The 51011-nt window shown below is 46.4% G+C and overlaps 1 protein-coding gene and 1 long non-coding RNA gene across 2 annotated transcripts; both read left to right on the top strand.

The window, feature by feature from the left end:
* Positions 1–12064: 12064 nt before the first annotated feature.
* Positions 12065–42883, top strand: LOC113998714 (MAM domain-containing glycosylphosphatidylinositol anchor protein 2). Its single transcript, XM_027741707.2, has 7 exons — positions 12065–12262; positions 18548–18568; positions 24894–25049; positions 26964–27122; positions 34364–34494; positions 40917–41022; positions 42347–42883. The coding sequence occupies exons 4-7, from the start codon at positions 26972–26974 to the stop codon at positions 42433–42435; spliced, it is 477 nt and encodes a 158-aa protein (XP_027597508.2). The 5' UTR covers positions 12065–12262; positions 18548–18568; positions 24894–25049; positions 26964–26971; the 3' UTR covers positions 42436–42883.
* A 1109-nt stretch (positions 42884–43992) lies between these two features.
* LOC113998715 lies at positions 43993–49832 on the top strand. The gene is made up of 2 exons (XR_005565901.1): positions 43993–44233; positions 45016–49832. It is a non-coding gene; the product is annotated as an uncharacterized LOC113998715 (long non-coding RNA).
* The last annotated feature ends 1179 nt before the right edge of the window (positions 49833–51011 follow it).

Below are 51011 nucleotides of genomic sequence, written 5' to 3'. Positions count from 1 at the left end.
AAATGGTGCTGGTTTTACAATTTCCAGTTTGCAGCCTCCTGTGCTCGCCCTTCCCGAGGCAAAGGAGGAAGCTGAGGGCTGGGATGGGAGATTTGGAGCCAAGTCTTTTAATTGTGAGTTAAAAATGATTCCATTTTTTGGGATGGATGAGGCAAATGCTTACATAGAATTCTGAAAGTTAAATTTCTGCTGATTATGTCTTAAGGAATTCAGAGCTATAAAGGTTTAAATCCTGTGGAGCCAGGCTGGGAGAGCTGGAGGGTTCCCCTGGAGAAGAGAAGGCTCCAGGGAGAGCTGAGAGCCCCTGGCAGGGCCTAAAGAGGCTCCAGGAGAGCTGGAGAGGGACTGGGGACAAGGGATGGAGGGACAGGACACAGGGAATGGCTTCCCACTGGAAAAGGGGAGATTTGAGTGGGATCTTGGGAAGGAATTCTTGGCTGGGAGGGTGGGGAGGGGCTGGAATAGAATTCCCAGAGAAGCTGTGACTGCCCCTGGATCCCTGGAAGTGTCCAAGGCCAGGTTGGAGCAACCTGGGACAGTGGAAGGTGTCCCTGCCCATGGCAGGGGGTGGAATAAGATGGGCCTTAAAGGTCCCTTCCAACCCAAACCATTCTGGGATTCTGAGATTCCCTGATCCCATGGTTTCTTCACATCTTTTACCTCTTCTCTAATAAAAATAGAGGACAAAGACCCAGCCAGGAGAAATAAGATCAGAAATAGGCTGGTGGATGGTCTCCTTGGAAAACAGAGGGTCCTCTGCCCTGAATCATGGATCAAATGGGCAGGATTCCCAAAGTAGGAATGTGCTGCCAGGAAAGGAGACTGCAAGAGAGCTGGAGAGGGACTGGGGACAAGGGATGGAGGGACAGGACCCAGGGAATGGCTTCCCACTGCCAGAGGGCAGGGAGAGATGGGAGATTGGGAAGGAATTGCTGGCTTGGAGGGTGGGGAGGGGCTGGAAAAGAATTCCTAGAGAAGCTGTGGCTGCCCCTGGATCCCTGGGAGTGTCCCAGGCCAGGTTGGAGCAACCTGGGCTAGTGGAAGGTGTCCCTGCCCATGGAAAAGAATTGGGATAAAATGAGCTTTAAAGGTCCCTTCCATCCCAACCCCTATTCTGGGTGTGTTCCCATTCTCATTTTGGGGGCTTTGGGCTGTAATTTCTAGGACTGTGAACAGAACAAATCCCAGGCAGAGCTCTGCCCCTTCCCATTACCACGAGATGTGGACAGTGCTTTTCTTCCCAAAAAAAATTTGCAGGCAAAATCTTACATATTCATTTGATCCAAGAAATTATTGCCTGCTGGGACTGCCTGGGTTTGATTTTTGTTATGTAAGCGTAAAATTCTGCTATTTCATTACTGATTTATTAAGAGTCTTATTAACTCTTCAGGGGTTTCTTGAAGACACACAAGAATGTCCTAAATGTGATTTCTAACCTCAGTTCCTCACTGGGGTCAGATCTCATGGGGGCAGCAGGCAAAGAGGGTCCTGGAATCATTCCAGGGATCAGAATGGTTTGGGTTGGAAGGGATTTTAAGGATCATCTGGTGCTACCCCCTGCCATGGGCAGGGACACCTTCCACCAACCCAGGTTGCTCCAGCCTGGCCTTGGACACTTCCAGGGATCCAGGGGCAGCCACAGCTTCTCTGGGAATTCTATTCCAGGGCCTCCCCACCCTCCCAGACAAGAATTCCTTCCCAAGATCCCACTCAAATCTCCTCCTTTCCAGTGGGAAGCCATTCCCTGTGTCCTGTCCCTCCAGGCCTTGTCCCCAGTCCCTCTCCAGCTCTCCTGGAGCCCCTTTAGGCCCTGCCAGGGGCTCTCAGCTCTCCCTGGAGCCTTCTCTTCTCCAGGGGAACCCCCCCAGCTCTCCCAGCCTGGCTCCACAGGATTTAAACCTTTATAGCTCTGAATTCCTTAAGACATAATCAGCAGAAATTTAACTTTTAACTATGTAAGCATTTGCCTCATCCATCCCAAAAAATGGAATCATTTTTAACTCACAATTAAAAGACTTGGCTCCAAATCTCCCACCCGAACCCTCAGCTTCCTCCTTTGCAAATCATTCCTCAGCCTCGATATGTCACCCTAAATCTCCGCTTGTGCAGTGGGAAACCATTCCCTTTGTTCTTTCCCTCCATCCCTTGTCCCAAGTCCCTCTCCACCTTTTTTTTTCGGCTCCTTCAGGGAGCAACCTGTGGTCAGCCCTCAAAAAAGGGGCTTGATAAACACGTGCTCCACTTCCAGCAGCAGCAGAGAGGAGCAGGGAAGGTGGGATGTGTGTCTGCTGAGGGATTTTTCCCCCTGCTGCTCTGCAGTTATCCAATGGATGAGAACAGCAGGAAGCAGGAGCAGGATGCTGCTCAGAACTCGGGTTTAAAATGAAAAATATGATTGCCTTGAAGTGCTTTCCATTCCTCCTTCTTGTTCTTGATACAAAACTGAAATTCAGGTCAGATATGGAAGAGAAATTTTTCCCTAGGAGGGTGGAGAGGCCCTGGAATAGAATTCCCAGAGAAGCTGTGGCTGCCCCTGGATCCCTGGAAGTGTCCAAGGCCAGGTTGGAGCAACCTGGGCTAGTGGAAGGTGTCCCTGCCTGTGGAAAAGAGTTGGGATAAGATGAGCTTTAAGGTCCCTCCCAAACCATTCTATATTTCCATAATTTTATAAATTAAAGCCAGACTGTTCAAAAAAAGAAAGAATTCCATAAATGACAGCAAAGGTTTTCTTGCCAGTGCTGATTTAATAGGATGTCACGGTGCTGTTCAGAAATATTCAAGGATGTGCAAGAATGAAAACTAGAAGAGAAACAGAGGAATAAAACTTATTTAATATTTAAGAGCTGCATAAAAATTATGGCCTTTGTCCTCAGGCAGGTGCCTGACAAGTAAGAGTTGTGTGTCTGGATGTGTAAATACAGGATAAATATATATTTCAGAGGCCTTTGAGTGCTACAGAAACTTCTTTCTGGTAAAGGATTCGTCCTCCTTAGTGAGGTTATTGAGGAGCATCAATGCCTAAGACTCATAAATAAATTAAATCCAAGTACCCTGTTAAAATATATCAGGATTTTGGGATAAAATTTAGCAGTAGAAATACATCTTCTTCCATCTCTCCCATTCCAAACCTGTTCTGGGGATGGTTCTGTTGGGTTCTGTGTCAGTGGGACACATCCAGGCCTTAATTCCAGGGGCTGGAATGACCTTCTTTTCCCTGCATTCCTCTGAGATCACTTTATAAAACCGAAGCAAAGAGAAAGGTGAGAAATATTCACTCCTAGTGGGCCTTGGGAAAGGGAGTTTACCTTGTAAAAATGATGGAATTCTGTTGGTCATTCCTTAAACCCATTTTTTTTTTGCTCCAAGGTGAGGGATGAAGGAGCTGTGCCAGAACATATAATCAGTGTATGCTCAGAACATCCAAAAACATGTTACCAATATCATAAATTGTTGGGACAAGAGTGATTTATTCCCATGGACAAATCCCTCTGTTCTTTTCCTGCTGGGGAATTCTTTATTCCCTGACACCACAGATGTTTCCATGGAATCCAAACCACTCTGCCTTTCCCCGAGCCCCCTGCTGCAGTGCATCTGTGGCTCTGAGCTGATTGAAACCCTCCCCTTTCCATTTGGAGGACTTCATTAAACATCCAGTGGCCATTTCCTTCCCAGCTTTCTTTGGAATTTAAGAAAGGCTCCGTTGGAACGGTCAGATCTGACAACTGGGCTCTTATTTATTGCCAAAAACTCTTCCTTATTTAAAAAAACGAAGTAAAATCGGAATATTTGCTCTCCTGGGAAATGCATTTTGGCATCATGAGCTCATCTGGTGGTGTTTTTCCCCCCTGATCTGTTCCTGCAGAGCCTCCTGCAGGTTGTTTAAAATGCAGCCTTGTTTTTCCAGCTCATTTCCCAAGACAACCCTCCCTCGCTCGTGGCATTGACTGAGCAGCAAAGCTCCAGCTAAAAAAGGGCCTGGGCTTGTCTTCCTGATTGCAGCCCCTGCCATTAATTTGTCACTCTGGAACGATTTGGGATGAAAAAATATGGCCATTTGTGAAGAGCTTTTAGAAATCCCAGGAGAATGAGGTAGTTCAGTGCCCTGCCTGTCGTTGGAGACCAGCTGGAGCTTTGTGGGATGGAGAAGCCACCGCTGGAATATGGGATGTGGCTTGGGGTGGATGAGTTCTTGATGGTGGCAATAGAGTTGTTGGTGTAGGTGTGAAGTGCTTGATTTAAACTGAGGGAATTAATCTTGAGGCCACGTTTCTAATTCTGCCTCTGATAAAAATCAGGGTGTGGCTGTTGCAGATAAACCAGGAATCCAGAAATTTAAGCTCGATGTCACAGAATCCCAGAATCTCCTGAGCTGGAAGGGACCCCCAAGGACCATCCAGTCCAACCCTGAGCCCTGCACAGGCCCAGCCCCAGGAGTCCCACCCTGTGCCCCAGAGGAGTGTCAGAGTTGCCCAAAAGGTGAACTTGGAATTTGATCCGTCACCGAGAAGGAACGAGCAAACTTTCCCTGCAAACTGGCCTTAGTGGGGGTTAATAATTATCCCACCTTTTGTGGGATAACTTTTGGTAGATGTTTGCAGGAGTGAAAAAGCAGGAGAACCTGCCCTGCTGGGATTGGGAACAGCACAGCTCCTGTTTGATCCCACAGACTTCAGTGAATTCGTTGATTCATATCACATTTTAGCCTTTAAAGGAGCAAAAATTGAGGAAGGTTTTGATTTGAATGTGGTGTCACCTTCCAGGTTGTGACTGCTCCGAGTCCCCACCTCAGAGAAGTGCACAGTGGGATCCTTCCCAGGAGCGAAATCCTACATCTTGTGGTCAGTTGTGGAATTATAGAATCATGGAATGGGTTGGGTTGGCAGGGACCTCAAAGCCCATCCAGTGCCACCCCTGCCATGGGCAGGGACACCTTCCACCAGCCCAGGTTGCTCCAGCCTGGCCTTGGACACTTCCAGGGATCCAGGGGCAGCCACAGCTTCTCTGGGCAACCTGGGCCAGGGCCTCCCCACCCTCCCAGCCAGGAATTCCTTCCCAAGATCCCACCTATCCCTGCCCTCTGGCAGCGGGAAGCCATTCCCCCTTTGCAGTCCCTCCAGGCCCTCTTTGCCCCCACCTTTAAAGTTGTTAAAAGCAAACAAACCACAACAACTTTCCAGCTCTGAAATATCCTAAATGACCATTTACTTAACAAATGGACTGAAGTGCTCCAATACACAACTTCCAAGATGTTTTTATCACCCTCCATTTGTTTGGAGAAACAGAGGGCAGTGTGTTTTATCTTCCAATTCACCAGGTTTTAGCAGATATTTGTGTTCTATTTGGATTTTACTCTCAAAAAAGGGATCCCTCTCTCTAGGTTAACATTTTCACTCTGCCTTGAAAACCTGAGCTGTTTTACATATTTAAAGAGAGGACTTAATTGTTGGATCTTTCTCAGGGCAACTTTCCCTGAAGTGTTGCTGTCTCTTTCCTCTTTAAATACCAGACAGTAAATTTGGATCGTGGACAGATGTTCCTGTTCTGAATCACTCATCTGTCAATTTGTAGCCCATAAAAACTGTTTCTATAACATTCTTCATTTTTGGACTCAAAGTTCCTAATTACTAAAGACTTGGGGATTTTTAGGTTTTTTTAAAAAAGAGGGGAAAAGGGAATTTATTTTTTTGTGTGTATGTTTTTGTTTGTATCACAGAAAGCCAATTACACAACGTGGTAAATACAAAATAATATAATTAATGGTAGGAACAAATACAGGAGGATTGTTAATATAATCCTGCAAGAAAAAAAGTCAATTACATGCCTGGGATTGTTCTGATGGATTAGGAATTGGCTAATTGAGAAAGATTATGCCCATTGTTGAATGGGTTTTAGACTGTTTTCCAGGCAGAAAAGAGGGAAAGAGGTTTAACGTGCAGCTGCCAAACCACAGAATCATGGAATATCCAGAGTTGGAATCCCACAGGGATCATCCAGTCCAACCCTTGGCACCCCAACAATCCCCCTCTGTCCCTCAGAGCGTCCCTGCAGGGATGAGGACTCCACCCCTGCCCCTGGCAGCCCCTTCCAGTGCTTTCCAACCCTTTCTATGAACAAATATTTCCTAATACCCAACCTGACGCTCCCCTGGCACAGCTTGAGGCTGCTTCCTCTTGTCCTGTCCCTTGTTCCCTGGGAGAAGAGACCAACCCAGTGGGACACTTGGGCTCAGTCTGTCCCTGAGCAGCCAAACCTCCCAAAGTGCCCAATCTGGGTTTGCCCTCTTGGTCCCTGTTGGCTCCACAGCAGCTGGTGCCCAGAACTGCAGGAGAGCAGAGCAGGAACCAGCCCAGCATGGAAAGAAAGGTGAGGCTCAGGTTGGATCTCAGGACAAGGTTCTTCCCCCAGAGGGTGGTTGGCACTGCCCAGGCTCCCCAGGGCAGTGGGCACGGCCCCAAGGCTGCCAGAGCTCCAGGAGGGTTTGGATGATCCTCTGGGGCACAGGGGGGGATTGTTGGGGTGCCTGGGCAGGGCCAGGAGCTGAACTTTGATCTTTGTGGGTCCTTCCAACTCCGGGAATTCCACGATTCTGGGATTTTATGCCACCAAGAGCAGCAGCACCCGAGGCACAGCAGCACAGGAGCTGGTGGTGAGTGTGGCACACGGGGCTCTGCAGCTGAGCTTGTTGGTTTTGCCTAAATTACAGATATTTGTCACCGTGAGTCATCTCAGGGCTGTAACTCTGCTTTGAAATGAAGATGACACAGGAGCCACCCACCCGATGAGATTTATGTTCCAAACTGAGTTATCCAAACGGATAACTCTGATTATGTTGCCAGTCAAAATTGGGAAAGAAGAGCAGAAACAAGGCAAACACTCCCTGGGAGTTCTCCCTCTTCGATATACAAATAGAATATTTTCCCAGGAACTGAACAGTCCTTTTTTATATATAAAACCTCAAAAGAAAACCGATTTTCTTAAGGAAAATCAATTGTTGTTGTTATAAACTGGAAAGAAATTACTTTAAACACTGTCACAGGTTTCTTTTCAGCAGTATCCAGTGGATTAATTTGCACTGCATTCAGTTGTCATTAATTAAAGAGAAGCTTGTCCAACTTGTTGAGTCAATGAAGAAATTTGTGGTTGATCAATAGGCCAAGCACAATGGACTGAGGGGGTTTATTTTTTATAAACATATCTGTGCATACAGCAATCAATGTTTAATCATCCCATGGGATTAACAGCTCCAGAAATCTATATTTCCCAGTCTTTAAGAGAACACAGTGTTTCTCAGCAGGAGGCAGGGAATAAATCCCCTTTCATTTGACAGCACGAGCGTTTTGTGCTGCAATAAAATCCTGCCACAATTACAGCCCTTTTTCTCTGATGTCAGGGAAATACATTTTGCTTTTCTGGTGGTTTTTTTTTTTGGTTTGTTTTTTTTTGCTTTTCAGCTTTAGGACCAGAGATTTCTAAATATTCAAAAGTAACCAAGAAAAAAAAAAGGAGTTTTCCCAGTGAAGCCTCTGGATTTATTAAGCCTGGATACGCTCTGCTCCATTAATTACAGCTCAGGCCCGTGACAATCTTAATAAATGCTCCAAAAACTGAGCTCATTTTTCCTCAGCGCCCCACAAATCCTCCCAAACCGTTGGAAAACCGTTGTTTCAAAGGAAATTTCCCACCCTGTGTGTCCTCCTTGTCTTTGAGAGGCAAAGGGCCTTTGATTAGAAAAAATTCTCGAGGCAAAGGGCTTGGATTTTTCCCCCTTCAAAAATTCCTTTTCCAGCAGCTCCTGGTTCTTCCTTAATACTTCTTAACATTAAGAATATTTCTTAATATTCCTTAATATTCCAGCTCTGGCCAGGTGAGTTGGAGGTGCAGAAGATGTTTCGGGGTTGTGTTCGCTGGTGGGTTTTCTCCACTGGTTTATGTCAAACAGCAAGGCCTCGACGTCAGGGGGAGGCTCTCCAGGGAATTTTAAGGAATTCAAGGATGAGGATTCGCCTCCTTCCCATCCAAGGAGCCCAAATCGATGCCCCAGATCTCCAAGGGGGAAGGGTTGGGTGGTTCTTGGTGCTTCCATGAGCGTTGGGAGTCTCCTCCTTGGAGCGTCTCCAGTTTGGGGCTGGGATTTTGCCCCACCCTGAGGCCTTTTAGGAATCAAAATCTTATTTTTAGGGGTGTCTTGGGCATTTCAGTGTGGCTGTTTATGTCTCAAAATCGTGGGTTGAAAATAAGCTGGAAAATCCTTGTTCCTCCAGCTGCTTCCAAAGTTCTCCAGCTCCATGGAGACCTGACCTTCCTTTTTGTTGAGTCAGCAAATAAATAAGATCAATTCTTTTAGTATTTTTCAGCTCAATTCCTACATTTAATTTCAATTATTTTAGTAATTTTCAGCTCAATTCCTATATTTATTTTAATTCCTCTTCATATTTTTCAGCTCAATTCCTACACTTAATTTCTCTTCTGATTTTTCAGCTCAATTCCTATATTTATTTTCAATTATTTTAGTACTTTTCAGCTCAATTCCTATATTTGTTTTCGATTATTTCAATATTTTTCAGCTCAATTTCTATATTTATTTTCATTTCTTTTCATACTTTTCAGCTGAATTCCTACATTTATTTTTAATTATTTTAATATTTTTCAGCTCAATTCCTACATTTATTTTCATTTATTTTAATATTCTTCAGCTCAATTCCTATATTTATTTTCAATTATTTTAATATTCTTCAGCTCAATTCCTATATTTATTTTCATTTCTTTTCATATTTTTCAGCTCAATTCCTACATTTATTTTCATTTATTTTAATATTCTTCAGCTCAATTCCTATATTTATTTTCAATTATTTTAGTATTTCTCAGCTCAATTCCTAAATTCCTCTTCATATTTTTCAGCTCAGTTCCTACATTTATTTTCGATTATTTTAATATTTTTCAGTTTAATTCCTACATTTATTTTCAATTATTTTAGTATTTCTCAGCTCAATTCCTACATTTATTTTTGATTATTTTAGTATTTTTCAGCTCAGTTCCTACATTTATTTTCATTTCTTTTCATATTTTTCAGCTCAATCCCTATATTTATTTTCAATTATTTTAATATTTTTTCATCTCTATCCCCACATTTATTTTCAATTATTTTAGTATTTTTCAGCTCAATTCCTACATTTATTTTCAATTATTTTTACATTTTTCAGCCAAGGGTGCAGTTGGTGTTTCACACCAGATTTGGGAATGTGCTGGAAAGGCTCCCTCAGGAATCTCCTGGAGTGATTCCTCCATGGATAACTTTATTTTCCAGGTGGAAAGAGAAGCTTGAAAGTGGAATGTGGCGAAAACTGGGTGGATATTTCCTTTATTTATTTATTTATTTATTCCACAGCGAGCTGAAAAATCAGGCAAAGGTTTGTTTTCTGTCCAAATAAGTGACAATTTTGTGATGTTCCTTTTTTTTTTGTGCTGAATTCCATTGGCAAAAAAAAAATAGGGATTAGAACAGAGCTGGTGTTGATTGCAAGGGAAAAAAAGAATGTGGGGAAAATCCCAATATCCAGGAGCGGCTTAGGAGGCAAAATACTGAAATTCCTGAGATTCCAGAATGAATTCTCATTCCTTACAATGAGCTGCTGTACAAATATTCCCAATTCCACCTTGTCTTTGGATAAACAACTGCAGGAACAGAGAGGCTTCAGCAAATAATTGCAATAATTAAGGATTAAAATTCACAATTCCCCAAACCAGCCATAAATTTGCATCGAATTCTGTCACTCTTTGAATTATTCCCCTTTTCTCCACCTCCCCAAACAGGAGCAATAGAGAAGCTCCAATTTTTTATCCGTTCTGAAAGCAAAATAATTTGATTTTTCCTTTCTGTTTCTGCCTCCTGAGCCACTCCTGGATATTGGGATTTCTCCGTAGGAAGCAACACCTTTTTATTTCCCTTGAAACCAACACCAGCTCTGTTCTAATCCCTGGGGGGTTTTTTTGCCATGGAAACCAGAAAAAAAAAACAACATAAAACATCACAAAATTTAATGAATAATTGTCCCCCGATATATGGGGACCTTGTGGAATTATGGAATTTTTAAGGTTGGAAAAGCCTTCCGAGACCACCAAGTGCAACTTCCAAGGCCACCAATGCCCCATGTCCCCAAATGCCACATCCACAGGGCTTTGAAATCCCTCCAGGGCTGGGAATTCCATCCCGGAAAACCCGTTCCAACGCTTGACAACCCTTTCCATAAAGAAATTTTCCCTCCTCAACCCCTCTGTACTCGTGTAAAATACTTCAAAGATCCAAATATTGCCACTTTTAATCCCACAAAAGGTGGGATTATTAATTATTAATCCCCACTAAGGCCAGTTTGCAGGGAAAGTTTGCTCGTTCCTTCTCGGTGAAATACGATGGATTTAGTTCTATTTCAGGGGGTATAAAATAAATGAAATAAATGAAATAAAACTTTTTCCATCCTTAATGAACTCTGGGTGGGTGAACACGCCCTGGGGAAGGAGTTGAGAGGCCTGACAGGTGGAGTGAGCCTTGTGGAAAATGTCATTTGAGCATCACTGCACCTGTACAGGTGCCTTGGGATGGCTGGTAAATATTTAATGATTTTTCCCTTTGTTTCCTGCACTTTAAGGCAGAGGAATATTGCAAAAATATTGCAAAACTATGGCAAAACCCAGTCACTCTGCTGCCAAAAAAGGGGGATGATTTCTGCTTATCTCTAAAGCTGATGGTAGAGACAGTGTGGCACTAATTAGATTGTTTTTCTCTTTTCATTTCTTGGTAAAGAGGCTCTGAAATAAGAGAAACTGCATTTGGATGTCGGGAAGTGAAGTTTATAAAGCCCCCCAAAAAATCTACGCTTTGCAATTTGTGACTTTGCTTTTTACTTTTTTTTTTTTTTGCTTTGACTTTCTTTGTCCCCTAAAATCCATCCACCTTTGAGACTACAAGGACTGCTGGATATTGGGATTTCTGCATAGGAAGCAACACCTTTTTATTTCTCTTGAAATCAGCACCAGCTCTGTTCTTATTCCTGGGGGTTTTTTTATGCATTAAGGTCATTAATGACTTATTTAATTCTCACTCATCACCAAAAGTGGTTGGAAATCAAACTGTCTCTCTGATTACTTTGAAAAACTCCTTGGCTCTAATGAGGAGGCACCTCCCAATCCACGAAATCGTGGCTTTCCCAGCCCAGAAAACGTATTTTCCTTTGATGTTGGCCAGTGTTGTTTTAAAGTCATGGAGGGAACAGGGCTACAAGTCCTGAGAGTCCATTTACCTGCTCAGGTTTGAAGGAATAACATTTGGGAGTGAGAAAATTCACCCTGGGGAAGCTGATGGGATGACCTGGAATGAGCAGCGATTTTGAGAGGAAACATAGAGGTTATTTAACACTTTTACAAGCAGGTTTTAAATGTAAGGGGCAGATTTTTGAAGAAATGGAGGGTTTAGTGAGTATTTAAAAATGCCCCAGCTTGTTCTGGAGTGTTTGAGTTGCCATCACAAACCAGGTGATGATCCCTTGTTGTCTCCCTTGTGTACTGAGTGTCTAAAATGCTCCTGAATTGGGTTAACTCTGTTTTTTTCCTGCTCCAAACCCCATCCCAGGGCCACTGGGCTGTGCCAGGATTGCTGCAGGATCCTCTCTGGGAGGAGAGGACAGGAGGATAAACTGGAGTCCCAATTTATAGTCTCATTTGTTCACTGTAGAAATGCTCAGGTGGGTTATTTCAGGAAATTAGGGAAACAAGTCCTGAGAGTCAATTTAACTGGTTGAGTTTGAAGGAATAACATTTGGGAGTGAGAAAACTCACCCTCAGGAATCTGATGGGATGACCTGGACTGAGCAACAGTTCTGAGGACAGGAGGAGTGGCCTCTGGAATAAAATAGATTCCCAGTTTATGGTCTCGTTTGTTTGTTACCAAAATGCTCAGGTGGGTTATTCAAAGGAGGTTCTTGGTCTTGTTGTATCTCCAGTCCTTCTGGGTGGTTTCTACTCATTTCTGAGGTGAAGCCAGAACCTGTCCCAAATCTCTCTGACGCTGGAATTCTCCTTTTGTTTTTTTAGGCTGGCCAGCAGCGTTGGTGGGAGCAGGAAATCACCGTGAATGGGAACATCCAGAAGGGAGAACTGATCACCTACAACCTCACCGAGCTCATCAAGCCCGAGGCCTACGAAGTCAGGCTGACCCCCATCACCAGATTTGGGGAGGGGGACTCCACGATTCGGGTCATCAAATACAGTGGTAAGAACTTGGAGTGCCAGGAAATGTTTTATTGGCGTGTTCTGGGTCTGCTGGGCGGGGTCTGAACATTCCCAATCCTGAAATAATCCATCAAAACAATCATCCGGGAAGGAGGAGCCGGGCAGAAATTAAAGCCTTCACCACTGGGAAGGTTCATAACAACAAAAAGCAAACAAAAAAAGCAAACAACAAAAAACAACAAAAAAAAAAAATCTGAACAGACCAAATTCAAAATCATCTCCAATTTCTTTGTGAAATAAAGGAAAAAATAGAAAAAAGGAAATAAAGGAAAAAATCTCCGTTCGTTTCTAATAGCTCATTTCCAGTCGGTTCTTGCTTGGAGCTCTTTGAAGGACAACAAGTTTTGAAGAAAAAATCCACAAACAAATAGTCTGAAGGTGTCAAAACAGTGCTGTGATATCAAAATGCCTCTTTTTCCCCCCTCAGAATGAGCACTGTGGAGAAGGTTTTATTTTCACGTGCATTATTTTCACATGAATTATTTTCTTGTGAATCATTTTCTTTTAAGAAGGTGGCTGTTTCTAGTCCCATGCAGGTTTATGCAATGTATAAATTTCTATAATATATGACACAAAGGGCATTTGCACATTTTCCTCTGAAAGGTTACAAATCACAAAGATTTGTCCACTTGATCCTAACAAGAAAAGGGGAGTTTCTGGACATCCTTCCATGCATTCTCCCAGTATTCCCAGGAATTAATTCCTCTGGTAAACCCCTCAAAACACCTTTGTCGGGGTATTTATTTAATGAATAACTGACTCTTTTCTTTGGTTTGTTTTTCTGCTGTAAAAAGTGCACTGAAGGGCAGGAGGTACCTTGGAGAGGAGGTTGGAACTGGATGGGCTTTAAGGTCCCTTCCAACCCAAACCATTCTAGGATTCTTTCATGAGGAATGTTGCCAATCCCACAGGGAAAAAGCCATGTGGACACAGGCCAAGTGTAGCTCCAGGTGCTCCAGGAGCTGGATCCAGCACTAATTAGTGCTCACAGAGAGCCCAAAGCAGGACATCCCACTCAGCAAAAGAAAAACCAACCTACACATCAAGACTTGCTTTCCAAAATCATTATTGGACAAAGGTGTGAACGAATCTTAAAAAAAACTAAATATCTGGTGCATCCCTTGTGCAATTCTTCATGGGCAGTGATGAGCTCAGCCCTCCTCAATCTCATCAGCAATTAGTTTTATCACTGGTTTAATGTCAAGGGGGAAAAAAATCCCATTAAGGACCTCAAATCTCAGTTGTAAAGGCTGGAGGGGCCATTTCACCAAGTGCCACATCTGCTGCTGCTGGGGGTGGGTGAATCTTGGGTTCCACCTGCCAAAGGAAAGGGTTGGAAAAGTCTACATTTCCCAAAGCTCCTGAAGGCAAAATCCCAGCTAAACAAAAGGACTTGGAATAATAAACTCGTGGAATGGTTTGGGCTGGAAGAGACTTAAGGTTCATCTCATTCCACCCCCTGCCGTGGGCAGCGACACCTTCCACTAGCCCAGGTTGCTCCAAGCCCTGTCCAACCTGGCCTTGGACACTTCCAGGGATGGGAATAAACAGGATAAACAAGGATGACTTGTTTCTAGATCCATGACCACACAAATGAGAGAAAATGGAGATTCTGCTGCAATGCCTGTGGGACTTTGGCTCCTTGTTGGACTCTTTTGCCCTAATAAGTCCCTGTCTCCTGGCACTGGTAGGGGTGTGGTCTCTTTGCACACACACAAGGGGAAGACTCAGAGTCTTCCCAAAAGTCAGGAACTGAATCTTCATGCAGATATTTGGGGTTTCTCTGCAGCAAACCCAAATTCTCAGTGCTGGCTGTGATGGAGATGATTATATCCTCCCAACCAGCCACTGCCCTCTCCCATGGATCCCAAAAATTCCCCCCGTGACTTATGCACTGACCAGTGCTCCCATAAGGAGCAAAAACCCACCCTTTTGGTCCCTCAGTCCCTCCTGCTCTTTTTTGGCGGTGTCTGGATTTTGGCAACTCTCCGGAGGTCGATTGAGGTCCCGACTGAGCTGAGCTGGAGCTTTCACTGCAACATGATGTGATTCCCGTTTCCAGCCCCTGCCTGGCAGGAAGAACATTCCCATGGCAGCATGAAAGGAGTGTTTTGTCCCCTGCAAATGTTTCTCCTGCTCTCTGCCATCGGTGCAGATGTGAACAACACCCCGGTTCAAACGTGCCGAGGAGGTGCCAACACCAAACCCAGACACCCAGGAGGGGGGAAGAGGCTGCTTTTGGAGCAGCACTCAGGTCCTGACAAACTCCCAGCTTCACAAATCCTGAGCCAGACATTTATCAAAGAGCTAAACCTGCAGTGACTGCCCTTTGAAGAGGGATCCCAGAGCCACTGGGGCTTTGTGTGCTTAAAATCCCCGTTTTTCTCTCCCCGAGTGGTGCCAGCAAACTATTACCGGGCTGGTTTATGGGTGTTAGAGCTCCAACTGGAAAATAATGATCTCACACACCTTGTCACGGTGCAAATCCAGTGCTTATCAACTGCAAAGCTGGAATGTTAAAGGAGCAGTTAATGGTCTGGTGGGATGCCCAGCACCCGACCTGCAGCAGCCTGAGGAGTCATTCTGTACAACACCCAGGGAATAAAAGGCATCAGGAGAACGTTCCTGAAAAGAATTAAAACATTTTTTTACATTTTTCTCCCATTATCCACTTTTTTTTAAGTTGTGAGACCTCAGGCAAGGAGGGAAACGTTTGCATTTTCCTGTGTTCAGTGGGATTTGGGGCGAGTTTGTCCCCGTGTGTTCAGTTTGGAGCAGCCCTGCAGAACTGGCCTCCAGCGGTGTCAGCTCTTCTTCCTCACCCCACCCCGTCAGGAATACCCTTTTTGGAGAACCAGGACCCAGGGAATTGTCACAGAATCCTAGAATCCACTGGGTTGGAAAGGTTTTAATGACCATCCTGTTCCAAACCTCTGCCCACCTTCCACTAACCCAGGTTGTTCCAAGCTCCAGGGATGTCCTTTCTCCAAGGATGGAGACTTCCCAACCTCTCTGTGCAGCCTTTTTGGTGCTCCATCACCCTCAGAGGGAGAAAGTTCATTTTTTAGGTTTGAAATGCTGATAGATTCATATTTTTTGAGGATTCCCACCGCAAACAATTTTTGCCTTGTTTTTTTTCGGAACTCTCGGCAGCCTAATAGGATTTCACCCCATCCTAAAGAAATGCAGCCAGTGTGACAAGCAGATCAGACACTCTGTGGTGAAAGCTGCTAAAAATGGGGCTTTTTGCATTGAAGGAATGCATTAACTTTCCCAGCCCAGTCTGATTTTTCGAGCAAATTGAGGATAAATGGACCGTGCACTGCCCGGGTTTCACTTGGACAGCTTAAGCTGGGTTTTTTTAGGAGGACAACCTCGAGTTGGTACCAGGCAGGAGTGATTTCTGTAGGATGATTGTGAAGCGTGGAAGGATCAACAGCACATTTCTGGAGCGTTCATTGTGTTTGCTGCTTATTCAAGAGGAAAAAGCTTCTCTAGGTTTTTTTCCACCCTCTGGACATGCCCATGTCCCTCCAGTGGCTTTAAAACTGCTCCAGTAACACTTTAAGATGAGATGTCTTAACTTTTAGACCGTTTAAGTAAAGCCACATTAATCCTATTCGTGAGTTCAGGTTTATTGGGTCGCACACCTTTGGATGCAAAATTGTCCTTAAAATTTGAAAATTACCCTGGAAATGGCTAATATATAAAATAATACAGAAAAATAACAGCTCCCAATGTTGAATATCCAAAATAAGGAGACTATTAGAGCAGGAAGACCTCAGTAATTAGTTTTTTATGCATCTCCTGCCATCCCAAGCGGGAACTGTAAATACAAAATAAAACCTCTGCAGCTTCTGGTGCCACGAATCACAAACTTACCCGTGGCACAAGGATTTCCCAGGCAAATCCCTTGCCTGCCATGAATTATTCTCTGCTCTGCACATGGAAGGACAGGAGAAAAGAGCAATTCTCACAGTGGGAGTGACATTGATAATCCCAGCCAAACATCACTTGGCAGATTCTTCAGGAGCTCCGTGTGTGACTGTGCTGGTGAGCACAGTCTGGCAAGGAAATACAGACAGGGCAGCTGGAGGAGCTCTGATGAGTGTTTTGGAGGGTAATTCAAAGCAGAGATGGCTCAGAGGAACAGCAGGTACATCTTGGAGCAGCGGCTTCAACATTATCTCCATCGCTTTATGTAAATGTGTGTCAGCCTGTTTGATGGGAACTGGCTGTGAGATCCCATTAAAACTTCGGTGGGTGAGGTGAAAACACTAAAACTGATCATGGAATCATAGAATCATTCATAGAATCAGCTGAGTTGGAAGAGACCTCCAAGATCATCCAGTCCAAGCCTTGATCCAACCCCGCCGTGGTTCCCAGCCCATGGCACTGATGCCACATCCAGTCTGTCCTTAAACACCTCCAGGGACGGAGAATCCCCCCCTTCCCTGGGCAGCCCATTCCAAGGGCTCAGCACCCTCTCTGCAAAGAAATTCTTCCTGATCTCCAACCTCCCCCTCCCCTGGCCCAGCTGCAGACCCAGCCCTCTTGTCTTGCTGAGAGTTGCCTGGGAAAAGAGACCAACCCCCCCCGGCTCCCCCCTCCTGGCAGGGAGTTGCAGAGAGTGAGGAGGTCTCCCCTGAGCCTCCTCTTCTCCAGGCTGAGCCCCCCCAGCTCCCTCAGCCTCTCCTCCCAGCACTTGTGCTCCAGTCCCTTCCCCAGCCTCGTTGCTCTCCTCTGGCCCTGCTCCAGCCCCTCCAGGGCCTTCCTGAGCTGAGGGCCCAGAACTGGACACAGCACTCCAGGGGTGGCCTCCCCAGCGCTGAGTCCAGGGCAGGAATCCCTTCCCTGGCCCTGTTGGCCACCCTGTTCCTGAGCCAGGCCAGGCTCCATTGGCCCTCTTGTCCCCCTGGGCACACTGGGGCTCCTGTTCAGCTCCCTGTCCATCCCCACTCCCAGCTCCCTTCCTGCCTGGCTGCTCTCCAGCCCCTCTGGCCCAGCCTGGAGCTGCTGGGGGTTGTTGTGGCCAAAGGGCAGGACCCGGCCCTTGGCCTGCTTGAACCTCATCCCCTTGGAATCAGCCCAACTCTCCAACCTATCCAAGCCTATCTCCAGCCATGATGTTTTTTGATGTGCACTTAAATATTTTTAAAGTTAACAAGTGATTAAAGAGGTCGTGTAAACTCCTTTATGTTAATAATAGTTAATTTTAAATTTTAAAAAAAGTCAATAATAGTAATGTTAATACTTGAATGGGATGTAGAGTTGGCCTCTTGTAACAGCAGCTGGTAGATCATGGGGTCATGGAATATCCTGAGTGGGAAGGGACCCCCAAGGCCCATCCATTCCAACCCTCAGCCCTGCCCAGGCCCAGCCCCAACAATCCCCCCCTGTGCCCCAGAGGATCATCCAAACCCTCCTGGAGCTCTGGCAGCCTTGGGGCCGTGCCCACTGCCCTGGGGAGCCTGGGCAGTGCCAACCACCCTCTGGGGGAAGAACCTTTCCCTGAGATCCACCCTGACCCTGCCCTGGCACAGCTCCAGCCCTTCCCTGGTTCCTGTCCCTGCTCACAGAGAGAACAGATGGATGATGATGATGATTTGCACCCACAGCTGGTGGTGACCAGTTGCTTTGTGGTCCAGCTCACTTGTTTTTACATGAGGTTTAATCACTACCCAGATTCTGTATGAAAAAAAAGTATATATTTGTGGTTATGACTGACTGCTGTAATTATTATTATTACTGTTGTTGTTGTTGTTGTTATTGTTATTATTTTATTCGTAGTACCATATTTCTAGCCCCAGAAAAATAAACTGGTGCCAAACAGTGCATAAATGACAATATTTATAACTTTACACTGACACTCATTGCCAGTGTGATCCAGTATTATCAAAAGTAAGTGAGAATAATTGCTATAGTGGGAGGAAATCAGCCTTGTCCATGTAAAGCCCCGATATTTGCAGATAATGTTGCTTTTCATGTAGACTCAGATCTTGATTAAAGATTTAGCTGCTGGTTGTAATTACCACAATCAAGCAGTTTGCAGGGGTTACAAAGCAGAGCAGCTGAACCCCTCCCTTGTTTCCACTCACCTCTTTATCCCAGAAGGCTTTGGGTTGGGAAGGATCTTAAAGCCCATCTTATCCCACCCCCTGCCAAGGGGGAAGGGACCAACAGGAAATTTGGGATAATCTGCATCTCGAGCAATCAGATTTTCTTTTTTCTTTGTGCTAATTTTATTTTTTGCTTTGTTTTCCAGCTCCAGTGAATCCTCACCTACGTGAGTATTTATTAATTTACCTTTTTATCTTTTGTGTGTGTGAAGAGCTGTCCTTGCATTTGTTGTCCCTCGCAGTAAAAAAGTAAATTATAAGTATTTCCCTTTCCATTGCATCCCACATCCTCTTTCCCAGCATATTCTGCCAAGAGTCTTCATTTTAATAAGACAAAATGTGCCAAAATTTTATTTATTTATGTTTTATTTATTAATTTCTTGTGAAAAGGGGGTAGGGGAGAGCCACCAAAAGAGGCCGGCGGGGAAGGGGGGGGGCGGGCGCCCAAAAAGAGCCGGGCGGAGAAGTGGGGTCAGGGCGCCCCAAAAAGAGGCCGGCGGTGGAAAGGTTGGGCGCAGGCCGCCAAAAGAGGCCGGCGGAGAAAGGGGGGGCGCGGGCCCAAAAGAGGCCGGCGTAGGAAAGGGGGGCGCAGGCGCCCAAAAAGAGCCGCGGCGGAAAGGGGGGACAGCGCCCAAAAAGAGGCTCGGCGGAGAAAGGGGGGCGCAAGTCCGCCCAAAAAGAGTCCTGCGGAGAGTGAAGGGGGCTGCAGGCGCCCACGAAAGAGGCCGGCGGAGGAAATGGGGGCTCAGTCTCCCAAAAATGTTCCTCCTTAGGAAATGGGATTCAATGTCCCAAAAATGTTCCTGCTTAGGAATTTGGGTTCAGTCTCCCATTATTCCTGTAGGGAAGCCCAGTGGGATCAGGATTGGGTTGTTTGAGCCTCTCTCTCCATCTCAGACTCAACAGCTGAGCCTTTCTGTAAATTTTAAACCTATTTGCAGAAGATCTTGTCCAGCACATTAATAATCAATCAGGGCTTAGCTGAAAGCTCCCAGGAGCTGGAGGAACCTCCCCCATGGACTTCAACAAGCAGTGGATGAGGCTCTTGTTAATTAACATATTGAAGATCTGCTCTGTGATGTTGAGAAGAAATGAGTTGCGATCCCAAGTGATTTTAAGATCTCAAACTGATTTTTAGGTTGTCTCTGTAGCTCTTGTAGGCTCGTGGTGGAGTGTGGGTGGCACCTGAATGGTTCTGGAAACAGGGAATGTGTGAGCTCAAGGGAGGGATGGGAAAGAGGGATGGGAAGGTTTGTCCACCCAAAGCATGGGGGACCCGGTGTCGCTTCTTCCAGATGACCAAAACCAGGGGAAAATTTGGCTTTGCTTGTTTTCCCCCAAAGATTTTTTTTTGAGTGGAATCCTTTACCAGGAAGGAAATCTTGGTCTGCACGTGGGTTCAAACCTGGGAGCTGCAGAACAGAGGTTCTGTCTCCCGTCTCTGTTCCCCCAGCACTGCCCAGGCCACCCCTGTCCCCAAGTGTCACATCCACAGGGCTGAATCCCACCAGGGCTGGGCACTCCAAACCTCCCTGGGCAGCCCCTGCCAAGGCCTCACCACCCTTTCCAGGCAGAAATTCCTCCTCCTGTCCCACCTGAGCCTCCCCTGGCACAGCTGGAGGCCGTTCCCTCTCCTCCTGTCCCTTGTTCCCTGGGACCAGAGCCCGACCCCCCCCGGCTCCCCCCTCCTGTCAGGGGGTTGCAGAGCCAGAAGGTCCCCCCTGAGCCTCCTTTGCTCCAGGCTGAGCCCCCCCAGCTCCCTTTTCTGTCCCTTTGCTTTCTCCAAAAACTCTGTCGTTCCTAAACCTGCTGGGCCGATTTCTCATTTGATTTACATTGTTGTGAACAAAGAGTAAGAGCTGCATCCAACCAGGACAAGATTCCTGCACTGGAAACTGGAGCCATGTTCTTCCTGCTTCAGTTCTGGAATATTCACGTTGCCTCAATCCTTCCTTTTTATGCAGCTCCTGCTGTACATAAACAAACAGCACCAAAAGACTTAAACTCTGAGATGCAGCCTCACATCTACCTTTCATTTTTAACATATAATATCGACCATTTAACATTTATAATCAAACCATATTTAATGTAAACCACAAGGATTTCATCTCCATCTGTACAATTAAGACGTCACACATGAATAATGGAAGAGATTTGATGTTAAGAGACTCACACCCAGCTTGAATTCTATGGAATAGACGCCAAAAATTCACAGTACAATGAGTGTTTCACCTTGAGAACGGGTTCAGAGTTTGCCCTAATTGGCAATGAAATTATTAATAACCTGAATCCACTTTGACCATAAGTGACCACTGTCACTGATGTTAATTAGCACCATCATTAGTGCCATGCTTGGGAAGGGGTGGCTCTTCCTCCTGCCCATTAATTAACAGCTCAACACCATCCAGATCCATTGAAATGTTTCTTGCATAAGAAAAGTCTTGGGTTAAACCTGAGGACCTCTTCCCCATTTTTATTCTCCTGTCATGTTTTAGTGCCAAGAACATTCAGCACTAACCTTTTCCAATGTATTCCACGTGAAACCAGTGTTTGCCTGTTAAATAAATGGCAAACTTTGACTTCCTTTTTTTTTTCCCCCAACCTGGCCTGAATATTTATTTTATTTTTTTTTTCTTTAACCTGAAGAAAAATCTTTTGTTCTACTGATGTGGAATTTCTTAGTGAAGCTCTGAGGGTGTGGTGTGACTCACCAAAGCTTTTAAGGTGCTAGAGGGGCAGTGGAGGAACTGCTGAATGGCTGAAAATGCTCTATGTTGATTCCCTTTGCTGCAGGACTGGAGCTGGGAGTCAAGATTTTTCTCTTTCACTTATTTTTTTTCCCTTTTCATTTCATCCCACTGGGTAGAAAGAGCAACTTCCTGCTGTAGGAAGGGGTTGTGTGAGTGGAGGGGGGAAAAAAAAAACAAAATAGCTGTAAACCAAGAGAATTTGGAGCTCAAGTTGTGTAAAAAGTGTTCCTGGAGATGAGAGGCCCAACTCTTGGTGGGGCTCTTCCACTGAGTGACTTTTTTTTTTTAAATATTGCCCCTTTGCCCTTAAATAATTTAAATCCTGAAAATTTTAAAATTTAATTGCAATCCTTTAAATCCTTAAAATTCAGGATTAAATCCTTTAAATTCCTGTTTCCAGGACCAAACCCAGGTCCTAATACTGGCTGCCCATCATGTAGTTATCACACAACCAGTGATAACCAAATCCCAGTTCTCCCTCCTCCCTGCCAGTTAAGGAATAGGGAATAATTTAGGGAATAAATTCCCCTGGAGGATCTAAGAATGTTGAAGGATTTACTGAGAAATCAAGTCAATCTCCTTGAGGTGCTGACAGCCAAGGAAATTTCTGGGATCTGCATTTGTGTGATAACTTGGTTTGGTGGGGTTGTGTTTTACACTGACTGGTCTGGAGAGGTGCAGGATCCCAGGATGGGTCAGGCTGGAAGGACCCACAGTGTCCATCTGATCCCACCTCCCTGCTCCAGCAGGGCCATCCCAGAGCACAGGGATTGTGTCCAGAGGGCTCTGGAATATCCCCAGGGAGGATTTTCCTAGAATTCTGGCAGCGTTATATTTGCATGTGGAGTTGGAGTATTACAGAGCTCTTTGGTTCAGTCCCTTTATTTCAGTTTTCTCCATGGTATTGGGGAATTTATTTGGAACTAGAATTTATTTGGGGAATTTATTTGGTGTGGTATCATCTGGTGTTAAGGGTATTTATCTGCTGATATCCTGATCCAGAGCTGAGCAGGATTTGCTCAGGAGGGAATCTCAAAGTATTCAGGGAGGAGAGGGAAAAGAGAATTTTCCACCTGCCTATGGCAAAACTGAATCCCAGGATGGGTCAGGCTGGAAGGGCCCACAGTGGATCACCTGGTGCCACCTCCCTGCTCCAGCAGGGCCATCCCAGAGCACAGGGATTGTGTCCAGAGGGCTCTGGAATATCCCCAGGGAGGAGACTCTCCCCTCTCTGGCCAATCTGCTCAGGGCTGGGTCACTGCCCAGCCGAGAAGTTCTTCCTCCTGTGCAGGTGGCACTTGCTGGGCATCAGTTCCTGCCCGTTCCTGCTGTGCCATTGCTGGGCCCCCCGAGCAGAGCCTGGGCCATCCTCTGCCCCCTCCTGGAGCGAGTCAATAATGCCAACAGGATCCCAGCAGAGGCAGAAAACTGGAATAGTTTGTTTGGACTCACAAGTTCGTTTTTAAAGGTTCAGGGTTTACATATTTAACAGGGGGTTACATATTCATAAGGAGGCTGGGGTGATTCTGAACAGGGGTTTTCACAGGGGTGACATCAAGGGAAAACCCAGGTTAACCCATTTGGGGTCCCAGGAATCACCTCATGGGAAAAACCCTACTTGGGGGATTTTCCAGGGGGGATTAGGTATTGGGCGAGGGATACAGAGGATACACATGCAAAAAGGGGAGAACACAATGGGTTTTATGCAGAGGTCTGATGAGATCAGGACGTGGTTTCTCCAGGCTTGGGCAGGACATTCCAAACCCGTGACATCCATGGCTCCTTGGCTGGACTCTGGATGGGGTTTTTTTTCCCCAGTTCCTGTCAGTCCAAGGCTTTGTTTAAACTTAGCAGTTTTCCTTTTTCTCGTATCCAAATTTTTGGAATCCAACACCCTCCCTGCAGGCCCTGCCAGCCCTTGGGGAGGTCCCCTCTGGGTGTCCCCTCTGGAGGCTGAACAGCTCCAACTCCCTCAGAGATGCTCCATCCCTTCATCATCTCCGTAGGAGAATCATCTTCCAGGATCTCCATGATTTCCTCATCCAGAGGAGCCCAGAGCTGGACAAAGCATTCCAGATGTGCCTCCCAGGGCTGAGCAGAGGGGCAGGATCCCCTCCCTGACCTGCTGATAACCCTCTTCCTAAAGCCCCTCAGGTTCCCATTGGCCTTGTGCTTTCTTTGGCCGGGCAGGAGCAGAATAAGACTTGGAAATCATTCCTTAAGCACCTTGTGGTTTGGAATGGATTTTTTCCAGCCTGCTTTTGAGCCTGCACTATCACCTGAGTGTAACTAAGCCTCAGCCCAAGGTTCTTGCTTAGCACTACAAGCCCAAGCTAAGCCCCAGGTCCCTCTGTCCTCACTGATTACCAGGGAAGCTCCAGTGCCTTAAGTGGATTTATAGTTTGGATTTATAGTTCCCCAAACCTGCAAACATTTATCCACCTTCTCAGTGAAACAGAGATGAATAATCCCCTGGTGCTGGGTCTTTGAGTTCCTCAGAGCAATGAATATAAATTGCCCCCCTTTCAACCGGGCCGGGGCTGACACCGTGTGCAGGCAGCTGCCTTCTCCCAGGAGAAGGGAGATTTCCTTGTTTTCCCAGATAAATCAATTGACTTTGCTGGAAGAGTAAACTCGGCAGGAATTGTCTGTGCACCTGAAATGAAGCTTTTGCAGGTTTTATTTTGCTCTGCAACGAGAGCTGAACCTCCAAGTTTGGATTTATTTTGGTTCCTAAATGTCCATCAGGAGGAATTTCTCATCCCATCGTAACCCACTGCCCTGGATCCTCTGTTCCCTGCAGGAGAGCATCCCAGGGATCCTTTTTGAGGTTCTTGGCAATTTTTAATTCCTTAGACTTACACTTTTACCCCCCTGACCTCGAATCCACCCCAGAATTCCTGATGGAAGTGCAGGAGGTGTCTTCAGGACAGGACACAGTCCCCTGTCCTGCCCATATGGGTGCAGATAGACCTAAACCTTTTTTCCAGGTATTCCTCTACTTGATTAATATAATCCAGTGATGAGATCCCAGTGCTCTTCCTGAGCAATCCATCCACGTCCTGATTTTTAGGGATGTTCTTCACATCAGCCCTAAAGCTCCTTTGCTTTCATTTTCGCCCTAACTTCCTTTCCCAACCCTCTTGAAATTAAGGATAATTTAGGAGATGCCACTTGGAGATAATGTTTAGATTTTGATCTCCTTATCCCTAAACAAAAATAATCCACTTCCCACTTTTCCCCCCGTGGTTCATGTTTTATGGACGTGATGCCTGCTCTTCCCAGCTTTTTAGGAATGCAATCCGGGTAAGAAGAAACGACACCTCTAAAACGTATAAATATGGACATTTGTGTCTAAAACTGAATAAATATATAAATTTGCATATAAAATCGTATAAATATGTAAATGTGTAAATGTTTACCCTAAATGTATAAACCTGAATATGAGAGAGGACGAGCTGTGCAATGAAATTTAAATATGATTTCAAGCAGCACCAGCACAGATTGAGGATATTTTGTTTGATTTCCGTTTTGTTGAGGTTGCTGCGAAAGAAAACGACATTAAACGCTAGAAACCGGCAGAAAATAAAAATATATATATTTATATTCAGAAATACTCCTATTTGCTGTTATTGAGCATCATCCCAACGTGTATAATTAACATTATAATTAACACTTTGAAAAACAAGGGTTGGAGGAACAGGTTTGGCCACTGAATTTCTACTCTTCGCTGTGTTGGCAGGAGAGTTCCACTGTGGCTTCGAGGATGGGAATATTTGCCTTTTCACCCAAGACGACACGGATAACTTTGACTGGACTAAACAAAGCACTGCCACGAGGGACACCAAGTACACCCCAAACACGGGGCCCAACGCAGACAGGACGGGCTCCAAGGAAGGTGGGTGAGATCCTGGTGCTCCTGCTGGGCTGGCACCGGGAGCAGGATGGCCAGTTCAGTCATTTCCTGGTCATGGAATCGAAGAATGGTTTGGGTTGGGAGGGACCTCAAAGCCCATCTCATTCCAGCCCTCTCTGGGCAGCTGTTGCCTGAGCAGCCTTGGGTTGTGTTGTTTTATAGATTGTTCTGTGTCTGGCTCAAAGTTGGTGATGAGTTTACCTGGATTTAAAAGTACTTTATTATAGAATCAAAGAATGGTTTGGGTTGGGAGGGCTCTTCCTCCTGCCCATTAACTAACAGCTCAACACCATCCAGATCCATTGAAATGTTTCTTGCATAAGAAAAGTCTTGGGTTAAACCTGAGGACCTCTTCCCCATTTTTATTCTCCTGTCATGTTTTAGTGCCAAGAACATTCAGCACTAACCTTTTCCAATGTATTCCACGTGAAACCAGTGTTTGCCTGTTAAATAAATGGCAAACTGTGACTTCCTTTTTTTTTTTCCCCCAACCTGGCCTGAATATTTATTTTATTTTTTTTTTTTCTTTAACCTCATTCAAAACCCATCTCATTCCAGCCCTCTCTGGCTCTCTGGTCAGATGCTGTCTGAGCATCATTGGGTTGTGTTATTTTATAGCTAGTTCTGTGTCTGGCTCAAAGTTGGTGATACTTTTAAATCCAGATAAACTTATTTTATTATAGAATCAAAGAATGGGTTGGAAGGGACCTTAAAGTCCATATTGTTCCAACCCCAGACACCTCCCACTAGCCCAGGTTGTTCCAACCTGGCCTTGGACACTTCCAGGGATCCAGGGGGAGCCACAGCTTCTCTGGGAATTCCATCCCAGCCCCTCACCACCTTCACAGCCAAGAACTCCTTCCCATTATCCCACCTAGCCCTGCCCTCCTTTAATTTACAGCCATTCCCCTCCTCCTGTCCCTCCTTGTCCCATGTCCTTCTCCAGATCTCCTGGAACCCCTTTTAGGTACTGGAAGGTGCTCTGAGGTCATACCAAGAGTAACAATACCAGAATGGTGCCATCAACCATCTTGCCTCCTTTCTGTTGTGCCATTTTCCAAGTGAATCCTTTCCCGTTATATCCTGCTGGGGAAACCTCCTGGCTCATCTGCAAATATTCTTCTGCTTTATGTCATTTAAATCCCGACTTGGACTCCCTCAGCCTGTCACAACCAGGTGATTTTTGGCCCCGTTTTTGCTCTGGGTGTTGTTATAATGTGCAGTTTTCCATCTGCTCCCCCATTAACGTGGTTTTCCGCTGCAGTGTGTGTTTACATTGAAAAGGCAGACACCTCGTGCTGAATTTTTCAAATCCTGCAGTAACTCAGATTATTTTAGGCCCCTGTTTGCACAACCAAACAGGACAAAAAAAACCCTTCCTGCATCATATTCACTCAGTTGGGTTAAATAAATAAAATCTCTGTGGTTTGTGCGATCCGGGAACGCAATAAATGAATATTTTCTTCTTTGTGACTGACGTGGCCAGCAAGAAATATTCCTTGAAAGGTTTCCATTGAGATATTTTCCCTTTATTTTACAAATCACCCCCACTCCCTGTTTACAGGGACAAATTACCACCTGGACCCTGAAGGCTGAACCCCCTCATAAAGACCTTTTTCTTCGCTCGTGCATTAACACATTACATGGACTTGGAGCTGTTTTCCAGGACTGGACCTGCCGGTTTGGCTTTCAGTTTCCATGGAAAACAGGATTTTGAAGCAGTTGCAGAAAACACATGAGCTTAATATGAAGAAACACGGCCCAGAATCCACGGGATGGCAGAAAAACGGGAAAAATCGATCGAGCCGCTGGATTAATTAATCGAGTCCCGTCGTGTCCTGCGTTTGAAGGCTGTGGAAGATCCCGACCTAACGATTCCCATTTGGATTTTCCCAGGTTTCTACATGTACATCGAGACGTCCCGGCCCAGGCTGGAGGGGGAGAAGGCCAGACTGGTCAGTCCCGTGTTCAGCGTCGCTCCCAAAAATCCCTACGGAGCCACCAACACGGCCTATTGCTTCAGCTTCTACTATCACATGTATGGACAGCACATAGGTGAGAGAAAGCCAGGGGGACCTCTGGGGGAGAGGCTTTTGGGGGAAAAACGGCAGGAAAAGTGGCCTCTGGGGTGAAGGAAAAGCAGGGGAGGACTCCCGGCACCTTCCTGGGCCGGTTACAACCTAAAAGAGGGGCCTGAGAGCATCCAAATTGGTGCAAAATTCCAATTCCGGGTGATTAGGAACTCACAGGAGCCCCTCTTATATCTGGGAATATTTTCCTACATGAATTGAGGTTTTGAACAGGGAATTTTCCATTTAGTTAAAAAATCCCAATTTCCACTGATCAGGAACTCACAGGAACCCCTCTGATATCTGGGAAGAGTTTTCTGCATAAATGAGGTTTTAAACAGGGAATATTCCAAATTATTGCAAAATTCCAATTTCCACTGATCAGGAACTCACAGGAGCCCCTCTGACAGCTGGGAAGAGTTTCCTGCATGAGTGAGGTTTTAAACAGGGAATTTTGCAATAATATGGAAAATTCCAATTTCCAAATTATTACAAAATTACAATTCCCACTGATCATGAACCCATAGGAGCCCCTCTTATATCTGGGAAGCATTTCCTGCCTGAGGTTTTAAACAGGGAATTTTCCAAATTATTGCAAAATCCCAGTTTCCACTGGTCAGGAACTCACAGGAGCCCCTCTTATATCTGGGAAGAGTTTCCTGCATAAATGAGATTTTGAGCAGGGAATATTCCAAATTATTGCAAAATTCCAATTTCTAAATTATTACAAATTTCCAATTTCCACAGATCAGGATCCCACAGGAGCCCCTCTTATATCTTGGAATAATTCCCTGCACGACCGAGGTTTTGAACAGGGAATTTTAGAGCCTGAAAAGCCAAAACTTGATATTAGCAAGGATTTTTCTTGCTGCAAAGGAGCGTTTCGAGTCATTCCTGCCTAAATTCAGGATGGGGGAGGCAGCAGCATCATTCCTCACGTGTGTGATGCAGCAGCACATCCTCCTTTGTACAAGTCAGGAACAATTTGCTCCCCAGCCGTAGAAATCCGTGTTTTCAAGGGATATCTCTAAGTCTATTTTTAGCCCCAACTCTTCCAACACACAGCTGTAATTTCTTCCCGTGGTCTGAGAGCAAAAAATATAAAAAATTATAAAAAAATCTAAAGCTCAGACAACCAATTTTTTTCCCAAGCCCTCGAAATCCCCACGGGGCGCTCGGTGCGTCAAGAGCTTTTCCAGGGTCGAGCTGGCCTGACTGGATGTGTTTTTATCTAAATTCCAAGGGCAAACTCATTTCAAATTTCAAACTCATCCTCCCAGCACGGTCTGGTGGTGGTTTTGTCAAAGCTCCTCCTGCCCCCGGGCCGAGCTGGGATTTTAAACGGAGCAGACAAGTTCACTGGGGGTTTTTTTTGGCGTCGGGAGAAGGTGGATGCGGCCCCAGGTGGGAATTCTCCCGGCTCTGGGTTGCAGCAGGAGCTGGGGGTTTATTGGGAGAAGTGATTGAGCCCGACATGCTCAGGGACAATATATGAACTGCTTTATATGGGCATATTCTGGTGCAATTCTGGTTAAATTTTGGTCCTATTTGGTTAAATTCTCGTCACATTCTGGTTAAATTCTGGTCATATTTTTGTTGTACTCTGGGTACATTCTGGTCAAATTGTGGTTAAATTCTGGATGTATTATGGTTGCATTCTGGTCATAATTTGGTTAAATTCTGGTAAAAGTCTGGTCACATTCTGGTTAAATGCTGGTCACATTTAGGTTAAATTCTGGTCACATTCTGGTTAAATTCTGCTCACATTTAGGTTAAGTTCTGGTCACATTCTGGTTGAATCCTAGTTGTATTTTGGCTGAATTCTGGTCATATTCTGGTTGAATTCTGGTTATATTCTGGTTAAATTCTGGTCATATTTTTGTTGTACTCTGGGTACATTCTGGTCAAATTCTGTTTGGATTATGGTTGAATTCTGGTCATATTTTGGTTAAAATCTGGTAAAATTCTAGTCATATTCTAGTTGAATTCTGGTCACAATCTGCTTAAATTCTGGCCACATTTTGGTTAAATTTTGATCATATTCTGGTTATATTCTGGTCATATTCTTGTTGCATTCTGGTCGTATTCTGGTCGTATTCTGGTCGTATTCTGGTCGTATTCTGGTCGTATTCTGGTCGTATTCTGGTCGTATTCTGGTCGTATTCTGGTCGTATTCTGGTCGTATTCTGGTCGTATTCTGGTTGCATTCTGGTCGTATTCTGGTTGCATTCTGGTCGTATTCTGGTTGCATTCTGGTCGTATTCTGGTTAAATTCTGGTCATATTTTTGTTGTACTCTGGGTACATTCTGGTTAAATTCTGGTTGGATTATGGTTGCATTCTAGTCATATTCTGGTTAAATTCTGGTAAAATTCTAGTCATATTCTAGTTGAATTCTGGTCATATTTTGGTTAAATTCTGCTCACATTCTGGTCATATTCTGCTTGAATTCTGGCTGAATTCTGGTCATATTCTGGTCATATTTTTGTTGTACTCTGGACATATTCTGCTTAAATTCTGGTTCTATTCTCGTATTCTGGACATATTCTGGTCATCTTCTGGTTGCATGCTGGTCATATTCTGGTCATATTCTGGTTGCATTCTGGTCAAATTCTGGTCATATTCTGGTTGCATTCTGGTCAAATTCTGGTTGCATTCTGGTCAAATTCTGGTTGCATTCTGGTCAAATTCTGGTTGCATTCTGGTCAAATTCTGGTCATATTCTGGTTGCATTCTGGTCAAATTCTGGTCATATTCTGGTTGCATTCTGGTCAAATTCTGGTCATATTCTGGTTGCATTCTGGTCAAATTCTGGTCATATTCTGGTTGCATTCTGGTCAAATTCTGGTCATATTCTGGTCATATTCTTGTTGAATTCTAGTTGCATTCTGGTCAAATTCTGGTCAAATTCTGGTCATATTCTGGTCATATTTTTATTGCATTCTGATCACATTCTGGTCGAATTCTGGTCATATTTTTATTGCATTCTGATCACATTCTGGTCGAATTCTGGTCATATTTTTATTGCATTCTGATCACATTCTGGTCGAATTCTGGTCATATTTTTATTGCATTCTGATCACATTCTGGTTGAATTCTGGTCAAACTCTGGTTGTATTCTGGTTGAATTCTGGTCAAGTTCTAGTTAAATTCTAGTCATATTCTGGTAAAATTCTGGTTGTATTCTGGTTGCATTCTGATCATATTGTGGTCACATTCTGGTCATACTCTGGTCAAATTCTGGTCATGTTCTGGTTGCATTCTGGTCATACCAGCCTGTTTCTGGTATATGACCATGAAGAGCAAATTCAGAACATAAAGGGGCCAGGAGTGTTTCTGGAACACCTGACAAAGTATTTGGGTTGTAAAGTAAAGGGTTGGGATAAAGTATAAGAAAAAAACCCCGTGATTTTGGGTGGGATTTGGGGTATTTCTCCTGGATTACCTTTTCAGTAATATCTGTGGTAAGCATTTTTTGCTGAGATCACATTTTTCCTGTTGAAAAGGAAGGGTCCCCCTGGAAGGAACCTTAAAGCTCATCTTGTTCCACCTCTTTCCACTAGAACTGGTTACTCAGAGCCCCATCCAGTATAAAATTACATTTTATTCTGTCTTTAAGGAGCAAACTGACAGAAAAAATAGTGAATTAATACCATCAACCACATGTTTGATTGCTTAATTCGAAATTTTAACCCCTCAGAATGACAAAATCAAGCAAAACATGTGAAATAAATGATGAAGTCAGCAACTATAGAAACCATTTGGTCGGCCAGAGGGGAAATCTGTCCCTGATATTGTTCCTGTGAGGATCATGAAAAGGAAAACCTAATGAGTGATGAAATCTTTAAGATTTCAGTGCAATGAGCACAAACTGAAAAAGAATCGTTTCTATTTAAACAGAGAAATAAACATTTTTTTTTTTAATTCTGAGGGCAGTCAAACACTGGCACAGGTTGCCCAGAGAGGCTGGGGGGGAGTCTCTGTCCTTGGAGAATCCAAAATCCAGTTGTCCCTGGCCCTGCAAAGCTGCTTTCATGTGCCGTGCCTTGAGCAGGGGGTTGAATGGGATGATCCCCAGAGATGCCTCCAACCTCTGTGAGAAATAGTTAATTGGTAATAGATTTTTTCAGAATCACATGGATTGCTCCCCTGTGGATAATTCTAAATCTCATTGCTGGAACAGATTGACTGTTTTATCATGAGCTGTTGGAAGCCTTGACCCTTCACTGGGCTCTGGAATTTGCAGCCAGTGTGTGGAAGGTCTTCCTTATCCCCCTTTGGGAATGAGCAGGGCCAGTCAGGGCAGCTGTTGGCATTCCCTGCTCATGGATTTATCCACAAGAGCAGGGGAGAAGCTGCTAAATGAGACTTTGTATGTCACAGAAACACAGAGTGCTTTGGGTTCAAAGAGATCTTAAAGCTCATCTTGTTCCATGGGCAGGGACACCTTCCACTAGCCCAGGTGGCTCCAGCCTGGCCTTGGACACTCCCAGGGATCCAGGGGCAGCCACAGCTTCTCTGGGAATTCTATTCCAGGGCCTCTCCACCCTCCCAGCCAGGAATTCCTTCCTCATATCTAATTTATGATCTAATATATGATCTCTCTGCTGTAGGATCCATGAGATTTCCAGGCAGTGTCAGGATTATTATTCCTGTGTCTCAGGCTGGGAGAGCTGGGGGGGTTCCCCTGGAGAAGAGAAGGCTCCAGGGAGAGCTGAGAGCCCCTGGCAGGGCCTAAAGGGGCTCCAGGAGAGCTGGAGAGGGACTGTGGACAAGGGATGGAGGGACAGGACACAGGGAATGGCTTCCCACTGCCAGAGGGCAGGGATAGGTGGGATATTGGGAAGGAATTGCTGGCTGGGAGGGTGGGGAGGGGCTGGAATGGAATTCCCAGAGAAGCTGGTGTGGAGATCAATGGAGATCTGAACATATGTAAGGACACAGATCTGCTGGGATGGGTCCAGAGGAGGCTCCAGGATGATCAGAGGATGGAGCAGCTCTGCTGGGAGGGAAGGCTGGGAGAGCTGGGATTGTTCAGCCTGGAGAGGAGAAGCTTTGGAGTGTCCTGATTGTGGCCTTGCAGGACCTGAAGGATCTACAGGAAAGATGGAGAGAGACTGTGGACAGGGAATGGACGGACAGGACACAGGGAATGGCTTCCCACTGCCAGAGGACAGGGAGAGATGGGATATTGGAAGGAATTCCTGGCTGGGAGGGTGGGGAGGGACTGGAATAGAATTCCCAGAGAAGCTGTGGCTGCCCCTGGATCCCTGGAAGTGTCCAAGGCCAGGTTGGAGCAACCTGGTCCAGTGGAAGGTGTCCCTGCCCATGGCAGGAGATTGGAGACTGAGAGTCTTTAAAGGTCCCTTCCAACCCAAACCATTCCATGATTATAATAATATTATATTATATTAAATAAGTTTGGAAGAAGGATGAGGCCCAGCAGCCTCTCCAGCCCTGCCCAGCCCTGTGTCTCAGCCCCAGCCTGGGCTGCAGGGAACCCTCCTGAGCTTTCCCTCGGCAAACCCTTTTTTCTTTAGCTCTTTTCCTGCCTCTGCCCCCTCCCTTGCATTCCCAAGCTGGAATTCCACAGTGGGAGCTCCCCCAGCTCCTCCAGGGAAGATGTGAGGCCTCATCCCAGGCCCCCTGGTGAAAGGGCCGTGAGGGGAATATTTGCTGCTCCATTACAGGGGGTTTTTTTGATGTTTTTCAAGGCCCTGAGTTTGGCTCTTGCTGGAAATAAGAAGTTCTTATGAGCAGGAGCTGAGTCACTGTGCAGCTGCCTCAGAGCTGGGAGCTGGCATTGCAAATATCATCTGTATGAGCTGCCCAGCTGCCAGGCCAAGCCCCCTAAAAAAAAAAAACAACACTGCTCTTGTGTGAACTTGACTGTCTGAACCTCCTCAAATTCAGGCAGATGTAAAGAGTTACAGAGAACAAAGAGGCACCGCTGCCCCACACGTCTGCAGACAACAACAGTGGGCAAATAGGACCCAAACCTCAAAGTTATGGGAATTATTGACCCCTGAGAAATGAAATCAAGGTGTTTTCTGGCCCTCTGGTCATACCAAGCCTGTTTCTGGTATATGACCATGATGGGCAAATTCAGAATATGAAGGGTCCAAGAGTGTTTCTGGAATAGCTGACAAAGTGTTTGGGTTGAAAAGTAAAGGGTTGGGATAAAGTATAAGAAAAAGAGCCACTGAGGGTGAAGTGTGTCCACAAACCAGTGGTTTTGGGTGTGATATAAGGATTTACAGAGAACAAAGAGGCACCACTGCCCCACACATCTGAACACAACAGCGGGCAAATAAGACCAAAATCTCCAAACTCTGGGAGTTATTGACCCCTGAGAAAGGAAAAATATATATGAATAAAAAAAATGAAATCTCTTACCTGTTGTAAATAATGTCTGTGCTGGAACCAGTAACTTCATGGTCAGCAGTGGGTAAAGACACAGCTCTGGGTGGGTTTTCCTCCACAGGGAGGGAGTTTTCTGAGGGGGTTTTAACTCAGAGGATGTTGTTGGCATTCAAAAATACCCCTTGGCAGCAGTGAGGGCACATCACATCAATGTCTGAGGTAGATCTGCCAGGCTCTGGGGCACTCCAGGAGCTTAAAGATGTGCTGAGTAAACAGGAAGCTGGACAGTTTTTATCATAGAATCATAAAATCATAGAAGGTTTGGGTTGGAAGGGACCTTAAAGATCATCTAGATATGGGCAGGGGCACCTTCCACCAGCCCAGGTTGCTCTGGGCTTGGACACTTCCAGGGATGGGGCAAAACCTGAACCATGAGCCCAACTCCCTCTCCAAACCTTTTTCCTGGCTGGATTTTTTAGTGGCCACTAAATCTCCCCCACACTCAAGAAATACTCACTCCAGACTCAGGAGAACAGGAACAAAATGTCCTTTTCTGGTGCCTCATTTCTAAAAAAACACCCCACTTTTGATAAATAAATGGTTATTGGGATCTCAGCTGCCCTTTGAAATGGGACACAAATTCCAGGACTTATTAAAATGAGAGGACTGAGAGGTAAAAATGACTCCAAGAAGGGTTGTGTAAGTTCTCAGCCTTCCCAAGTTGAAAAGGTTTGGAATATATGACAAGAAACTCTCCCCACGTGTTCAGACCCAGAAAAAAATGGGAATGGGGGTGAGGAGGGGACCCTGCTGTGCCCACCTTCCGTGGGAAGGCCTGACCAACTCCAGATCTCCTCTTTTCCAGGAAGCCTGAATGTTTACCTGAGGCTGAAAGGTCAGACTGCAATAGAGAACCCCCTGTGGTCTTCGAGTGGGAATAAGGGCCAGCACTGGAACCAAGCCCGTGTGAACATCAACCCCCCCACCTCATTCCAGGTAACCCCTCGAGCTCTGGGAACGGGAGGAGTCGATTTTGGAGGTTTGGGAGGAGGGGAATGTGCCCTCTGACCATCCATGGAATTGTAGAATCAGCTGGGTTGGAAGGGACCTCCGAGATCATCCAGTCCAACCCTTGATCCAACCCCGCCGTGGTTCCCAGCCCATGGCACTGATGCCACATCCAGTCTGTCCTTAAACACCTCCAGGGACGGAGAATCCCCCCCTTCCCTGGGCAGCCCATTCCAAGGGCTCAGCACCCTCTCTGCAAAGAAATTCTTCCTGATCTCCAACCTCCCCCTCCCCTGGCCCAGCTGCAGACCCAGCCCTCTTGTCTTGCTGAGAGTTGCCTGGGAAAAGAGACCAACCCCCCCCGGCTCCCCCCTCCTGGCAGGGAGTTGCAGAGAGTGAGGAGGTCTCCCCTGAGCCTCCTCTTCTCCAGGCTGAGCCCCCCAGCTCCCTCAGCCTCTCCTCCCAGCACTTGTGCTCCAGTCCCTTCCCCAGCCTCGTTGCTCTCCTCTGGCCCTGCTCCAGCCCCTCCAGGGCCTTCCTGAGCTGAGGGCCCAGAACTGGACACAGCACTCCAGGGGTGGCCTCCCCAGCGCTGAGTCCAGGGCAGGAATCCCTTCCCTGGCCCTGTTGGCCACCCTGTTCCTGAGCCAGGCCAGGCTCCATTGGCCCTCTTGTCCCCCTGGGCACACTGGGGCTCCTGTTCAGCTCCCTGGCCATCCCCACTCCCAGCTCCCTTCCTGCCTGGCTGCTCTCCAGCCCCTCTGGCCCAGCCTGGAGCTGCCGGGGGTTGTTGTGGCCAAAGGGCAGGACCCGGCCCTTGGCCTGCTTGACCCTCATCCCCTTGGAATCAGCCCATGGATCCAGCCTGGCCAGGTCCCTCTGCAGAGGGACCCTTCCCTTCTGCCCCAACATCTCACAGCTTCTTCTCACCTCTGAAAGCTGCTTTATGTCCAGATAATTGCTTTGTGAGCACCAGGAGCTCGGTAATGCCACACAGAGCACAGCAGCTCTTTGCTCGGAGACAAAATATCCTTCAGCTCGCATGAGATGCTGGTGGTGATAGAAAACATGGTTTTATTTCAGGATATAAAATGGCTCGCTGTGGAAAATTATTTCAGGCCTGTGTAGAGCGGCTGCGCTAAAGGTCTCTAAAAATCTGTGTATTTTGTGCAGACAGAGGAGTGATTTGTGAACCTTTGCTGTGAGGCAGCAAAGCATCTGTGCTGCCCACCCAGAGCCCCCGGTGAACGAGTTCTGTGACAGGTTTTCACACATTTCGTGTTTGGTTTGACAGTGAGACGCTGATAGACTGTTACAGGCAGTTCTCATCCACCCTCGGAGCTGGTTGGAACTGGAACAGAGCCAAAAAAAGCAGCTGCTGGGAGCGACCTTTGTGTGTGAGAGGTGGGAGTGTTGTCATGGAAAGCTGGAGCCGGCAGCCCTGCCCTGGGATGGTTCCTCTGGCCCCTCCCTGTCACCTCCAGGTGCTCCAGGGGAGAAAATGGGTTTTTGGGGGAAACAGTCGTAGAATCTCAGAATGGTTTGGGTTGGAAGGGACATTAAAGCCCATTCATTGCCACCCCCTGCCACTGGCAGGGACACCTTCCACTATCTCAGACTGCTCCAACCTGGCCTTGGAAAAGTCCTCCAGTGCAAGTCAAAGGTCCCATATAAACATTCACATTGGGATTCACCCTGTGGACAATTCCTGGTTCTGACCCTCTGTTCTTATTTATAAATAAAGGTGGAATTATTTATAAATAAGAGCTATAAATAAATGTATACTTATTTCTGCATGAGAAACGTCGACAGGAGAGAAATGATTTCACACCTGGGATTGCAAAAGCATTGGATGGAGGGAATCAGAGGAAAACTGAAGGAGAGGGAATTGTCAAGTGTAGTAATATATGATAGAGAGCTGGGGGATTCACCTGGAGAAGAGAAGGCTCCAGGGAGAGCTGAGAGCCCCTTGCAGGGACCTAAAGGGGCTCCAGGAGAGCTGGAGAGGGACTGGGGACAAGGCATGGAGGGACAGGACAAGGGGGAACGGCTTTAAGCTGGAAAAGTGTAGATTTAGGTGGGATATTGGGAAGGAATTCCTGCCTGGGAGGGTGGGGAGGCTCTGGAATAGAATTCCCAGAGAAGCTGTGGCTGCCCCTGGATCCCTGGAAGTGTCCAAGGCCAGGTTGGAGCAATCTGGGCTAGTGGAAGGTGTCCCTGTCCATGGCAGGGGGTGGCACTGGATGGGCTTTAAGGTCCTTCCAACTCAAACCATTCCGGAATTCTGTGACGCTTGAGGGGAACAAAGTGGCAGAATTGGGGTAGGAGAGGGCAGAGAGGAGGGATCTGAGTAGTAAAGCACAAATGGGGCCAAGTACAAGGAGCTGCTCAGAGTTGTGGAGTTTTTTTCACTGGTGTAGTCAGGAGAAATCCAAGAAATCTGAACAGTAAAGGAGAGAGAGAAATGATTTTGTACCTGAACATAAGAAATGGCCGGGGAAAGGGAGGGAAGAAATGGCATTTGGGATGGTCTGTTGGCCATGAGCAGGGATTTGGGATGATCTGTTGGTGCTCCCTGTGTGTCTGGGTGAGCTCAGAGCAGCCCATGGGCCCAGCTGGGCGCTCTCAGCCTGAGGCTCCTGTTGTGCTGCAGCCCCAATTAACCAGCAGCAGTTAATTAGTGACCCCTGGCTGGGGGTGCTGATGGAGATGGGGTCAGACGAGGCTCTTAGGTGGGTTTTGGGGTGTCCTGGGCAGGATCAGGAGTTGGAGTTGGATGATCCTTGAGGGTTCTTTCCTCCTCAGGATATTCCATGATTCCATTAATGGTTCTGTGATTCCATAAATGACTGCGAAAGCTGAAACCAAAGTGATTTGAGGGATCTGAGAGGGCTTCTGGAGACCCCAGGGGTCACTTCTGCAACCAGTTCACCTCCCTGGCATTGCTTAAAACCCACATTGTCCCTCCCTGGATCACCCAGTGAAGCTCCTCTCCTTGGCTATTTTTCACCTTTTACATTGTTTAAAGGCTTCAGCATAAAATAAATGTAAAGCCACGAAGCTTTGCCCCAAATATAACAAATAAATGTCAGAGTGCTTGGAACCTTAAATTACGGTTTTGAGCAGCTCTTGCATCGAGCAAACTTTATTTTCCATTTAGGAGCCTAAGTAGGAAAGAATATAAACCTCCCAGTTAAATTTAAGGAGAGGGAATTGAAGTGAATCTTGGCAGTAAAACAGTAAACTGACATGGAAATTAAAACTTTTTATAGGTTAATTTATAGGGGTAAAAGATTTTATACCTTCTCAGTCCCCGTGATAAAGAACAAAGCTCCTGCCATGAGGAACTGGGAGGACTGCAGTGCTTTGAATCACAAAGTGATTGCATAAATCTATCTCAGAGAGTCACTTTTTCAGTATTTTTAAGGAATGAACACCAAGAATAAGGAGAGCATAGCAAGGGGTCAGTTTTGGTTCAGAGTTGTGCAGCAGGATATGGAGATTATGGGGATGATTGTGATTGGATTTATTGCTGTGGCAAATAATAACTCATATTATAAAAGTTACATATAACATAATTATGTTATATATAATTATGTAATAATTATGTTATTTTTAAATATATATCTATTATTGCAAAGTATTATGGTGCCATCAGGTTGGGGTCCCTCCTGGTGGGTCGGTGACACCCCCTCACTGTCTGAACATCTCAGACAAGCCCAGGTGGGGCTCAGCTCACCCAGTCCCAGCTTTAGTCCCAGTTTGTGTCCCAGGCTGGGCTGGGAACATCCCCCTTTCCAGTCCTGGGCCTTGCAGGATTCCCAGTCCCAAAGCCCCAGAGCCTCAGGCACAGGGTGGGAGTGTTGGGGTGTCCTGGGCAGGGGCAGGGCTTGGACTCCATGATCCTGGTGGGATCAGCTCAGGATATTCCATGAGCTGTGGAGCTGCTTTAGGATTTTCTCTCTGGATTTGACCAGATCTCAGCACTTTTTGCTCACCCATCCCAAAGTGAGTGTCCCCTGTCTTTGGCCTGGATGGACCTGCAGGTGTCCCAGGGCCCTGGAGGGAAAGGGAGAAGGGCTGGGGAGGGAGGGGAGCACACAAGGGAAGACCCAACTACCTTTTGTGTCATCCCAGAAGCTCCTCTACATCGTATTTGGAGCCGGGCCTGGAAGGTAAAAATCTGTCTGAAGTCCCATGGAAGAATCATGGAATCACAGAATGGGTTTGGGTTGGAAGGGACCTCAAAAACCACCTTGTTCCACCCCCTGCCACGGGCAGGGACACCTTCCACCAGCCCAGGTTGCTCCAAACCCCATCCAGCCTGGCCTTGGACACTCCCAGGGAAGAAGCACAAGCTGAATCCCACAGGGACACTCAGAACAGGCCTTATAGGGTCGTATTTCCAGGCCCTAGTTGAGTCTTTGGTGTGCCCCTGAGCCCTTCTATTCTCCAGCTAAATGCAATATTTTTAACAGCTTTGTAAAGCCACAGACATGCAGACAATGGGGTTTTTTTTGGGATATTGATATGGGATTCTGATCATCTGGCAGCTCCTGCTCCGTGCTGTGCCAACACTCCTCTGATTTGTTCTGAGTGTGTGGCCAGGCTGGCTGATGGCAAACCCCATCTCTGAGGGCCATAAACCACGCTGCCAAATGCACAGTTTAATTAAATGCTGCCTCTTGTCTTTGTCTGGGGTCCTTTTGTCTGGAAACAGAGTTTTTCATTGTCAGGGAAAATTTGACTTTAAACCCCATTGACAGGGCTGTGCCTGCTGCCAAGGAGCAGGAAAGGGAGATGTACTTTGGGGGGGAGGAAAGAGAACTTTCTTTTGGAGCTGGAAACTTTCCTCTGGAGCTGGAAATCTCCCCTCGTCAGTGGCAGAGTCGAAAAATTGTCAGAGGGATAATTACTTGAGACACTGTTTTCAGACAACGGGGTAAATTATGGAAAAACTTGCTGTTTGCCCCATTATTCCCTGTTGCATTAATATCCACCTTGTTTTAGTAATTAACCTGCAGTAATTAACCTGCAGCATCTCTTGGTAATAAAATACTGGTGGAATGTTTTAACCCTTATGGTTTATTTAGTGCTCCCAGCACAGACCTGTCACCTGGCTCAGGACACCCCAGGGAGGCTGTAAATACACCCCTTTTATCCCGGCTTTTCCCTGCAGGGTCAGGAACCTCTGGGAATGCTCAGCTCAGCGAAAGAATTAGATAAAATTGGATATTAGGAGAAATTCCTTCATGGAAAGGGTTCAGGGCAGGGGTGGAGCCCCCATCCCCTGCAGGGATTTCAAAGCCCTGTGGATGTGGCACTTGGGGACATGGGGTGGCCTTGGCAGTGCTGGGGATGGTTGGACTCGATAAAATCAGAGTTCTTTTCCAACTTTAATGATCCCACAGGATTCTCTGTGTCCATGGCAAGGCTGAGGGACCTTTTCCTCCATGGAAAGCCACATGTTACAGTGGCATAGTGATGAAGCTGCTCTGGAGACACCAGGTGACAACAGGGCCCAAAATTAGCACCTTTGATATTTTTCAGCTCCTTCTGAAGAGGAAAAGCCTTCACAGCTCACACCCCCTCTGTGTCCACCCTCAAGCACACAGGAATTGGTTTTTTACCCCACAGAAAGTGGTTGGGAATCATTCCAAGCCCCTCCAGATGGTTCAGTGCCGGGCCAAACTCGACTCGATGATCTTGGAGGGCTTTTCCAACCTCAATGATTCTTTGGGATTCTGTGTGTCCATGGCCAAGGCTGAGGGACCTTTTCCTCTGTGCAAGGGCAGAGCAGAGAATCCCGTGTGTGGTGTGATGTCTGGTGGCATTGGGCACCTTCTCTGGGTGCTGTGCATCCAGCTGGTGATTTACAGGATCATCTTCCAGTGGGGAATGTCTCTGGCTCCTCTGTGTTTTCCTGCAATCTGTGCTCCAGTGGATGCTCAGTCTTTCCTTACCTCAGGTGGCAGGAGTTTCTTGGAGAAACACCCCCAATCTCCTTAAAGCTTTAATTCCTTTTAATCCTGCTCTTTGCTCCAGGAATACCAGACTTAAATCAGCCACACATTCCATTAACGTAGTGATGAAGCTGCTCTGGAGACACCAGGTGACAACTGGGCCCAAAAATTAGCACCTCTGATATTTTTCAGCTCCTTCTGAAGAGGAAAAGCCTTCACAGCTCACACCCCCTCTGTGTCCACCCTCAAGCACAGAGGAACAGGTGCCTTCATTTACTGAAAAATGCTTTTTGTTCTGGTTGTTTTAACTTGTTTTTTGCGCCACAGAAGGTGGTCAAGAGTCATTCCAAGCCCCTCCAAGTAGTTCAGTGCCGTGACCGACACAAGTGAAGGTTTTCCACTCATCACCCTCTGATCTTGATCTACTTCTTCTTCATTGCTCTGCAGCTCATCTTTGAAGGGATCCGTGGCCCTGGCATCGAAGGGGACATTGCCATTGACGACGTGTCCATTGTGGAAGGGGAGTGCATGAAGTCAGACCAACCGGCCAACAGTAAGTGCTGCTTCTCCACACAAGGGGCAGAAAGGTCCTCAGGGGTTTATTTATCTTAGACAACTCCCCAAATGGATTTTTTTTCCAGAAGAGCAATATCTGGCTTGGTTGGAGAGGCTTAAATTGCAGTGTTTTCCTTGGAAATGGCTTTGTTCCGGTAGAGGGTGAGCAGAGATGCCAGTGAAAGACTCGTGGGTGTTGGGCAGAGAGACCAGTGGGTGACTCTCCACGGTGGGTTGGGCTGGGGAGCCACAATTTTTTCCAGGAGAACAATATTTGGTTTAGTTGGAGAGGCCTAAATTTTCTTTGTAGTGTTTTCTTTGGAAATACTTTTTTCAGAGGGAAAAATTCTGGCTGAGCAGAGACGCCAGTGAAAGGGTGTTGAGCAGAGAGAGCAGAGTGACTCTTCATGGTGGGCTGGGCTGGACAGCCACAATTTTTTCCAGGAGAACAACATCTGGCTTGGTTGGAGAGGCTTAAGTTGAAATGTTTTCCTTGGAAATGGCTTTGTTCAGGTAGTGGTTGAGCAGAGGTGCCAGGTGGGGGTGTTGGACAGAGGTGAGAACAGTGACTGACTCCCCACAGCGGGTTGGGCTGTGCAGCCCCAATTTGAGATAGTCAAACACATAAAGCAACATTGAAAACATACTCAGAGGGTCCAAACAATATAAAATTCATGAAAATCACTGTTGTGTTCCCCTGTGGACCTTCTTTCATCCCTCCACCCCCATGTGTGCATTGCACAGACCAGAACTGTGCAACCAGGTGGATTTTCATCCCAATATCTCTGCCCCGTTTAGTTGTGAGGTGGATTTTCATCCCAATATCTCTGCCCTTTTTCTCTGTGAGGTGAATTTTCATCCCAGTGTCTCTGCCCTATTTAGTTTTGGGGTGGATTTTCATCCCAATGTCTCTGCCCTATTTAGCTGTGAGGTGGATTTTCATCCCAGTGTCTCTGCCCTGTTTAGTTGTGAGGTGGATTTTCGTCCTGATGTCTCTGCCCTGTTTAGCTGTGGGGTGGATTTTCATCCCAATATCTCTGCCCTCTTTAGTTGTGAGGTGGATTTTCACCCCAGTGTCCCTGCCCTATTTAGCTGTGAGGGTTGTTCTCATCCCCTGTGTGTAGAAGGTGATCTTGTCCCTGCAGGGGAGGTTGGTGGCCCTCAGTGGGACATGTGGGGACAGCCCAAGTCAGCCCCATCCTGCCACATCCACATGATTGTGCAGCTCCTGGTGGGTGAGCCCTCGATCTTCTAAAGCCTTGTAGAGTTCTGACTGTGTCTGAGCAGCTCTTTAATTGCCCTTTTTCCCCCCTTTTCTGCAGATTTACGATCAGGTGCTGTTGGGACATTCTCACATATACGACTCCTCCCACTTCTCCTCCTCATGTCTGTCTTAAGTCATCAGAGGTGACCTTATCCTGGCAGAGGCTACAAAAGATTCACCAGGCACTGGCATGAAGAAGAAAAGAGTCTTTGTAAAACGGACATTTTAAAAACAAACTACCAAAGATTCCTCCACTGAACTGACTCAAGAAAGTTAAATAAGTACGTAAATAAATAATTAAAAAATGAACAGAACAAAACAAACAAACAAAAAAAGGTAATTAAGAAAGCACTGGGGACATAAAAGGCATCACGAGCCACGTGTGAGGACGGGATCTGGCCTAAGGAAAGAAGAGACCTTCAGGTGCTTTTGTGGTCAGTGATGAATTCAGCATCATCTGGTTGAACTCTCGGCGAAGAGCTATAGAAACCCTTGTCAAAGCACAAAAAGTCATGGCTGGTTTTGTTTCAAATGAATAGTTTGCTTGTTACCATGGAAACCTAATGGCCTGCCAAAAAAAAAACAAAAACAAAAAAAAGGAGAGAGGAAATAAAGAACAAGAAAAAAGAGAGAGAGAAACACCTCACTGTAAACAGGGTATGTGAAGAGCTGGCATTCATTTCCCCCTGCAGAAGGTTTTTTAGTGTGGAGTTAAACAAATGTAGGCCCTTCCTACTTTGGCTGTGCCTCCCTTAGGGAATCACCCGGGATCAGAGCCGGTTTCAGACGTTCCTGTTTTCATTTCTCATGGCTCTGCTTGAGAACTGTGTGTGCTGTCTCCTCTTTGCATGCATTTCCCAGCCAGGACGTGCCACCCTGGGCTTTACACGTTATTACACGGGATTTTTCCGGGATTTTCGGAGTTTGCTTGCGGCCACTTCGCCCCCTCCCCTCTCCCTCCTCCCCTCCTCCCCCGACCCGAGTCATCCGTTCCAACGAAGGGAAGAAACCAAACCACCGTCTTTTATAAATTGCCATGGAAACCAAGTGCCTTCAATGAAACAAGCCTGAGTTAAAACATAAAAAAAACAAACAAACAAAACAAACAAACAGAAACTAAAACAAACAAAAACGAAATATATTTAAATATATATATATATATAAAAAAAGAATAAATGTAAGGAGAATAACGGTTTCAAAAGGAAGCTTGCACTGCTAAAAAAATGTGCGTTGTGCAAACTCTGTTTTCTAAACAAACTACGGAGCCTGGGTGTGCAGGGCAAGGAGACGGAGCCGCTTCCAGAGATGGAGGGATGGATGGATGGATGGGATGGACCTCGCTTCCGGAGATGATGGATGGATGGATGGATGGGATAGACTTCGCTTCCGGAGATGATGGATGGATGGATGGATGGGATAGACTTCGCTTCCGGAGATGGATGGATGGGATAGACCTCGCTTCCGGAGATGGATGGATGGGATGGACCTCACTTCCAGAGATGGATGGATGGATGGATGGGATAGACCTCGCTTCCAGAGATGGATGGATGGGATGGACCTCGCTTCCAGAGATGGATGGATGGGATGAACCTCGCTTCTGGAGACGGATGGATAGATGGACGGATGGGATGGACCTTGCTTCCAGAGATAGATGGATGATTGGGATGGACCTCGCTTCTGGAGATGGATGGATGGGATGGATGGGATGGACCTCGCTTCCGGAGATGGATGGATGGATGGGATGGACCTCACGTCTGGAGATGATGGATGGATGGATGGGATGGACCTCAAAGCTGCTGCCCGAGCCCTCCTTTGGGATGAGGGATTCGTTGGTGTGACCTCCCAGACGGCCACGACCTTTCAGCTTCTTATCCCTTAAAAAACAGCATCCATCGGGAATGGGAATGGGAGCAGCGCTCTTGCCATCGCCGTTCTGGGTTCTCCGGTGGGTCAACCAGAGGCAGAGGCTGTTGGGACACACAAGGTGGGGAGACACGGGAGGGATTTTCCCGCTCCCACCCTCCACTGGAGGAGGGGGAGTCGTTTAGGGGGGGATTTATTCCCAGAATTCCCCCGAGGAACCGCCAAGCTCGACGCGCCGAGGGGGCTCAACGCGCCTCCTCCTCCGGGCGCTGAGCACGAGAGGTTATTATTTTTTTTTTTTGTTATCATAGCAAATTTAAAAAAAAAAAAATAATGCTATTAAAAAATTTAAAAAAAAAATCAAAATAATAAAATCCCACTTTTACAAGGAGAAAAATAAAAAAAAACCAAACCCCATGTGGGTTCCAGCCACCCCCCCCCGACACGTGCCGTTAGCCAGCCGGTTTTCCACTGCATTGTAAAAGTTCCCTCCTTCCAGCTGACAATTTGAAGACCTTTTTTTCCTTTAAATTATCTCAGCTTTTAACTTCATTTAAAAAAAAAAAAAAAAAAAAAAAAAAAAAAAAAAAAAGGACTTTCGTCTAAGGGAGAGTATTATTATTATAATTATTATTATTATTATTATTATTATTCCGTGTTCTCTCGACGCCCTAAGATCGAAAAAAAAAAAGACAAACAAACAAACCGCCTGATATGCAAATAATTGGAGTAAAACCGTGAAAACAAACAAACAAACAAACGAGGAGAATATTTGCAAACACGAGTATAAAAAGCACAACGAGATGCAGTAAAACGATGACAAGGCTTGATTTTTTTTTTTTTTTTTTTTTTTTTATTCTGTAGAGAAATGTTTGTGCAAATTCAGTAATTCAACTGAAGAGATAATTTTACAGCTGTTCAATAAAGCCTCTTTCCAGGTAAGGTATGACAAGTGGTGCGTGTGTTTGTTGAGCAGTGAGGCCCCCAAAATGGCCTGGCCTGGGCTTTCCCTTCGTCAGCTGGTGGTGTCTGAAGGTCTAATGGTCCATACTGGTGATGCTGGGGGGGCTGGAGCTTTCCCGGGATATTGGCTCCCGGCTTTGGAGGCACTTTGTGGGGGCTGGGAGATGGTGGGAGCTCTGGTTTGGATGGACTGTGGGGTCTGGAAAACCATGGGAGCTCTGAGTCTGGATGGACTGTGGGGTCTGGAAAATTGTGGGAGCTTTGAGTCTGGATGGACTGTGGGGTTTGGAAAACCATGGGAGCTCTACATCTAGGTGGACTGTGGGGTCTGGAAAATAATGGGAACTCTGAGTCTGGATGGACTGTGGGGTCTGGAAAATAATGGGAGCTCTGAGTCTGGATGGACTGTGGGGTTTGGAAAATAGTGGGAGCTCTGAGTTTGAATGGACTGTGGGGTCTGGAAAATAATGAGGTCTCTGAGTCTGGATGGACTGTGGGATCTGGAAAACCATGGGATTTCTGAGTATGGATGGATTGTGGGGTCTGGAAAACAATGGGATCTCTTGAGTCTGGATGGACTGTGGGGTCTGGAAAACCATGGGAGCTCTGAGTTTGAATGGACTGTGGGGTCTGGAAAATAATGAGGTCTCTGAGTCTGGATGGACTGTGGGATTTGACACCCTTAAAAACACAAACCACCGAATTTCCCATTGGAATCACTGGATTTTGAGGGTGGATGGCTGGCTGGAGGACCAGCTCAGGTATGGCAAGACACTGCTGCAGATTTTTGAGCAGGAGGTTGTTGTCTCATTTCTCAGGACGCATGGAATCCAAACCTGGATGTGTCTCCTCCCGCTGATGTCTTGGGAAAGCCACAGAACCGATGGATGGTCCAAGAGGCTCCACCTTTGGAAGGGTCTGGCTTTGCCCAAGGCCACTGAGAGCCCTGACAGAAGTGGATTCGTTCTCCTCTGGCATTTCTCATCCATGGGTGACCTGGGTGGCTCCTTTTCCCCTCATTTTCTGGTCGGAGCAGCACTTCAGGGATGCTCCAGGCTGGAGCCTCAGCAGGCTCTGCAGGAGATCCCACAGCTCAGAGACCTGGTCCTGCTGTGTTTTATGATGCACAACCTCACTGTCCTGAGCCTGGAATATTCCTGGACTATGGAAAAAAAAAAAAGAGTGGCTCTCTGTCAATAATTTTCACGGAATCCCAGATTCCCAGAGTGGTTTGGGTCAGAGGAGACCTTAAAGCTCATCTCGTTCCACCCCCCTGCCTCGGGAGGGGTGCTGTCCATGAAACCAGATTAGAGGAGCACGTGAAACATTCCATTTCCTTTCAAATATTTTTCCTGGTTTTCCAGAAACAGACTCCAAATAAGCTGAGCCTTCAGTGCCCGTTGCTCAGCAGGGACCAGGAGAAGGGTTTTCCCAAGCACCAAGGGCAGAGCTGGTGGTGAGGGTGTGACTCCACAGGAAGGGAGGTTTGGGAAGTGCCCTGGAATGTCCCCAGCTGTCCTGAAGATCAGGGAATGGAGATCCTGGTTGCTTGTGTAGATCCCAAGCTGAGACTCCAGGCTGGAATCCTGGTCTCTCTTTCCATGTTGATTTTTCTTTCCCTCCCTCACGTTATTTTGGATAAAGGGTTTTGATTGACAGCCAAAGACCACAAACATCTCCTTTCAGGGCAGGATAATCTGTTTGTCCTGAAAAGCCCAGGTCTTTGTGTGAAAGGGAATTTATTTCCCATCCTTATTCTGGTTTTACTCTGCCTGGGGGCAGAAGGTGAAAAGAAAAGCTGCTTTTCTCTCTCCAGTGTTGACTCAGGAGCAGCGTTATCTTCCTTCACATTCCCGGGATAAACCACTGGAAAGGGCAGTGGGATTTTACTCCAGGCCATGAATAAGAAGAACAAATTGAGATATGCATTTCCTAGTCTTGATTTTGATTTTATTTTTCATTTTTTTCGTGCAAGTGGATGCAGAATTTGTAAGATATTTGGACCAGGAATCAGACAAAGGGAGTTGGAACTGGCAGGTCTCCTGAGGAACCTGAAAACCCTCTGACTCAGTTCTGGGTTATCCCATCTGATAATGTCTCTGATGGAGCTTTAAATTGGAAATCAGATACTGAATGGTGCAAATGTGGACTGTGCAGCAACTCCAGCACTGGGATGTTGGGATCAGCAACTGGTTTGGATGGGATGGCTGGGGGAGTTTGCTGGGTGTTCCCCAAGCAGAGGGGGGTGGAGGTTTGAATGGGAAATCATGGAATTACAGAATAGTTTGGGTTGGAAGGGACTTAAAGCTCATCTGGTTCCACCCAGGGACACCTTCCACTATCCCAGGTTGCTCCAAGCCCTGTCCAAGCTGCCCTTGGGCACTTCCAGGGGTGGGGAATCCACCACCTCTCCGGGAATCCTGTGTCCCACATGGAACTATGGAACACTTGGATGTGCTGCCAACCCAGCTCTCCTCCAGCCTGGATGGGATACCAGGAGGGATAAAGGAGCACAGACTGAAAGGGAGCAGAGAGAGACCTTACAAATCACCCTCAAATGCCCAACTATGGTTGGAAGGCAGGAGCAGCTCTTGGAGAGCCCAGAAAAGGGGAGATGACCCACGTGAGGAACATGTGGACAACAAGGTCTTCACACTGAGCCCGTCTCGTCCCATCAGCCACTTTTTGGGGACTGCAACCCAAGGCTGTGCTGCTCTCAGCCCCACAGAAATCCTTGGAAATGTGCAATTTCCCCTGAATTTGGGAGAGGACCCAAAAGAGGTGGAGCTGCACCTTCCAGCCCCACCACGAGTCCTGCCCTCCACTGGTGCCAGAGCTTTCCTTCTTCACATCCAGCACTGGAACCTCTGCTCCATTCGGGGCACGATCAGGTTTTTGGGGGTGATTGGGATCTCCAAATTTTTAAAAAAATTGACCAGTTAAAGCATCAACTTCTTGTTTAAGATTTTTTTTTCTCTTTTCCCTTTGCACTGAGGAATTAAGGCAGAAGGATCAGATTTTTTTCCCCATGGAAAAAGTGGAAGAGGCTTCCCTGGGTTTATTTTCGGAGGGTTTACTCACTAGTAATGTTTTTTCATGTATTGAAGGATAATTGAAACTCTCTTCCTCCCCAAGAAGAGCTGCCATCCGTCAGAAAAATGACTTTTTAGAGCAGTTCAATAAAAATAAGATACAGTTTGGTATTTTAAGCACTCTCTGCCTCTCTGTGCTAATAAAGAGATTGGGTGCCATCTGGATTAATGCTTGGATTTTCCCATAAAACCATAAAAAGCTATAAAAAGGTTATTTTTACATTTCAAATTCTTCTTTTTTTCTTTTCTTCTTAATTTTTGTGAAAAAAAAAGCAGCGGTGCAGGAGCTTTTATGGCTCCTCCACCACAATGCCAGAGTCAGGCAGGAAAGAGGGAATTCAACCATTCCAGTATGGAATTTAGGGACCTACAGAACGTGCAGTCCTGGGACTTCCAGAGTTCTCAATTTTCTGTCACCTTTCCCTAAAGCCCTGACTGGTGTCACCCCATAAATCCCATGGGAATGTGCCTTAGGTGCCTGGGGGATTTGGGATGGGGAAGGAGGTGCTGAACTTGCTAATTAATCCATCTTAAAACCAATTTAAAGGCACAAGAGGGAGGATGTGTTTGGGCTTTGCCCTCTGCACTGGCTCCAAGGCTGTGGCAAGACCTTGCTGGGGGGATATTTGTCCTAAAAACCCAATTCTTGGTACCTGTTTAGCATCATTTATTCCTGTTTATCCCTTCCTGGTATTAAATTCCTCTCCCTTTCTACCCCCAGACCACTCCAAGTCCCCCCTTTTTTGGCTGTTTCTTTTTCCAATATCTGGGTTAGAAAAGTTAAATGTTACCAAATTAAAGCTGTCAGTAACCCAAATACAGGGAATTTGGGATTGTACACCCTGCTGTTACTTATTAAAATACTGTTCAGTTTTCCTTTTTTTATCTATCAGATTGGAGAGCTTGGGCTACAAGGTTTATATTCTGGGAAGCTGCTTGTGTTTCTTCCCCAAAAAAACCAGATCCAAAGGGTGGGAATGTGCCACCCCACTCAGCCCTGGGAGCCTCTGGAGAGCAAGGTTCAGCCACTCAGCTTTCTTTTAATAAAAACATCTTTCCCGTGGAATTTTGGAATGCTTTGGGTGGGAAGGGAACCTTCAAGCCCACCCAGTGCCACCCCCTGCCTTGGGCTTTGCTCCCAGTTAAGGTCATGGCTGACAACTGGAGGAATCTCCACCTCAATCCCTCGGGATTTGGGATCCTTGCACGGAACAAATCCTCTCCTACAGGCTGGAAAAAAAACCACACCAAGGATCACTGAGACAACTGTTCATCTCTTGACTCTTTTTTGATGGATCTGACCACAAAAGAGATGGAAGAAATTAAGAATTAACAATTAACAGCCTCGGCACCTTCTCAGGAAAGATCAGATGAGCTGCTTGCACACAGCCAACTGCAAAGGGGGGAAACCACGTGTTTGTGTCTGTAAATACCATATAAATAGCTGTAATTGTATGTATTTAATGTATATAAAGCTGAGGATTACATTTTAACAATCTCAAGCATTGTACAGAGCCCCAAACCTGCTCTCTTGTTTTACTACCACACCCGCTGTAGGTTTATTATTTTTTTTTTGTCATTGTCGTTTCTGTATCTTGGTTGAATTACAAACTGGCCTCACTTTTACCTCAAAAGGGTTTTTATGTTCTTTCTGTACATTTTATAAAGAAAAAACAAACAAACAAAAAAGAAACCACTCTGGATTTGTGGGTACCTTTTCCATTGCCAGCAGTGTTTTCTGTCTTTTCCTCCTTGTTGCTCCACTGGGGTGAGGAGTGGAGGTCAGCTGGGAAGGACTGGGTTTGATGGGGGATATTTCCCTCTGGATGTGTCCCTGCCTTCCTGAGAGATGGAAAAAAGGAGGAATTTCTCTCCTCCTTGTCCTAAGTAGGGCAAGGTTTTAATTAGGCCACGAAGAGGTTTTGCCCCCCTGTTATCTGCTGGGACAATTCCTTCCTTTGAGTGGTCCCAGCAGCCTAACAAGGTTTTATCCAGCCCTACAAACTGAGGGTCAAAATCCATTTCTTTGCCTTTCCATGATGCCTTTTTGATCCCTGGGAAGCAAACCCAGAGGAAGGTGGGTGAGGATGAGTGTGCCCTGGCAGAGCTGCTCCAGAGCTCCTCCCCACGTGGCTGGGGATGGGATGGGCACCTCCAGATCCCACCTGGACCTTGCTGCAGGATGAGCCCAGATCAACCAAGGGGGTCTCCTACGTGATCCAAGGTGGAGAATTCCCAGCTGGACCTCAGGAATTGTGGGGTTGATGCCCACTCCCTGCTGCAGGTACCACCTGGGGGTTTCTGTTCCTTGTCCAGCTCTTCTACTGAGGCTGAATCTTAATATCATGGAATGGTTGAGGTTGGAAAAGCCCTCCAAAATCACCCAGTCCAACCATCCCCAGCACTGCCAAAGCCACCACTGACCCCTGTCCCCAAGTGCCACATCCACAGGGCTTGGAAATCCCTTCAGGGATGGAGATTCCACCCCGTGCCAGGGCTGGACAGCCCCTTCCAGGAGGGAATTTTCCCAGTATCCAACCCAAAACTCCCCTGGCACAGCTGGAGGCCGTTCCCTCTCCTCCTGTCCCTTGTTCCCTGGGAGCAGAGCCCGACCCCCCCCGGCTCCCCCCTCCTGTCAGGGGGTTGCAGAGCCAGAAGGTCCCCCCTGAGCCTCCTTTGCTCCAGGCTGAGCCCCCCCAGCTCCCTCAGGGGTTCTCCAGCCCCTTCCCAGCTCCATTCCCTTCCCTGCACACGCTCCAGCCCCTCCCTGTTTTTCTTTCTGTCCCAGAACTGCCCCAGCACTGG

Source organism: Pipra filicauda, unplaced genomic scaffold (assembly GCF_003945595.2).
Source record: "Pipra filicauda isolate LSUMZ 115617 unplaced genomic scaffold, ASM394559v2 scaffold571_size334496_pilon, whole genome shotgun sequence".
Lineage (NCBI taxonomy): Eukaryota > Metazoa > Chordata > Aves > Passeriformes > Pipridae > Pipra > Pipra filicauda.
Note: the sequence above shows the minus strand (reverse complement) of the source record. Positions and strands in the feature narration are given on the sequence as shown.

Excerpts from the sequence above, each read along its gene's own strand:
- LOC113998714 (XM_027741707.2), top strand. The coding sequence starts at position 26,972 with ATGTACATCGAGACGTCCCGGCCCAGGCTGGAGGGGGAGAAGGCCAGA. Across the intron at positions 34,495-40,916 it reads ACCCCCCCACCTCATTCCAG|CTCATCTTTGAAGGGATCCG; the intron begins GTAACCCCTCGA and ends ATTGCTCTGCAG. Across the intron at positions 41,023-42,346 it reads GTCAGACCAACCGGCCAACA|ATTTACGATCAGGTGCTGTT; the intron begins GTAAGTGCTGCT and ends CCTTTTCTGCAG.